This window comes from Chanos chanos, chromosome 4 (genome assembly GCF_902362185.1).
Source record: "Chanos chanos chromosome 4, fChaCha1.1, whole genome shotgun sequence".
NCBI lineage: Eukaryota > Metazoa > Chordata > Actinopteri > Gonorynchiformes > Chanidae > Chanos > Chanos chanos.
In genome coordinates this window covers 24,312,629-24,384,717 of record NC_044498.1, presented here as the reverse complement: position 1 = coordinate 24,384,717, position 72,089 = coordinate 24,312,629, and the positions used below count along the sequence as shown (strand labels likewise).

General features: G+C 38.1%; 1 protein-coding gene and 1 pseudogene across 1 annotated transcript; both read left to right on the top strand.

Annotated features, from left to right (window-relative positions):
* The first annotated feature begins 12,976 nt into the window (after nt 1–12,976).
* On the top strand, nt 12,977–24,372 carry LOC115810274 (adhesion G protein-coupled receptor F5-like). Its single transcript, XM_030772199.1, has 7 exons — nt 12,977–13,117; nt 13,263–13,433; nt 14,058–15,422; nt 15,962–16,003; nt 16,445–16,504; nt 16,676–16,742; nt 24,314–24,372. Exons 1-7 carry the CDS (start codon nt 12,977–12,979, stop codon nt 24,370–24,372), a joined length of 1,905 nt encoding a protein of 634 aa, XP_030628059.1.
* A 5,684-nt stretch (nt 24,373–30,056) lies between these two features.
* Nucleotides 30,057–39,003, top strand: LOC115810273 (adhesion G-protein coupled receptor F1-like; annotated as a pseudogene).
* Nucleotides 39,004–72,089: the final 33,086 nt, after the last annotated feature.

Genomic DNA, 72,089 nt, shown 5'->3' with positions numbered 1-72,089 from the left:
CATTTTCATCCATTCAATCACTTTTAAAGATGTGGATGAATGCAGTGAGACATCGTCAGTGTGTGGTCCAAACTCAATCTGCAGCAACACCATTGGAAATTACACTTGCTCATGCATCAGTGGCTATCAGGTTTCCAACACAACTCTCCCTATAAGCTCTACAAACCCTTGCACAGGTTAGAATGACAATTCCAAGTCTTTCTGTGTTCAGCTACACAGATGTTTAGTCTAGGGGTAACGGCGTTTAAATTTGATTTCCTCATTAATTTGAGGAACAGGCAGACAGTTATGAGAAAATGAATAATCATGTGAAATATGACTTGATATTTCTTTTGAATGTTTCTAACACATCATTTAAAATCCAACCATCCATTCATCCATGCATATTTCTTTCATTCACTCATTCGTTCATTCATTCATTCGCTTTTGAAGATGTGGATGAATGCAATGAGACATCATCAGTGTGTGGTCCAAACTCAATCTGCAACAACACCATTGGAAATTACACTTGCTCATGCTTCAGTGGCTATGAGGTTTCTAACACAGCCCTTCCTATCAGTCCTACAAATCCTTGCACAGGTTAGAATGACAATTCCTGTCTCTCTGTGTCCAGCTGGACAGATGTTCTGTTTTGGGGGAAACGGACGTAATCAAAACAGTTTCCTCACTAGTTTGTGAAAAAAGCAGCAAAACACATGAAAGCGAACGATCACATGGAACATTAGATGCTTTTGGTTTTGACTTTTAGTAACTTATGATTCTTCAAACTGTTTTTTCTTTCAGATGTTAATGAATGTGATGAGACGCCATCTAGATGCGGCCCCCATTCCAACTGCACCAACACAATTGGACGATACAGCTGCTCATGCTTGGATGGTTTTGCTGTCACAAACTCAAGTCTGAATATCAGTAGCAGTAATCCATGTCGAGGTGCGTTTCCCAATGGTGAAAGATATGTGACAGATTTTAAAATGCTGTGTCCAATGGACAGTTGCCTTTGAAAAACAGTGCAAGCGTAATGAGTAAAGATGGCTGTGTCCAGTGAATGTTCAATGAATACCTGTGTATCGCTAATAGTGTTGAGTTACATCCATTTCAATCAATCCAACGTCTTTTACAGGAGTGTGAATCGATTTTTTTTTTCTTTGAACTCATTTTCCATTTTGGTTCAGTATTTTGGAGTTATTAGTTCTTTGCAGTTTAGCAGTACACTTTCTAGATACAATTTTGAAGCCAGGGTTGCACTTTTAACGTCTTCCCGAAATGGATCCCTTCTTCAAGTTATGCATTAATCAATCCAGCCATTCATGCTTTCATTCATCCATTCATTCACTTTTAAAGATGTGGATGAATGCAGTGAGACATCGTCAGTGTGTGGTCCAAACTCAATCTGCAGCAACACCATCGGAAATTACACTTGCTCATGCATCAGTGGCTATGAGGTTTCCAACACAACTCTCCCTATAAGCTCTACAAATCCTTGCACAGGTTAGAATGACAATTCCAAGTCTTTCTGTGTTCAGCTGGACAGATGTTCTGTTTTGGGGAAACGGCGTTTAAATTTGATTTCCTCATTAATTTGAGGAACAGGCAGACAGTTATGAGAAAATGAATAATCATGTGAAATATGAATTGATATTTGTTTTGAGTTTTTGTAACATATTTAAAATCCAACCATCCATCTATGCATATTTCTTTCATTCACTCACTCACTCACTCATTTATTCATTCATTCATTCATTCGCTTTTGAAGATGTGGATGAATGCAATGAGACATCATCAGTGTGTGGTCCAAACTCAATCTACCACAACACCATTGGAAATTACACTTCCTCATGCATCAGTGGCTATGAGGTTTCTAGCTCAACTTTCCCTATAAGCTCTACAAACCCTTGCACAGTTTAGAATGACAATCCATATTTCTCTCCATATTCAGCTAGACGGATGTTCAGTTTTGTAGTAATGGTGATTATATTCAGTGTCCTTAGTATGAATTTACAAATATATGAAAGTCAGTAATTACATGAAATATAACCACTATAACCACAATAATCACTAGAATGGTCTGCTGGAAAATTATGGAGTTATCAGGAATATCTTGGCAGCTCCTGAAATAATAGGCTCATACCTCAGTAAAACATCTTTGTCTTCTACTTTTATATAGGACAGAGAAGAAACACACACACACACACATAAATATATATATATATGTATATGTGTGTGTATGTGTGTGTGTGTGTGTCTGTAAAATGAGAGAGAGAGAGAGAGAGGTCCTTTAAGCTTTTGGTTGAGTTTTTAAAAAATAATAGTCTATAATAATTTGCCTGATTGACACTTTGGGTTCTTTTTACACATTGTAACAGTTGCGCCATCAATAACAACAGAGTCAACAACAACAACAACAAGACCAGGAACAACACAGCCAAGCAAAACTTCTGTAAATCCATGTATATTCAAACAAGAAAATGGAATACCCTCCAGAGTGAAATAAAAGTTAAAAAAAATCACTTGATTGATCACAACAATATTTGCTTTAAAAAGTACCAGAGAGACAGAGAGCAAGAGAGAGAGAGAGCGTACGCGAGAGAGAGATTCTTTTAGCTTAGCAGTCTTTTGGCTAGGAACAAAAAATAATCCCAAGTGTAAATGTCTGGTTGACTTTAAAAGAGAGTTCCTTAATCCAAGGAAAAGAAAAATCAAGAGAGAAATCTCTTTACTGTAGGCAAAAAAGGGTCTTGTTTTTAAATGACAGCAGACAGGTGGAATTAGGAGCCAGTAGGTGTGTTAGAGGTGCTTGTGGCTGTCAGACTACCAGAGGTGAAGCGGGGGCTCTGGCTTTACCTGGTGGGCACAGTGTTCATCAATACTGTGTATTGTAAACTGAAGTCTATGTAATTTTGTGATTAGAAATATGTGTCTTCCTCAGAAACAAAAATTCACTCTACAACAATTGCACCTACAACTACTACAACAAAATCTACAAATAATCCTACAACAACAACATCTACACCTGCAACTACAACAACAAGTACGACTAGACCAACAACAACAACAACAACAACAACAACAACAACAACAACAACAACTACTACAACAGCTACAACATCACAGTCTGGTGGGTCATGCAGAGTTATAGTTGAAATTTGAAGTGTCCTCATTCTTTGGCCTTTTTTGTGTTGGATTTTTCATTTGGTGTGAATGCTAGCCTTAGAAATAGACTGTGAAAATAACTGTAGAGATAACATAAATTGTAAAATAACTACTTTTTCACCAGTGTATCTCTGATATATACTAGTGGAAATGAGAAGAATAGCAATCAGAAAGTCTGTTTCAAATTTTCATTCATTGGAATACCATGCTCAGCTTCATACTTCAACATCAAGGTGACCTTCACTTCCATAACTTTCTCGTTAATGTCCTAACCCGTCTTCTACCCTGTGTGTCTGAAGGGAAGATAATCTGAGATAATGTGGATTTGCACTTTTATTTATTTATTTATTTTCTGTACCTGATCAGTTATGTAATATTATAGTGTAAAAACAGCTACGAGTAACTGTCATGAGCTACATTACAAGAGACTTTTCAAAGTCTTTAATTTTTTTTTATTTTTCTTAACACTAAATGTACTGTGTTAAATTAGAAAACGGCTTCCACAGCTACCAATTACATAATGTATTTCTATTGTTTATGAGCCATGAATATGTTTGATTTTAAATTATTTATAACTGAAAATACTTTTTCTCCCTTGCTTTTTCACAACATATTTGTTTCAGTGTCCACTTTCACCATGTCTTTGACAATTGGTGAGGATTATGATTCTAACCTTGGCAATCCGAACAGCGTTAAATACACGGGCTATAAAGACAAAATTGAGAATGCTGTAAGTATTTGATTCCTCTATAGTCTTGTTTTATTTACTTAAAGGTCAAAAATGCATAAAGCATTTATGGTATCAATGTGCACAAACAACATTAACAATGCAGTTAAGGCCACCTGGGATTCATTTCCTAAATGGTTGCTGGTAGGAGTGTGCCTGAAGCTGAATACCTTAAACAGACAGATAGTATTTTGTAAACAAATTATTAATAAACTTTTTTTTACTTGCAACATCTTCATTATTTTTATTTTTTTTTTCCTAAGCCCGCCACCACCCCTCCAACATGGGAGTCACATCGTACTTTTCTCCCTTTTTTTTTTTTTCTCTTGTTTCTTTTTATAAATTTTATTTGATAAGTCCACATACTTGTGTACAGAGGAGACAGGTGGACAGGCAAATGAACAAACATGCAGACAGACAGGTGACATGCTGTAGAATGACAGACAGACTGGTGAACAGGTAGACAAGGAGACAGACAGAAGGACAAAATCAATGAAAGGTAAAAAGGGAGTGAGGGATAAAGAAGAAAAGTAAAAAAAAAAAAAAGAAAGAAAGAAACTATATGTGGGACAAGACAAAGGACTGATGCTGTGATGGGGGAAGTAACGTCAATAATTATAATATGGAAACATAGTAATAATAATAGTAACAACATTGATAACCATAATACTAATAAGGATAACAACAATATTGACAATAATGCCATCATAATACTACTACTACAGTTACTACTACTAATAATAACAATAATAGTGATAGTTTCTTTGAAGTATGCATCTGTGTGTGTGTGTGTGTGTGTGTGGGGGGGGGGGGGGGGGGGGGGGTTAGCTAGCATGCAAATTCAGTGAATTTATGAAAGGGGCCCAGATTTTTTGAAAGTATAAGTTTTGGTGTTGGAATGAAATTCTTTCCACGGATATGTGGTCTATGAGAGAGTTTAACCATTGTGTGATGTTTATTGTGTTTCTTGTTTTCCAGTTTAAGAGGATAGTTTTCTTAGCAATTGCTAGGGCGATGAGTATGGGTTGGGGGTTTTGGATTGGTGGGCTGATCACAGAGGTATCCCCGAGCAGACAGAGGGATGGAGAGAGCGGGATGTTACAGCTCATAAAAAGTGATATTCTGTCAGTAACTTGTTTCCAAAAGTTGTAAGGTGGTGGGCACAACCAGGTAGAGTGGAAATAATTGTCTGGGGTGTTCATTGTGCAATGTGAGCATATGTCTGAATCTAGGAATCCCATCTTATACATCTTGTGCTGGCTGATATGTGTTCTGTGGATTACTTTATATTGTATTAGTTGAAGATTAGTATTGTTTGTCATTGTGAAAGTGTTTCTACAGATTAGAGTCAAGAAGTCTGCATTGGTAGAGAGTGATAGGTCTTTTTCCCAGTCTTAGATGGGGAGGGATATTGTTTGGTCAGAGGATGATATTAGTTTGTTTAATTTGGAGATAGTTTTCTTAGTATTATTTATTTTTTCCATTTCTTCCACTAGTGGGGGTGGATGTAGGTTGTTGTTAATTTTATTAATTTTGGATTTTAGAATGGATTTTAATTGTAAGTACTGAAAGTATTGCTCTTGCCCTATGTTATACTTTTGCACCAGGTCCTGGAAAGTGATGAAGGTGTTATTCTGAAAGATGTGTTGAAGCTGTGTGATACCTCTTTGTTTCCAAGTGGTGGAGTGGAGTGGTGATTTGTTGAGTGAAAAGTCAAGGTTGTGCCATATTGGGGTGTATTTACATGGTGACATTGTGAATTTAAAGATTTTATTAATTTTCCACCAAGATGTCAGGGTTGTTGAGATTACGGTATTTTTGAAGCAATCGTGGTGTTTTATGGAAGTGCTATGGAATGGCAAGTCAGAGATTGAAATTTCTTTGCATTCTGACTGTTCTATTTCAATCCATGGGTTATTCTGTTGGTTGGGATGAATCCACTTTGAGATATACTGTAGTTGATTAGCCAGGTAATAATAGTAGAAGTTTGGTGCTTCCAGTCCTCCTTGAGATTTGTGTTTCTGTAAAGTTGCTAGTTTAATCCGGGGTGGTTTATTTTTCCAGTACAATTTAGTTGTCATGGAGTTGAGTGAATTAAACCAGTTAGTAGTGGGTTGAGTTGGAGTCATTTTGAAGAGGTAGTTCACTTTAGGTAGTATGTTCATTTTTACAGTTGCTATTCTGCCATTTAGAGAGAGTGGTAAATTTGTCCAAGTCATTTTCTGTTGATTTTAATAGTTGAGTGAAATTAAGGCGAAACAACTCTGACAGCTTGGCGGAGATATTTATGCCTAGATATTTAATATTACCTGAGGAGGTGAGGGACGTGTTTTTCACTGTAGTGTACGAGTCAACACCGCAGATGGGTAAAATTGTTCATTTTGTCCAGTTTACAGTGTAGTCTGATATTTCAGAAAATAAATTGACAAGCTGCATGGCTTCTTGCAGGGAATTTGATGGGTCTTGGAGGCAAAGCAGTATGTCATCTGCGTAAAGGCTGAGTTTGTGGTGTGTGTTGGGGGTTTGAATTCCTGTGATGTTGTTATTTTGGCGTATTGCAGCAGCTAGAGGTTCAATGAACAGGGCGAAAAGTGATGGTGAGAGTGAACATCCTTGCCTGGTCCCTCTGTGTAGCATGAAACTCTGTGATGTTTTCCGCATCTAACGAAACAAGTATTCTTTTTGTTTTACTTTTTTGGGATATATTGATTAAATTGAATAATCTGCGCATGTTATTTGATGAATCTCTTCCTTTGATAAATCCGGTTTGGTCTGAGTGGATAAGTGATGGGGTTACTCTTTCAATTCTGATGGCTAGCGCTTTACTGATAATTTTGAGATCGGTATTGATGAGTGATAGGGGGCGGTAGCTAGAACATAGGGTTGGGTCTTTGTCAGGCTTCAGTAGTACTGAGAGGAGTGCTGTGTTCATATGTGGCGGGATTTTTGAGTTTTGTTTAATATCAACAGTCATTCTAAAGCAAAGTGGGGAGATTGTGTGCCAGAAGTGCTTAAAGAACTCAGCAGGGAAACTGTCAGGTCCTGGTGCTTTATTATTTGGTATCTGGTTGAGGGCGTTATAGAATTCTTCCAATGTTAATGGTGCATCTAGTTCATTTGCTGTTTCCTTGTTAAGCTGAGGAAGGTCAGTACTACTGAGGAAGGAGTGGATGTCTGTCAAATTTGGTTCATGATCTGAGGTGTATAATTTAATGTAAAATTCCCGAAATGTATTATTTATATCTGTAGGTGTTTGCATGGTTTCCCCTGCTGAGTTCTTTATGACCGGGATAATGGATTTGTCTTTGGCTCGTTTTAATTGGTTTGCCAGATATTTACCAGATTTGTTGCTGTATTCAAAATTGTCATGTCTTAGTCTTTGCAGTATGAATTGGTTTTTCTTGTTTACAATAGTGTTCAATTGAAAATTGGTTGTTGTTAATTCATTCAGAAGTTGTTCCGTGGGATTATTAGCATACTTGACATTTAATTCTCTGAGTTTTTGTCCAACTTCTTTTCAATCTCATTTTCCTTTTTCTTCTTGTGTGATGAGTATGATATGATTTTTCCTCTCAGTACTACTTTAGCAGTTTCCCACAGTAATGAGGGTGAGATATCCAGGGAATCGTTTATTTCCATGAAGGATGTCCATTCTTCTCTGAAGAAAGTGTTAAAATCAGGATCTTTAAGCAGCGAGATATTGAAACGCCATCTGGGTGAGGGTTGTTTAAATTGTTTAGTGTTTAGATTGAAGGATACAGGGGCATGATCGCTAATTATGATGGGGTGGGTGTGAAAGTCTGAAATATCAGATATAATTGAATTACTGGTAAGAAAAAAGTCTATGCGAGAGAATGACTGGTGAACCGATGAGAAGTACGTGTATTCTCTGTTTGATGGGTTTTTAAATCGCCAACTATCACCAAGGCCGAAATCTTTCATATACTGCTTTAGTGTTTCGGTGGAGTGCCAATTTCTAGAATTACCTGATATGCTAGACCTATCTAGGTTGGTGTTGATGACAGTGTTGAAATCACCTCCAATTATTATTGTTGAATTTGGGGTTTCATTCAGTGAAGAGAAAAATGTATAGAAGAAAGTGGGATCGTCAGTATTGGGGCTGTATATGTTTGCTATGGTGATATTGTTGCTGTTAATGGAAGCGTTGATGATGACATATCGCCCTTCAGGATCAGTAATGGTGGTTTTATGAATTAATGGTATTCTTTTGTTTATTAAAATTGATACGCCTCTTTTCTTTGAATAATAGGTTGATGAGAATACTTGATTGAAATGTGGGGTTTTTAACTTTTGAGATTCAGCTGCTGTTATATGAGTTTCTTGTAGTAAGCATATGTCAGCCTGTAATTTGATTAGGTGGTTGAAAATTTTAACTTTCTTCGCCTGTGAGGAAATCCCACGGATATTCCAGGTTATGAATTTGAGCGACATGTTTTATCAGGATTGAAGTCAGTTTTAAAGCTGAGTGTTATGTAGTATTGTGTGTGTTATATATAATAGGAAGAGTAGATATGATTGTGAAATTAGTAGTGGGTTGGTGTTTGTTTGCAATACCACATTTGGCAAAAAATGAGATACCTGCAGTAATAACGATCCATTAACAGTAAAATGAATAACATCATAGAGAAGCGACTTTGCCATAATCATCCTGCTTACATCATAATGCAGTGTCATCCCAATTAAGAGGTTAATTGCATATCCCCATTTTCTCCCAGTTTCCCTTCTCTCCCAATTTTCTAAACAAAGATAGACACACAGACGCAGAGAAATACAGAAAGAAAGACAAAGACAAACGGATAACAATGAGAGTAGAACATAGAGAGGGAGAAAAAAAAAAAAAAAAAAAATATATATATATATATATATATATATATATATATATATATATATATTTGTGTAGGTAGTGTGTGTGTGTGTGAGAGAGAGTGAATAAGTAAGTAAGGTAGAGGGTGTGAGTGTTGGTGTTGAGGTTGTAAAGACAGTGGAGTTAGTTACACAGCAGTAGGAAGGTAAGTTGCTAGCAGCCGGCATTGTTGGTATAATGGGGTCTCAGAGAAGCCAGGGTGTGGTGTTACAGTCTCGAAATAGATGTCCATCGATGTAGAGTTTGTCCACAACAAGGGAAGTCCGCTTGCCCTGTTCCCTGTGCTTTTTAAGAATTGGCCATAGTATTTTGCGGCGCTCGTTTATTTCCAGAGGGAACTGGTCGTTGAGGCCGAATTTGGTGTCCCTCAGTTCCTTCCCATTGTGTTTCACCAGTTCTTTTTGCCGGAAGTGTTCGAATTTTGCGATGATAGCACGGGGACCTTTGTTTGTGCGAGCGCCGAGGCGGTGAAAAGTTATGTTGTTCACAGTCTCTGGTGGAATTTTTAGATCGCGCCGCATAAAATCTTTAATGAGGGCTTCCGGGTTATCTGGTATGCTTTCTGGAATTCCAGAGAATATCAGATTGTCTCGCATACTTCTAGTTTGTAAATCCAGGATGGTTTCTTTCATAGCCTTATTCTCTTTCAAAACAAAGTTCATCTGGTTTGTGATGGTTTTCGTCGTAGTTTGGAGTTCTGAGTTGTGTTTTTGGAGAATCTCAACCTGGTGGTGGGTGAACTCGAGGCTGGCGCGCAGCTCTTTTATTTCTTGATGCAGCACGCCAAGGATATCAAGTTTTTTATTAATGGAGGCGAGTATACTGACCTCGATTCCAGTGGTGGTGAGATCGTCCGTGCTGGTAGAGGAGTCGGTTTTTTTCCTCTTCGCCGGGTTAGTGTTTTCTGTTGGCAGGCAAGTGTCTTCCATGACGCACTGCGAAAAGCAATCGTCGATAAATCTCTCAAGTTGCTCCACGATGAGATTTGTGTATTTGTAATCCGGTTGGAGAATAATTAATTAGATGGAGAATTAGGTGGATAAACTATATTTTTAATGGACAAAGTCTAACAGGCGCGCACTGCCAAGTTTGAATCTCCCTCCTTAGCTGTCGAATTCTCAGTGCTCACGCATGCTCAGAATGGTCACTGTTTCTTATGAGAGGAGTTTGTCAGTGACTCTTCAGCAACATCTTCATTGTAATGCAGTGTGGTTTACTGTTATACTAACTAGTGGGCTTAAATCAACCGAACCAAGTAATGGAAGAGAGGGAGAGAGAGAGAGAGGGAGATAGAGAGTACTACAATGTTTACAGACTTTTGCTGGTGCATGGTAAATTTGTTCTCCGTCACTCGACATATGAGATAACTCCTCGCTATTTTCAGCAACAGAGAGAAAAAGTTTTTCCCTTTGATGAGTGGGTAGACACCCCGGTGTCTGACAGGGAGAGAACCAATAGACAGGCAAGAGAGAAAGAGATAGTGTCGCACTGTGTGAACATAAATTAATTTGACATTGTTTCTAAAGAGATATCCTTGTTGTATTGACAGACACTTGCACTGATTCAGTCATGATTCCCTCCCAATTTTTACCTGAAACACGCTGTTTGAATTGATGCAGTCGTACTGTACACATTAGGCCCAGTGCAACGACTGAAATTGGTTAGCTGTTGCACCCTCAATGCACATGACCAGCCTGCCGGGGTAACAGTGGATTAATTCACTGCTGCTGCCGGACATTGCATTTTAAACTGATATATCACAAGTGAGTGGGGTGACACTTATTAACCATTCAGAGCCTTTCAAAGCTTTTTTAGTTTTGTTAATAGGATAAGATGTAAATGATATTTGACAAGTATTGGACTTACATAAAAAATAGGCTTTTCTTTTAGTTTTCAACCACTTCCGCTTTATATCCCAATTACGAATACTTTCATCGTCCCAACAAATACAGACAGAGATGCAAATATTCATCCCACTGCACACCCATAGTCACTGTGAAGGGTTTTTTTTCCATTTTAAATCAGGATTTTTTTCCAATTATGAGCAGTTACTATCTCAAAATTTTATATTTTGATGTTTTCTCTTCATTTGTTGTGATTTTGCTGCAATGTTCAAGATAGTTCTGCAGAATCTGTAAGTAAAATATGGTATTTCATATTTCTGTTATGGTTAGTGTTGCTGGCTGAATAGGGCTAGAAGACAAAATTGGATGGATTTCGTCATTGTCCTATTTGTGCTGTGCCGTGTCAGTGTAACAACAGGTTCATAAAAGTGGAGTAGGAAAAGTCCTATCCTAGAAAAGTGATGATTCAGAAAGACACAGTTGCAGACTTGATGTCTTTCTGGATGAAATTTCCATCCAAGGGAAATACATGTAGAATGATAAGAGAGACACATTTATTTGTTTGTTAGTTTGTTAAAGATTTTATGTCAAAGTGATGCTGAAACACAGCTCATTTTAAAGGGTCTGCAAGCTGTTTCTCACCACTGTAGTGTTTGGATTTTTTTTTTCTTTAAATAGTACTTTCTTTGCTAAAAAGTACATAACCAAAATAATTGGATTCATTTATTTTGTTGTCCAGGTTAAGACTGCCTATAAAGCAACTTCTGTGAATGTCTTTAGATTCAGGTATGACATCATTTATTTTAATCCATGGGAAAATCATACCATCTGATACAATACAACTGCAATTTTTCTGTATCAACTTTTTTCAGTCTATTATGAATACTGTTTTGTGTCTTTGAATAGGCCGGGGAGCGTAATTGTAGACTTTACACTCACGACAGCTGGCCAACCTAATTTTAGCACAGGCAATGGTGAACTGATCAGCCTCCTCCGGAATGATGGTTTTAATGTTGACAGCAATGCTCTGGCCCAAAGTGGTAAGATCCTGAATCATGTGTGGTATATCTCTTCTTGTCTATCTTAGTTTATATTTTCCTATGAATATAAGACATTTACTTTTAAGATCCAACTTCAGCCATGAAAAAGAACGTAATCACTGTATTTAACACATATGTATGTATACATCTCAGACAAGATGACTGAAACCATAATCATGACATGTCAAGATTGATACCAACTGTTAGTTCTGTTCTGCTCTTTGTCACTTCTGCCATGTTGGATTTTAATGCATTCAAAACAATAATCTGTTTCCATTACCTTCTCGAAAACAGAGCAGAAAAAACTGACTGAAGCAGAAGTTATATATCCTCAACAGACCACACAGTTAAAATGTGAGAAAAGTTTAGGTGTTAGCGGCGAACCTATATGGAGAAAAGATGGGGCAATAATTGCGAGTACTCCTGGAAGATACACTTTCTCATCTACAAGACTTGTGCTCACTATCCGCAACATGACAGGCAGTGATAATGGTTGGTAATTGATCTTTTAATGTTTTATATATTCAATTTTTGTGAGAGTTGGCATTGCAATCTCACAGCTGCTGTATAAGGACAGATAGATGCAAATAAAATGTTTGGTAACCTGCTTTGTTACCAAATTGTTTGTCTTTAAAAAACTGTTCAGTTTGGTTGTTTTAATTCTGCATCATCTTTCTCTTCACTTAGGTCGATATACATGCAGCATGACCAAAAATGGGATTCCATATATCCAGTGGCAGACCATTGTTGTCACACCACTGCCTGACATAAACACACTCAGTGATAAGACTTTCAGATGCCAGGGACGAAATGTGCCACTGACTTGCTGTGCAAACTCTGACTATGGTATCGAATTGATTCAGACAGACACAAACACAATAGTATCAGAAGGTCAGGAGTCAGTTCTCGTCACACATTTCAGACCACACCATCAGATTGCCAGTATTTTCCAATAAATAATTTATTCAGGACTTTCTTTGTTTATTGGTTCCATTTCTCAGGGAGTGGATGCATCGGGAATACGTACAATATCAATGGCGAAAGATGTGCCACAAACCCAGACACATCTGTTGAATTTGTTTGCAGAATCCAGAATGAAGCACTACAATCATTTGCTTACAGCTCAAGAACTTTCAGAATAATAACAACAGCACAGGGTAAGGTCTTCTCTGTCATTTTTTTTTCTAAAATTGTATAGGCAGTTGAAATATGTATATATATAGAAATGAGAGCCAATTGCATTGCACTGAGCCTAAAAATTCAAGGGTTTTTTTTTTTTTTTTTCTACTCCTCAGTATTTAATTGTTCAGATGATAAATATGGAGATGGCATGGAGGGTGAAAGAAAAGAGACAAACTGCGACAGCGATTTTTCTGGCACAGTGACGGTTGAGTGTGATGGTGTTAAATGGACAGTGAAGAAAGACAACTGTGTGCTGCGTGCGATCTTTGACTTGCAAACTGAAGCTCAAGTGAGTTTTTAAATGTAGATTTTTTTGCAAAACAAAAATTTGAAAATTTGACCAAAACTGAGAATGACTGATGTGCGTATGTACTTTTGTGGTAGTTTTGAAGTCATTCAAACATCAATATTTAATGGTTGTGTTTGTTTTGCAGAACTTGAATGTGGAAACTCTTCCTGACTTTGTGGACCGTCTCCAAGAAACAACAGTGAATGAAGATACAATCATAACTGATTCTCCTGCCACAATCTTCACTATTGTTGACATCCTTAACTCTGTTGCAGGAGTTTCAAAACGTTTAAAACTTAATGAGACAGTGATGTCGGTAAGTATGGCCCATTCCCATAAACCAGTTGTTTTTGGTATATGGGAATAGCAACACATTGATTCATGCTGTTGTTGCTTTAGTCTGTAAAGTGGTACGTATTATGACACCTTGTTCTTGATCAGTGTCTGTTTGCCTACCTTTGTTCTATGAACAAATTCTCTTTTTACTCAAAGTCAAGGTTTTCACTGACTCTCAAATGTTCTTCAAAAAATTGCCCTCATATTTTTCAAAGTAATGTCAGTTTATAAAGATAAAGTTAAAATTAAACAATTTGAAACCAGAGTAAATGATCATGGTAAATCTGCTGATGAAGACCCAGGCAAAACTTTTCAAAAAATTAAAAATTACATGATGGACATCTACTGAAACGTGAAAATCCAGTCACAGTGCAACATACATGTTATTATTATGTCACAAGAATACTACTCAATGAGTAGACTGTCCTAACTGTTATGAATTAAGCAGTTGTGCATTTGGTTTTAAATTTTTACACTTTTCCAGTACACTGCTTTTTTTAAGAAGATGGGAAATATTTAGCCTACTTGTATTAGCTGTTGTCCTTCTGCTTCATTAAGAAAATAATGAAACAATTAAACTCTGCTCCTGCCTCCCAACCACCAGAACATCCTTGGAACAGTGGATGTCATTGTATCTGAAAATGCACAAGAGTCCTGGACACAACTAAATAATGACACTGAAACAGACAACACCAGCTCTTCACTACTGCAGTCTGTTGAAGACGTTGGAAGCAACCTGTCAGATGAACAGTTTAACATTACCAGAGAAAGAATTCAGCTCAACAGAATTATTGATGAGCCCTCTGTGAATTTAACATTGGGAGTAAACCAAACGGTTGACGTCCAGATTCCAGAAACTGGGGGAATCCCTCTCACCATTATTGCATTCTCAACGCTGCATTTCGTTTTACCGGCCAGAAATGCTAGCAACTTCAACAGCAGCAGCAAAAGCACAACTAGCATCAACGGAGATGTGGTTGTGGTCAGAGCAAACAGTGACATCTCATTTGACAACATCTCATTTACCTTTGAGAAAAAAAACGAAACACTGGGAAACCCAGTCTGTGTCTTCTGGAACTTCAGTCTTTTGGATGGTATTGGCGGATGGGACTCTACAGGATGTGAAGTGAAGCTGGATCCAAATGATGAAAACAGAGTCACTTGTGAATGCAACCACACGACCTCCTTCTCAGTCCTTATGTCACCTTTCTCTATTGACTCTATTATCTTATCCTACATAACCTACATTGGGGTGGGTATTTCGATGGGCAGCTTGGTCGTGTGTCTCATCATAGAGGGCATTGTCTGGAGGGCCATGACCAGAAACGACACGTCTTACATGCGCCATGTTTCCATAGTGAACATTGCTGTGTCCCTTCTGATTGCCAACATTTGCTTTATCATTGGAGCTTCTTTAGTGGATCGGGGGAAAATAACACCTGTGAATCCCTGCAGCACAGCTACATTCTTCGGCCACTTTTTTTACCTCGCTCTCTTCTTCTGGATGTTACTCTCGGCACTGCTGCTCTTCTACCGCACCGTCATGGTCTTTTCACAAATGTCGAGATCCACCATGATGGCAATAGGCTTCTCAGTAGGATACGGCGCTCCTCTTCTCATAGCTGTCATAACGGTGGCAGTGACAGCACCTGGAAAAGGATACATCGCAGAAAAAGACGCGTGTTGGCTGAACTGGACGAAGACAAAGGCGCTCTTGGCATTTGTGATCCCAGCATTGACCATCGTTGCAGTAAATTTAGTGATCCTGTGTGTGGTCTTGTATAAAATGCTGAGGAGAGGAGTAGGAGCGAGTACACAGCCAGATGAGAAGCATTCCCTCATGGTCATTGCTAGATGTGTAGCAATCCTAACACCACTTTTCGGTCTTACGTGGGGATTTGGCATCGGGACCATGGTGTCATCTGCATTTGGGGTTCATGTTGTGTTTACCATCCTGAATTCATTTCAGGTAACTATTTTACATCCTTTTACATTTTTCTAATGTATATCAGAATAGCCACACATACCATCCTTTTTTTTTAATCTTAATGCACTGCAATGGACATATAATTTCTGGGTTAAAGATGTGAACATAACAAAGTCTAGATACATATCCAAACCTTTGACAGTTCTAACCAATACAGAATGCGCCTTCTGTGTTAAGAATATCTATTCTCTAAGAGGCACATTCTTTCACTTTGTAAGCCTCTAAAAGGTTAACCATTTTAAACTTGAAGCTATTTATGTATGTGTTTCTACTTTACTGATTCAGTCTAGACCATTCAGAGTTGTTTAACTTCACTGTATATATGTAACTGTTTTACCACAGATGAAATCCAAAGTGGACATGAGACCTAATGTAAAATCTGCAAAGTACTACACATCTGTGAACCATTAAACCACTGAAAATAGTGTAGTAGTGCTACCTTTAGTAAGGCACCTAAGACATATCCTCTTCTGTGCAGCTGAGATCTGTTGTAGTAAATAATTTTTCCATTCTGTTCAAAGGGTTTCTTTATTCTGGTGTTCGGGACACTATTAGATGGCAAGGTGAGTTTTGCGCGTGTTTTTCCATTAAGAAAAAGGAAACACAATAAGGAAAAATATGACATCAAAAAATAACACTGGTAACCTTTTTCTCATTTTTTGATTGTGAGGTTTGCATTAAATTAAAACAAGACCATTATATGTTTACTTATTGGGTAATCATGATTTTTATTTTTTTAACTTGATGAATGAAATCAAATTACCATTGACTGAATTAAGACTTTTTTTTTTTTTTAATTAGGACCAAAAGCAATCTCAAAAAGTGTGTCAGCTAAGATCCATGTTTATGAAAATCCATACATCTAATATTTGTGTGATTTTTTTGAGAACAAGTTGCCTGAAGTTAAATGTCACCATTAAATAAATGTATAAAAATGGTGCGGTTGTTATCTTTATGAATATAAAGATAACTAAGTCTGTTTGTCAATTATCTTTTTCTTACAGATTCGTGAGGCACTGACAGGAAGATTCAAGTTCACAACCAGTAGTTCTAACAGAACAAGGGTAAATACTGTTTTATGGCATATAATCACACCATAGAGATAAACTGACATTTCTCTCAATGTGAAAGCTCAGGACAGTCATTAGTTTATTAGGCAGCTTCATTCTTTTGCTTTCAAATGTCACGTATCTATGTTTGACATGGTTTAATACCTGTAATCCTTTAACTTACAGAGCACAAGTGCAGGACAGTCTTCCTCAAGCGGGTGGGGTGTCCTTCAAAGGCTTCGAAGGAGAAGAAGTAAGTATAGCTGAAGACAGCATTAAATTGCACTTGCTCTCACAGTCAACCTTTTGTTTGTTTTTTTCCATGTAGTGATATAGATCTTTGAGACTTTTCAAGAGAGGTACAGAAACATGCCTGGGTATTTTAATCTCTGAATAACATTTTAAGAGTATTATAACATCAATGTTAGCTATAGTCTTTGGTTCACAGACAATCATAGACATTTTTGGTCAGATTTAAAATGTGAATACTATTAGCCTCTCTGTCTTAACCTGCTACTGATTGTGATGGTACATTGATTTTTCCATGATATGATTTTTTTTTATGAATATTACTCAAAACTGTGTAATGCGTCAGTAAATGAGTAACTCAACTAACGTGTTGGTTCTTATTTTCAGACGTATATAATGTTTCAGAAGTCTCTTCAGCACCCTCAAGCAACTCTAATGGCTCGGACACATTTATTAACACATAATTAAGCAAAGGCTGCAGCACCTGTGACAAAAGGCTGCTAAAACTATGTCTGTCTCTGAGATGACTACTTTGAAGAAGAAATGAACCATGTTTTGAGCTAGAGAAAATGTTCAGATTGTAAAGCCTCTAAAGATTCTGGTCAAGAAAAATTTTACATTCTCACATTAATGAATGGATACATGAATTTTATTTACTGCCAGAAAAAAAAGAGTCGATGAACATATGAATTCTTATTCTATTTAGCCAACATTTCACCTGTGTATACTAGCATTGCAAAGAAACTCCTGGAAAAAAGAGAATAGATAGGTCTTGCAAATTGAAAAACAAAATTATGTCATGTCATTTTTTGATGACAGTTAACTGATACTGACCTGGTTGTTTTGAAAGAGATCATATATACTCATATGCTTTATATTACATTCCAAAATACAATGCCAGTTTTACATATGTAAACATTGTTCTATCCTTTATCAGAAATGGATGATACTGGCCAACTTTTCCATTCTGTGTAAAGCGTCTCTAAATTAAAGCAATAATAAAAATGTACCACCATATATTTCTTGAAACATTATAAGAGCAAACAAGTGATCTTGGAGCAGGTGGTGTGATTTTTAAGCCTTGGGTTTGCCTGTATGGTTGAATAAAAGTGGTTCAAAGACATAAATCTAGTAGCAGTTTAGTTAACTGGTTTGAAAAAAGAATGAGTTTGGAATTAATTGGATGGTAGGGAAACAATACATTTAAATGACAGCAGTTACATAACTGCCCTAGACACCAATGCCTAATTCACACCTGAAAATACTCATGCCCTTTTGTTTAAAATAAATAAATTAAAAATAAAGATCAAAAAAAGATGCTTTTTGGCAATTTCTTCCAAATGACAGACAGAATAATGAGAACAAAACTAGAGCATAAGAAATGTTCTGTCTCAGGACTCTGTTAGCACCTGGAGGGCTGTGGGGATATGAGGCTCCTAAAGAGGAGTAACAGAATTTCTGCTGTTAAAACAAAGTCACAAACATTAGTTCCTGATACACATTTCTCATTTCTGCAATCGGAAAAGGACAGTTCACACACACACACACACACTTTCCTACGTGCCATACTGAAATAAGAAAACTTTAAGTAATCTTCATGTATTTTGCAATAGATTCCATAATCCTAGCTATGGATCCATATGCCACAATGTAAAGTCCAAGGCTAATTTCATGTGGCATTCACAGAGAAGAGAGAGTGGAGCTCAGCCAAGACTTTACGTAAAGTCTAGCACTAGCTTCCATGGGCCAACCCAAAGTGATTACTTAATGAAGAGGGGGTGGAGTGTGGGGTGGATCATTTTCATTAGGCAGAATATTGACAGGAATTGGAAATATTTTCATTTACAGTTACCTTAAATGTGTAAACACTAAAGCACAGTCCAGATACCAGTAAGACTGCATTCAGTGCAAATCAGGCTTACCTGAAATATGTGACAGTGAAACAATACTTGATCATTTGCATGTCTGCAAAAATATGAGGAAAACAGAAACCTACCCGATGACAGACATCCAAGGAGACAGAAATGTCTTGCCAGCCTTGCTTCTGTGTTGACAGTGTACAAAGCATTTCCCTCTTTTACTTTCTCTTTACTGTTCCTTTACTTTTATATTCACTGGAATACACGAAACGATGCAATGCGTATAGCTAGTATAACACCTACTGCATAGAAGAAGTCACTGTGTGTGTGTGTGTGTGTGAGTGTGTGTTTACAGAGAAAGAGAAAGAATAAGAGATATAGACAGAACATAGAACAGTATGCTGGTGCATTCACATCCTGGTATGCATCAGTGATTGGTTGACCAACCACTCCCTACAGAACAGCCACACATATTAATGCCTACACGTGACCTATTTAACAAGGACCACTCTTATTTTATCTGTAAAAAGAACTATGGTTCTTTGATCAACCTTAGCTACAGTGCTCTCAAAACAGTCTGTTACTTGCCTTGTCTGCCATTACAAAGCCATGGCAATCGCCTGTCCAGTGTTACATTGTATAACTGTGTGTGCAAAGTGTTGGAGTGATGGGTTGGAATGGGTGGAACAATGACACTCTTAGCCCTGGGCCTATTTTCCATTTTAAGAAAATATGAATCTGATTTCATTGTAGTGTTTTGAATTTGAACTTGGCAACGAGGTGAAGTCATCTTAATAGATCTTGTGCATTGAAACTGTTGATATCATTTGATTTGATAAAATGCATAAATTGAGAAGATTTTAAAAGATGTATGTACATTAAATGAACATTTTTATAAACCACTTTCCACAAAACCCTGTTTAAATATGGACAATAAATAAAAAATAACAAAAGGGCAGAGTCCTCATGGGATGTAAAAAAGAGAAATGAACTGATTTTTGTGACAATCGATGTTTTTTTTCATGATATCAGAGCACAGGTTGAGCTGATTCACTGTCAACTACTTAGAAAATTGTTTTGCTCTTCATTGCAAACTTACTCCTTTTGTTGCTTTGGTGTGGCTCAGTATGCCACCTTTTCATTGTATAGGATCCAGCTGAGATGTGTTTATTGCATAATTATTAAATATTTGTAAGACTTAATTGTAAGACTTAAGCAATATTGTTATTATATAAGATGCAATTATTGAATGATCTCATGTCTTCCTTTCTGATCCATTTTTCCTAGTTTTCACCCACCTACTGTTAATTTATTCTGGTCTTAATTTTGTACAAATGCCACTGTTTTTCCAATACGTTACATTGCATTTATTCATTGTGCAGAGGCTTTTTATCCAGAAACGCTTGTTTCACAGTTTCCTTGCAAAGTCTTTGTAAAGATCAAGACTTGATACCCTGAGTTCTTGTCGAGTAAGTCTAGTAATTCTGTTAAAACCTGTGATCCTGTTTTAACTGTTAGTATCATTCCGCTCGAGCATCCTGAGCCCTGTCCGTTGTTACTGTTTGTGTGTTCTGCCCCCATTGTACTGCAGTAACTTGATTCAGAAAAGAAAACCCTGTGGTGTTTCGCACTCATCCAGCCTCCACTTCAGTTTGTGACAAACTGCTGGGACATTTTGGTCACAAGTGATGTTAACAGAGCTGAGTTTTAGCAGAGCTTTAGTTTGTGTCATGACAGCTTCTATAAAATGGCAGTTGTAACCAGTAATTAAATCAAGCTAAATCATAACCATAACTGTAAATCTGTCTTGCAAAAATTCAAAGAAACATGTAGTGCATTACAGAACAATAAAATTAAATCAAAAACTGTTTTAAATTTAAATAAACACTTGAGCAAATCACAGCTGCTACATCCAAATTTAGTTTTTGAGAACTTTTGATGAAGGTTTTAAGAGACTTGTTTCCATCTTGGCCACAGTGCTAGAAAGTGGACGCACTGTGTATCTTCCTGTACGGCCCATTTCCTCCTTTCTTGTCAACAGTTACCATATGTGTATCTGTTAAATACATGCTCATCTGATGTCACATTTAATATTTGTTTTTTACATCAAACGGCTTAAGTGTTCAGTGTTTTTTTTAGGATTACAGATCACACTCTGTTGTGACTAATGCAGGGGTTTGTGTATATATATATGCTGGTGCCAAATAACAGTGCAGAAGCAGAACCAAGCAAAAGCAACGGAAAAAAAAGAGAAAAGCAGCAAAATGATTTCTCATTTTTCTGCCACACTAAATGAAATACTTACTTAATACAACTTTCAAAATATGTTTAATATTTAAATTATGATAAATATATTAAGCAGTTTGATAATAAATTCAAGATTTTTTTGAGGATCAAAAAAGAAAAGAAATCTTCCTGCATCAGTTCACCTGTACAGAGTTTAGTCTTCATAAATGAACCTAACTATAGCTTACCTAACCTTTCTTTCTCCTTTCAGTCCTAGCACTAACCCCTCTCCTCTGCTGAGCAGAACATAAGTTCCCTGTATGTCTTCCTGTTTCCAGAAAACTGCAACAACTTGAACTGCCAGTCGATCTACGTAGTCAAAGAATTCCCAACCACAGTTACACACTTAAGCTGGTAAGAATTACAATCAAAATGATAGTTGTTGTGATTGTGTGTGTGTGTGTGTGTGTGTGTGTATACATATATATAGGTGTGTGTATGTGTGTGTGTGTGTGTGTATATATGTATATACACGCGCACACACACACACACACACACACACACACAGATACATATACCGTAATTTCCGGACTATAAGCCGCTACTTTTTTCCCACGCTTTGAACCTCGCGGCTTAAACAATGAAGCGGCTAATTTATGGATTTTTCCCGGTTTCACAAGCTTCATGCCGCCAAAAAACTGAGCTCCGTAACATTAGACCAATGAAATTGCCGAACGGGTAATGGTGAACCAATGAAACTCTTTACATTAAATCGAGCGCGCTCCCACTGAATCATTCTGATTAAGGTAGTCATTTTGTCATGTACACGCCCTTATCATGGGAAAGACACGGACAAAATGCATATGATGCAGCTTTCAAGTTGAAGGCGATCGATCTGGCTGCTGGAAAAGGAAATAGAGCTGCTGCGCAGGAGTTTGGCCTTAATGAGTCGATGATAAGACGTTGGAAACAGCAGCGTGAGGAACTGACTCAGTGCAAAAAGACAACAAAAGCTTTCAAAGGGAAGAAAAGCAGATGGCACGAACTAGAAAATGAGCTCGAAGACTGGGTCAACGCACAGAGAGCAGACGGCCGAGGTGTTTCAACTGTGCAGATCCGACTGAAAACCAAAACAATCACCACCGCAATGAAGTTTGAGGATTTTAGAGGTGGACCATCGTGGTGTCTCAGATGTATGAGACGTAAAGGCCTGTCCATCGTCCGACTCTGTGTCAGCAGCTCCCTCCCGACTACGAGGAAAAAGTTTAAAACTTCCGCAAATTCACACATGCAAACATAGCGGAGCTTTCCATCGGCCCGCACGACATCATAAATATTCTTGGTAGGCTACTGTTTTATTACGAGCCGTGTTACAGGCACGGTCTTTCGTTAAAGCCTGTGTAAAGTTCATTTGTTTCAATGTAGGCACCTGCGGCTTATAGACATGTGCGGCGTATTTATGTTCAAAATAAATATTTTTTTAAAATTCAGTGGGTGCGGCTTATATTTAGGTGCGCTTAATAGTCCGGAAATTACGGTACATGTCTGATTATCATGTACACCTGATCCTTCTTCAGGCTCTCATTAAACTCTTGGGATCATTAGGATCATGGAAATAAATGTATGACTTTCTGGCTGGTTTTGTACTACCAAATGGTTAGTATCTAGAACCGTCTTACATCTAGAAACAGCATGTTACTTTTTTATTTTGTTTTGTTTTGTTTTTGTGACGTTACCAGCCCACAGATCTGAAACTGTGTGGCTAAGAGGAAATATTATTTTATCTCATTTTCACAAATATTTTGGTCTCGTAATACACAACTGGTGTGTTGTGTTAGATAACAAACTCTGAAGTATGACATGGCCATCTGAGTTCTGGAATCAGGAAAACAAAATGCAGAAAATGGTTTTCGAGGTGTTTTACTCAGGTACTGGCAGTGTCCCTCCCCCAGTCAGGAAGCTGTATAAGGCCTTCCCCATAGCTCAGATTCTCTGTTTGGCTGTGTGCCGTCAGCAAAGAAGTAACATGCCGTAGGATAGTGTCAAAGGCGATCACAGATTACTTGGGTTGGACATGAACTGAGGAATGATAGGTCTGCACCAGCCTTCTAATAATAATTCATTTAAATATTAACAACTCTATCTCTCTCATATGTATATGTGTGTGTGTATATATGCGTATTTATACAGCCTTTTATAATTGTGTTTAAAGCTATTTATCTGGGCAAATAGAATTAAGGCTTAACAGGATGAAAAAACAAGTATTTCAAAACTTTTGGCAAGGAGAACACAACCTATTTGTTAAATTCAACCACCACCACACTACCTCATTGAACTTAATCGGGAACTGAACAAATCCATGGATCTATTCAATGTTAAGTACAAAAACTTTCTTTACTTAGAGAGAGGTTTCGAAATTGCGGAGCTAATACACACTACAGACATGAAAACATAGTTCTGAGTCAATAATGCTACAGCTGGAAACCAATAGGACACCTAACCAGATTTTGAAGCAGTGGTGTTCCAGCACAAGGGTGAAGGAGAGACATTATAACTGTAATTCAGTATGTGAACACTTTTTTCCCCCTCTTTTGCCATCTTGGCTGTCTGTAGAATATGACTTGCCCTTTTAATATGCTTTATATCTAAATATCTTTATGTCTTTTTTGTCCTTCTTTTAAAGCATACATGTAATACATGGCTGATGGCCAGAGAGAGAGAGAGAGAGAGAGAGAGAGAGAGAGAGAGAATGTTCACCAATGTTTTCAATGTTTACTAACACAGGAATGACAATGCTGAAAAACCTGTTGAGCATCTTGAACCTCCTTATGGTGATCTGTGCTATAGAAATTCGAGATCACAGTTACACATCTAGCTATCTAAATCAGGTATCCCCAAAGTTTCATATAATTTAATATATAACAAAATATTATTCAACAACACATCAGTTTTTAAAAAAAAGGCTGGATTATATGCATGGTTTACACAACATCTTCAATGCCACTAATCTTTTGTTTTCTCCTTCTTAAAATGGGATTTTACAACTAAATAACTAAACAGCTTCCCTCCAGGGATGAGTCACTACATCATCTCCGATTTAAACGAGAGGGTAAGTCAAAACAGTAGGCTTGGGCGCAATCAGTTTTTTCATACCATCATACCTTCCGGACATTTCGCCAGGATAGATGGTATTTGTGTAAAAAAAAATTGTAAAAGCTGAGCTGCTGGTGATAGCAGTCAGAGAAGTCAGAGACAGAAGTCGGAGACAACTCCTTATGGAAGAGTTAAAAAGATCACCCTTTGTTTATTTCAACAACACCACTCGACTTCCTCGTCACAGAATACACAACATAATCACCCCGGGGTAGGGTGACCAGATGCAAGTAATTCTATAATATAAGAAAATTTTCCTTTCTTTGTGGCCATGACGTCACCTGGTAGCTTTTGTCTGCGTTTTTTTTTGTTTGTTTGGGGTTTTTTTGTGACGTAGCCGTGGTGTTCACCGGCCCTATGGCTTTGACCGGCCCTACGTCTGCACAGTTTGATTGACGGCCGTCACAGCCTCTTGATGACCGCCTTCACTGCTCTCTTCTCGGACATTGGATGAAAGCCAGGTTTTTAGAAAAGCTTTGCTAGGTTGCATTTTTATGAGCCAGGTTTGTGGTTTTGACTTAATGCTGTTAAATAGAGTAGAAATTATGTCGCAACGGCATAAGCGGCTCATGTGCCGGGCGCATGAAAGGACGCATCCATGTGTTCTTATTTCTGACAGTTAAAAGCCAAATGACCAATGAAAAAGCGGGACATTATCTCAGTATGGACATATGGTCAAAATGCTGTGCAGTACAACGCAAAGCGGGACGCCTGGTCACCCTGCCTCAATATAACATCTCCATATCAGTTTAATAGGAGGAGGAACGTCTTTATTTTTGACAATATTGAAAATCATACCTTCAGAGTTCTAAATACCTCGGTATACCGTAATACCTTGATACCGCCCGATCCTTCAAAACAGCATATTTCAATTTTTTTTTTTAACCTGAAGATAATGTTGACTGACACTCAATTAACAGCTAACATATTTTTCAAAGAATAACACAGAAAGAGCATATATTAATATGTGTGTGTGTGTGTGTGCGCGCGTGTGTGTGCGCATGTGTGAGTGGCATGTAAGAAGTGCTAATTATCGCAAAACAGTAGAAGTATTTCAAAATTTGCACCTGAAAGCAGATTTCTTTTCAATCAGAAAATGTCTTTTATGAAAAATACAGTCTTTCACAAGCTGCATGTAGACTTCTTTGGGAATTCTACACAGAACTGAAAGAAAAAAACTTTGCTTGTGTGCAGAGGAATCTTAATAATTTATGTCATTTGTCCTGATTCTAGCCAAATGACAAAGAATACGATATTTCATTGGTTAAAATATATATCGTATCGGGAAAATTAAACAGTGTAGCGTTGATGAATGCTACACCTCTTCATGGTCAATAAAAAACGGCCAACTAGGAACAGTAGTTATTACCAGGACATGTAGTTAAACTAATAATTTCAGTACTGGCAGCATCACTACTGCCCAGCTATGACTAGGCCCTATATGTGTGTTTCTGAATAAGGTATTTGGCTTTGAGCAAACCCATATGGTCCATACTCTAGTTATACCAAACAGTGATGGATCTTCCCATAAGTACAGGCAATCCATGCCAAGATGACTCAGATATCTTTTCATGTTAGTGACCATTTTGATGACTACTTTGACATGTGTTTGTACTTTAAAATCAACCCTAGTGGAAATTCCAGTTGAAAACCAGTATAAAATCCCAGTAGAAAACCAACTGAAAACCAATAGCAATTTCAACTGGTTCCTATTGGTTTTTATAGGGAAATTGAAACACATTCAACTGGTTTCATAACTGGTTTGTACTGGAATGCCCAGTAGAAAAACCAATAGAAATTTCTACTGGAATGTATTGGTCTGAACTGGTCTCAGATGGTCTGTATTGGTTTTAGCTGGAGACAACTGGGTTATTGAGTTCACGTGAACTCACATGGTGTGTGAAATGCTACAGTTGGTATTTAAATGGATTAAACTAATTTCAATTGGTGGAACCTGGAATTATAGTGAATACATCACTGCATGTAATTTATGTTTTAACCGTTTACTTCCACCACGTCCACACAGGCTGAGAACACACACACCTTTGTGTACTGAAATCTATATATACACCTTGATAATAACAATTAACAGAGAATACTGAAATACAGGCAACAAGTAAATGTAAAAGGAATGCCTTTATTGTCATCGTAAATGTAGAGAGTCAGAGTGCAGTACAAAGCAACATAGAAGGAATTAAAATATAACTACAAAATGTAAACATAAAGAAAATATAGAAACATAAAAATACGAATATAAAATAATTTAAGTGGCAGTGCAGTGCCTCGGAAATGTTTTGTTTGATTGATTTAATAGGCTATACAGTACGTTGGAGGATGGAAATTTCTAAACATTTAAACTGCAGTGTCAAATTCTAGGCTACTTAGGCCTAAACATGGTTAACCAGTTATACAACATTCGCTGCTAATGGTACAATACAGAATTTCACTTTTAAACTCATACTTTGTCGTTCTTAATGGCGGTGACCTCCCATCCGGCGCTGCCTTTGTCGTTCTTAATAGCGGTGACCTCCCTGATGGGCGACGCTGTTTCTGTCCTTATTTCGAGGAGGGGGCCCTCTTGTTGTCTGCTGTCCTAGCGAGTTCTCGATCTTCGGCTGCATTATATAAAATCCGTCACTATACTCACTAAACGCATTAACAGCATCAGGCATACTCAATATAAAGCCGTATCTACAAACAGCTGTTATCTGGCCAGCCTAATGTTATGGTTAACTAAAAACGAACAGTAGCAAGCGTGTGCTACATTGAATATACAGGCTCCCCCGTTAACGGGGACACACAGGAACTGATTCGGTAACGTTATCACCTGTCTTTAACTACAGTTATAACTATCAATATAATCAATATAACTATCAATATAACTCTACTAGCAAGCCCACGAAGTGAGTACTTGTTTTTGTCATGTAAAAGCTAAAGTAAGTTAAGTAAGATATGTTAAACACTTAATGCAATGAGTAGCTTACCGGTAAAACCTGGCCTTGGTAGCTCCGTCGTCCAAACAACCAGTACTTGGTAGTTTCGTCGAAATTTTTTATACGAGAAAAGGGAACAACAGCCCGATAATTATCTTCCAAGTACCTTACCAGAGTAAACTTTTTTTTTTAACTGTGAACTAAGGCTAACTGTAGGCTGTAACTGTAAAGCTGCGTTTTAACCGAAGTGAAATTCGCGGGTTTTGATTGCTTGCCTTCGTGCGACATTACAGCAAGGATTTTTGAATACACCAATTATATTACTCAAGAAGGGCTAGGAGCCACGCCCCCTTCCCAGGTATCTCTTCAGTCGAGACGGAGGACAAGCTGATCGTGTAATCAAAATGCTTGCTCTGATGTAATAATTGTTTCAGTAAGTACTGATCATGTCCAAATAAACAGTGTGTGCACTTCTTTGGTCAGTTTATAGCCGGTAAAATATAATTAATAAAAACTGACCAGTAGGAAGGCAGAAAACTTTCTTTAAGCAACATACAGCTTTAAAAATTAGTGTTTTTAAATTGAATATGAATTCATGTTCAATTTAAAAACACTCATTTTTAAAAGAAACACTAATGGTTAAAACGTTTTACAAATGACTTGACATTTTCAAAAAAACAATGTATTCTCTTTAGTGCACTTTGTACGTTGTTAATTGATGAATCAAACAATTAATTTCATTATATTTCATTTTTGAGTGCATTCTCCATGTACAGCAATTTCTCACCAAGTGCAGGTATTGGGTTTGTTAGACCAGTTGAGACCAATTGTTTCCAGTTGAAATGAATAGCAGACAACACCAGTTACATCCTATTGGTTTCAACTGGTTGGAACTGGTGGAGCAGCCACTGCCCATGGCTCTATTGGTTTGAACGGGTTTTAAATGGTTTCAACTGGTATTCTTAACTGGGCAAACCAATAGAATCTGAAAACCCAGTTGGAACCAATTGAAACCAGTACAGACCAATAGAGACCAGTTCATCCCAATAGACTAGCTACTGGTTTTTCAACTGGAATTTCCACTGTTTTTTCAAACTTTAAGTGTTACAGTGTCAAGGACTGAAAGAAGTTCTGGATGCATGTACAGATTTGCCTCATTTTATTGAAACACGAGATGAAACAAAAGACTTCTGGGAAATTACAGGCTTAGGGTTCAAACTTTAGATACACAACACATTGACAATTCAATTCCACACAACTAAACCAGGGGAAACTAGGGGTATTTATGTAACCTGCGGATCCCAGGAAGACACAGGACACAAAAATGTTCTTCTGAGTTCTTTACTTCGAGTTAGGATTTGATGGCAAAACCTTGGCTTTACAAAGTAAAATAAAAGTTGCAACACCCCAAAATACGGCAGTGGCCTTTATCTGTACAAATAAAAGAAAACCACCATAAGCCGGCTAATATGTAACGCACACAGAAATTTCCAGAAACTTAAAACATTCTCCGCACACATCCGTCAAATATCAACACTTTCTGTAGAACGTAAACACTTTAGATCTAGATTTGGAAACATGTATAACTCGTGACCTTACACACATTTTACACACTGGAACAGTGGTTATTACAAAGTTTCATGGCACTTCCTTAAACACCGCATTGAAAGAAAATCTGCATGCTACTTCCCCGCTGATGCAATCCACAAGAATAACTTCTGCTAGGCATGCCCATCTCTAACCGTGCTACCCTGCCCCCTAGTGACCAAAACACGCAACAAAAAACTTTGCCCTCAGAAATAAAATAAATGAACTCTAAATATTCCGTGGTAATTATTGTGTACAATTACCACTTGGTCACATTTATACAAAACAGAACAGGACTACATTAATAAACTCAGGTGCATCTAATGGTAAAACTAACAAGGGGAAGCAAAGGAGACCAGGAAGTAACACAAATAACCAGCAGAGGGGGAAAGAGAGATCCAGGGCATGACATGGAATAATATTTTAAAAGTGAAATTTTCAGCAATGCTTAATGTTTTTTTTTTTTTTTAATTTCTAGAGGTGGATGGGTGTAATGAAAAAGAATTTACTCCTATCAGTACAGGAGTAAATTCCTCACAATGCAGCTATTTAAGCCACACATGTTGGAGAGAAATTCAAATGTTATTTTTTTCTTTATTTTGAAATTTCCAGATGTCAATGAGTGTGAAAAAACACCACCTGTTTTTGGGCCCTTCTCAGTCTGTACCAATACAGTTGGACGCTACACTTGCACCTGTTAGAGTGGCTACGACACCAGTCAACCACATCTCCCCATAAGCATTAGCAATCCATGCCAAGGTCACTACGATATCTTTTCATGTTTCTGAACATTTTCAAGCCCACTTTGACCTGTGTTTCTACTTTAAATATGATACAATGCTTTTTCCTCACTTTCAGACTTTTCAAATGACATTTTTAGCTTGATGATTCTTCACTTTGAAAAGATGAATGTCTGTAAACAAAAAGCAGTTACTCCTATAAAATCAGTACATGACTGTCTTCCTTATAATGCAGTTATTTATGCCGCACACTCTGGGGAGAAATTTGAGGGAAATTTATTTTTGAAATTCCAGATATCAGTAAGCTATAACACCACTTGACCACATCTTCCTATAAGCATTAGCAATCCATGCCAGGGTACATCATATAGCTTTTGAGTTAAAATGATAATTTAGTTTAATTGTAAATTATACTTGTTCATGCATAAGTGGCTATGAGGTTTCAAAGTCAACTCCCCCTCAAACTCAAGTTCTACAAACACTTGTGCAGATTAGAATGTCAATACGCATGTCTTTGTATATTCAGCAAGACAGATTTTGGAGGGATTGATGTAAAACACAGTTTCCTCACTAGTTTGAGAAAAAAGCAGAAAAACACTTAAAAATGAATAATCATGTGAAATATGAGTTGGTTTTCGTTTTGACTTTTAGTAACATGTCATTGAAAATCCAGCCATCCATTCTTCCATGCATTTTTCATTCATTTATTCCTTCACTCGCTTTCGAAGATGTTGATGAGTGCACAGAAAGACCATCAATATGTGGTCCAAACTTAATCTGCATATATCAGAATATATGAAAGTGAATGATCACATGGAAAATGAGCTGTTTTTGGTTTTGACTCTCAATAACATACCATTTTCCAAACTGTTTTTTCTTTCTATCATGCCGTTCTCATGCTTCTCAGTGCTTGGCTTCTTAACCACTGGAATGGTCTTCTAGGGTTAGGGTTAGTGAACAAGACTTGCAGACTCTTGAGGCAGGACTTGAGTGCAAAACAGCTGTAAACTGTTACTTTTGTACAGGACAGAGAAGAAACACACACACACACACGTGTGTGTGTGTGTGTGTGTGTGTGTGTAAAATGACAGAGAGAGTGAGAGGTCCTTTAATCTTTTGGTTGAGTTTATAAAAATAATAGTCTATAATAATTTGCCTGGTTGGCACTTTGCATTCTTTTTACACATTGTAACAGTTACGGCACCAGTAACAACAGAGCCAACAACAACAGCAACAACACAGCCAAGCGCAACTTCTGTAATTCCAGGTATATTCAAACAAGAAAATGGAATACCCTCCCGAGTGAAATAAAAGTTAAAAAAAATTACTTGATTGATTAATTGCTTTAAAAAGTACTAGAGAGAGAGAGAGAGAGAGAGCGCGAGAGACAGAGAGAGAGAGAGCGCGAGAGAGAGAGAGAGAGAGAGAGATCCTTTTAGTTTAGCAGTCTTTTGGCTAGGAACAAAAAATAATCCCAAGTGTAAATGTCTGGTTGACTTTAAAAGAGAGTTCCTTAATCCAAGGAAAAGAAAAATCAAGAGAGAAATCTCTTTACTGTAGGCAAAAAAGGGTCTTGTTTTTAAATGACAGCAGACAGGTGGAATTAGGAGGCAGTAGGTGTGCTAGAGATGCTTGTTTCTGTCAGACAGCCAGAGGTGAAGTGGGGGCTTCCATCTGGTAGCTACAGTGTTCATCAATACTGTGTATTGTAAACTGAAGTCTGTGTAATTTTGTGAGTAAAAAATGTGTGACCTTCAAGGTGACATCAGAATGACCTTGGCCTCATTAATGTTCTAACCTGTCCAAACCCTGTGTAACCATAACCCCTATGTCCGAGTGAGAGATACTGAGATAAATTGGATTTGCACTGTCATATTATCATTTCTATACTTGATCCGTTATGTAATATTACAGTGTCATGAGCAGTCCTGAGCTATATTACAAGAGACTTGTCTTTAATTTTCTTATTCACACGAAACATACTGTGTTAAATTAGAAAACAACTTCCACAGCTGCCAATTACAGAATGCATTTCTGTTGTATGTGGGCCATGAATATGTTTGATTTAAACTATGTATAACTGAAAATAGATTTTCTCCCTTGTCTCTCTCACAACATGTGTGTTTCAGTGTCCACTTTTACCATGTCTTTGACAATTGGTGAGGATTATGATTCTAACCTTGGCAATCCGAACAGCGTTAAATACAAGGACTACAAAAACAAAATTGAGAATGCTGTAAGTATTTGATTCCTCTATAGTCTTGTTTTATTTACTTAAAGGTCAAAAATGCATAAAGCATTTATGGTATCAATGTGCACAAACAACATTAACAATGCAGTTAAGTCCACCTGGGATTCATTTCCTAAATGGTTGCTGGTAGGAGTGTGCCTGAAGCTGAATACCTTAAACAGGCAGATAGTATTTTGTAAACAAATTATTAATAAACTTTTTTTTACTTGCAACATCTTCATTATAATGCAGTGTGGTTTACTGTTATACTAACTAGTGGGCTTAAATCAACCGAACCAAGTAATGGAAGAGAGGGAGAGAGAGAGAGGGAGAGAGAGAGAGAGAGAGAGGGAGAGAGAGAGTACTACAATGTTTACGGACTTTTGCTGGTGCATGGTAAATTTGTTCTCCGTCACTCGACATATGAGATAACTCCTCGCTATTTTCAGCAACAGAGAGAAAAAGTTTTTCCCTTTGATGAGTGGGTAGACACGCCTCCCACATGGTGTCTGACAGGGAGAGAACCAATAGACAGGCAAGAGAGAAAGAGATAGTGTCGCACTGTATGAACATAAATTAATTTGACATTGTTTCTAAAGAGATACCCTTGTTGTACTGACAGACACTTGCACTGATTCAGTCTTGATTCCCTCCCAATTTTTGCCTGAAACACGCTGTTTGAATTGATGCAGTCGTACTGTACACATTAGGCCCAGTGCAACGACTGAAATTGGTTAGCTGTTGCACCCTCAATGCACATGACCAGCCTGCCGGGGTAACAGTGGATTAATTCACTGCTGCTTCCGGACATTGCATTTTAAACTGATATATCACAAGTGAGTGGGGTGACACTTATTAACCATTCAGCGCCTTTCAAAGCTTTTTTAGTTTTGTTAATAGGATAAGATGTAAATGATATTTGACAAGTATTGGACTTACATAAAAAATAGGCTTTTCTTTTAGTTTTCAACCACTTCCGCTTTATATCCCAATTACGAATACTTTCATCATCCCAACAAATACAGATAGAGATGCAAATATTCATCCCACTGCACACCCATAGTCACTGTGAAGGGTTTTTTTCCATTTTAAATCAGGATTTTTTCCAATTATGGAGAAAAGTCCTATCCTAGAAAAGTGATGATTGTTCAGAAAGACACAGTTGCAGACTTGATGTCTTTCTGGATGAAATTTCCATCCAAGGGAAATACATGTAGAATGATAATGTGTTTATTTGTTTGTTAGTTTGTTAAAGATTTTATGTCAAAGTGATACTGAAACACAGCTCATTTTAAAGGGTCTGCAAGCTGTTTCTCACCACTGTAGTGTTTGGATTTTTTTTCTTTAAATAGTACTTTCTTTGCTAAAAAGTACATAACCAAAATAACTGGATTCATTTATTTTGTTGTCCAGGTTAAGACTGCCTATAAAGCAACTTCTGTGAATGTCTTTAGTTTCAGGTATGACATCATTTATTTTAATCCATGGGAAAATCATACCATCTGATACAATACAACTGCAATTTTTCTGTATCAACTTTTTTCAGTCTATTATGAATACTGTTTTGTGTCTTTGAATAGGCCGGGGAGCGTAATTGTAGACTTTACACTCACGACAGCTGGCCAACCTAATTTTAGCACAGGCAATGGTGAACTGATCAGCCTCCTCCGGAATGATGGTTTTAATGTTGACAGCAATGCTCTGGCCCAAAGTGGTAAGATCCTGAATCATGTGTGGTATATCTCTTCTTGTCTATCTTAGTTTATATTTTCCTATGAATATAAGACATTTACTTTTAAGATCCAACTTCAGCCATGAAAAAGGACATAATCACTGTATTTAACACATATGTAAAATATGTTCTGCTCTTTGTCACATATGTAAAATATGTTCTGCTCTTTGTCACTTCTGCCATGTTGGATTTTGATGCATTCAAAACAATAATCTGTTTCCATTACCTTCTCGAAAACAGAGCAGAAAAAACTGACTGAAGCAGAAGTTATATATCCTCAACAGACCATACAGTTAAAATGTGAGAATAGTTCAGGTGTTAGCAGCGAACCTATATGGAGAAAGGATGGGGCAATAATTGCGAGTACTCCTGGAAGATACACTTTCTCATCTACAAGACTTGTGCTCACTATCAGCAACATGACAGGCAGTGATGAAGGTTGGTAACTGATATTTTAATGTTTTATGTATTCAATTTTTGTGAGAGTTGGCATTGCAATCTCACAGCTGCTGTATAAGGACAGATAGATGCAAATAAAATGTTTGGTAACCTGCTTTGTGTTAGAATGCAATGCTGTCTTTAAAAAAATTGTTCAGTTTGGTTGTTTTAATTCTGCATCATCTTTCTCTTCACTTAGGTTGATATACATGCAGCATGACCAAAAATGGGATTCCATATATCCAGTGGCAGACCATTGCTGTCACACCACTGCCTGACATAAACACACTCAGTGATAAGACTTTCACATGCCGGAACCAAAATGTGCCACTGACTTGCTGTGCACACTCTGACTATGGTATCGAATTGATTCAGACAGACACAGACACAATAATATCAGAAGGTCAGAAGTCAGTTCTCATCACACATTTCAGACCACACCATCAGATTGCCAGTATTTTCCATGAAATAATTTATTCAGGACTGTCTTTGTTTATTTGTTCCATTTCTCAGGGAGTGGATGCATCAGCAGTGCATACAATATCAATGGCAAAAGATGTGCCACAAACCCAGACACATCTGTTGAATTTGTTTGCAGAATCCAGAATGAAGCACTACAATCATTTGCTTACAGCTCAAGAACTTTCAGAATAATAACAACAGCACGGGGTACGGTTTTCTTTGTCAATTTATTTTTTTCTAAAATTGTATAGGCAGTTGATATATGTATATACATATAATGTGTGTGTGTACATAGATACATATATATAAACTCATGAATAAAAATGACTGTGGTTTCACAATCCTCAAGGTGTGTTTGTTTGGAACTGTAAACTTAAGCATACTGACTGTCTGAACAGTTGTAATAATCTATATATCTATATAAGATATATTTAAAAACCAAAAACTGTCAAAGTATTTTCGTTGACACGCAAGTGAACAACAAATTAAACACACTGATTGAAATGTGGGTGCACATCAGGCCAGGGTCCTTTCTGTGTGGAGTTTGGAGTTTCCTCCCACAGTCCAAAGACATGCAAGTCAGGCGAACTGGAGATACTGAATTGCCCCTAGTTGTGAGTGAGTGCGTCTGTGTGTCTGCCCTGCGATGGACTGGAGACCTGTCCAGGGTGTTTCCCTGCCTTTTGCCCAATGAATGCTGGGATAGGCTCCAGCACCCCCTGTGACCCTGATTAGGATTAGTGGCATAGATAATGAGTGAGTGGGAGTGATTGAAATGTAGTACCCACTGATAACCATCCACCAAAAACACAACCAGCAACATCATTTAGATTTCAAAACAGTGGGCAGTTATGACGAGCCTTTGTTCTCCCTCCACTTTTTCTTTTTCTTTTTTTTTTAAATTTGTAATACCCATTTACTCATGACTCATACATTCACACAACAGCTTCCTCAATCTGAGTGAATGAGGATAGCACCCTGCTCCCTCAAAACAAGTGTGGTCAGATGCATCATAACACACTGTAAGCTGCTTAGTGCACCCACCTCTTTTCCTATAACAATAGCCAGACAGAGAGAGGTACCATAGACAGACCCACACGGGGAATGATAGCCAATAGCATTGCACTGAGCCTAAAAATTCAAGTGTTTTTTTTTTTTTTTAATTCCTCAGGATTTAATTGTTCGGATGAAAAATATGGAATTGGTAAGGAGGGTGACACAGCAGAGGCAAACTGCGACAGTGGGTTCTTTGGCACAATGACAGCTGTGTGCCATGGTAATCATTGGGAAATGGTGGAAGACAACTGTGTGCTGCGTGTGATCTTTGACTTGCAAACTGAGGCTCAAGTGAGTTTTTAAATTTAGATTTTTATGTTGGACAAGGAACACAGTGAAAATTTGACCAAAACTGAGAATGGTAACTGATGCGTGTATATACATTTTGTAGTAGCTTTGAAGCCTTTCAAACATCATTAGTTAATGGTTTTGTTTGTTTTGCAGAACTTAAATGTGGAAACTCTTCCAGAGTTTGCAGACCATCTCCAAAGAACAACAAAGGAGCAAAGTATAAACATAACGGGTTCTCCTGCCACAATCTTCACTATTGTTGACATCCTTAACTCTGTTGCAGAAGTTTCAAACTTTTCAGAATCAACGAGACAGTGATGTCGGTAAGTATGGCCACTCTTTCAGTTTTTACCACTGCAATAACGTCCCCTGTGAAAAGTGATAGGCAAAAATTTTTGGAACAAGGGAATCACAACACATTGATTCATGCTGTTGTTGCTTTAGTCCATTAAGTTCTAAATATTTTGACACCTTGCTCTTGTTCAGCTTCTGTTTGCCAAGCTTTTACACTTACCATGAACAAAATCCTCTTTTCATTCAAAGTCAAAGTTTCTATTTTTCTTCAAAATAATAACAGCTTTATTCATAATATTTTAAAAATCAATGTCAGTGCCTATAGATAAACTTACAAATAAGCAGTTTGAAGCCAGAGTGAATGATCGTGGTAAATCTGCTGATGAAGACCCAGGCAAAACTTCTCATAAAATTAGAGCTTAAATGGTAGACATCTACCGAAAGCTGAAAATTCAGCCACACTGAATCACAAATGTTAATATGTCATATGAACTACTCTATAGATGGCTATAACTGTTATGAATTAAGTAGTTGTGCATTTGATTTTAAATTTTTACGCTTTTTTTTTTTTTTTTACAGTTTTTCTATAGACTGCCTTTTTTTTTTTTTTTTAAAGAAAATGTGAAATGTTTAGCCTACTTGTATTTGCCGTCATCCTCCCACTTCATTAAGAAAATAATGAAACAATTAAACTCTGCTCCTGCCTCCCAACCACCAGAACATCCTTGGAACAGTGGATGTCATTGTATCTGAAAATGCACAAGAGTCCTGGACACAACTAAATAATGACACTGAAACAGACAACACCAGCTCTTCACTACTGCAGTCTGTTGAAGACGTTGGAAGCAACCTGTCAGATGAACAGTTTAACATTACCAGAGAAAGAATTCAGCTCAACAGAATTATTGATGAGCCCTCTGTGAATTTAACATTGGGAGTAAACCAAACAGTTGACGTCCAGATTCCAGAAACTGGGGGAATCCCTCTCACCATTATTGCATTCTCAACGCTGCATTTCGTTTTACCGGCCAGAAATGCTAGCAACTTCAACAGCAGCAGCAAAAGCACAACTAGCATCAACGGAGATGTGGTTGTGGTCAGAGCAAACAGTGACATCTCATTTGACAACATCTCATTTACCTTTGAGAAAAAAAACGAAACACTGGGAAACCCAGTCTGTGTCTTCTGGAACTTCAGTCTTTTGGATGGTATTGGCGGATGGGACTCTACAGGATGTGAAGTGAAGCTGGATCCAAATGATGAAAACAGAGTCACTTGTGAATGCAACCACACGACTTCCTTCTCAGTCCTTATGTCACCATTCTCTATTGACTCTATTATCTTATCCTACATAACCTACATTGGGGTGGGTATTTCGATGGGCAGCTTGGTCGTGTGTCTCATCATAGAGGGCATTGTCTGGAGGGCCATGACCAGAAACGACACGTCTTACATGCGCCATGTTTCCATAGTGAACATTGCTGTGTCCCTTCTGATTGCCAACATTTGCTTTATCATTGGAGCTTCTTTAGTGGATCGGGGGAAAATAACACCTGTGAATCCCTGCAGCACAGCTACATTCTTCGGCCACTTTTTTTACCTCGCTCTCTTCTTCTGGATGTCACTCTCGGCACTGCTGCTCTTCTACCGCACCGTCATGGTCTTTTCACAAATGTCGAGATCCACCATGATGGCAATAGGCTTCTCAGTAGGATACGGCGCTCCTCTTCTCATAGCTGTCATAACGGTGGCAGTGACAGCACCTGGAAAAGGATACATCGCAGAAAAAGACGCGTGTTGGCTGAACTGGACGAAGACAAAGGCGCTCTTGGCATTTGTGATCCCAGCATTGACCATCGTTGCAGTAAATTTAGTGATCCTGTGTGTGGTCTTGTATAAAATGCTGAGGAGAGGAGTAGGAGCGAGTACACAGCCAGATGAGAAGCATTCCCTCATGGTCATTGCTAGATGTGTAGCAATCCTAACACCACTTTTCGGTCTTACGTGGGGATTTGGCATCGGGACCATGGTGTCATCTGCATTTGGGGTTCATGTTGTGTTTACCATCCTGAATTCATTTCAGGTAACTATTTTACATCCTTTTACATTTTTCTAATGTATATCAGAATAGCCACACATACCATCCTTTTTTTTTAATCTTAATGCACTGCAATGGACATATAATTTCTGGGTTAAAGATGTGAACATAACAAAGTCTAGATACATATCCACACCTTCGACAGTTCTAACTAATACAGAATGCGTTCTCAACATATATCTCTAAGAGGCACATTCTTTCACTTTGTAAGCCTCTAAAAGGTTAACCATTTTAAACTTGAAGCTATTTATTTGTGTTTTCTACCTAATGATTCAGTCTAGACCATTCATAGTTGTTTTACTTTACTGTATATATAAAACTGTTTCATCACAGATACAATCCAATGTGGACATGAGACCTAACATAAAATGTGCCAAGTAATACACATCTGTGAACCATTATACCAATGCAAATATTGTAGTGGTGCTACCCTTAGTGAGGCACCTAAAACATATCCACTTCTATGCAGCTGAGATCTGTCGTAGTAAATTATTTTTTCCATTCTGTTTAAAAGGGTTTCTTTGTTTTGGTGTTTGGGACACTATTAGATGGCAAGGTGAGTTTGGGTTTTGTTTCCCATGAACCAATAAAGAAAAATAATAAGGAAAATTATGACAACAGAAAACAGCACATTACATCGCTAACCTTTTTCTTGTCTTTTGTTTTTGAGCCTTGTATTAACTTAAGAAGAGGTCATTATATGTTTACTTATTGAGTAATCATGATTTTTCAAACCTCAAACCCTAAATGACACAGCAGTCATCATACGCATTATTTTCCTAGTCTACGAATGAGATTAACATTGGCCGATTGAAGGTTTTTGTTTTTCTTTTAATTTTTCACACTTTTTTATTTTCAGGGAATCTCAAAGTTTGTCAGCTAAGATCCATGTTTATGCAAATCCATATATCTGAGAATTGTGTGAATTTCTTGAGCACTAATTGCCTGATAAAGTTAAGAAGATTTGCAATGATCGAGAAAAACAACAGTAAAAATCACTACTAAATGAATGTATAAAAATGGTGCAGTTATTATCTTTAGGAATACAAAGATGACTAAGTCTGTTTGTCACTTATCTTTTCTTACAGATCCGTGAGGAACTGACAGGACGATTCAGATTCACAATTAATTGTTCTAACAGAACAAGGGAAAATACTGATTTATAGCATGCCTCCACACCATAGAGATACATTGGTATTTCTCTCAATGTGAAAGTTCAGGACAGGCATTAGTTTATTAGGCAACTTCATTCCTTTGCCTTCAAATGTCACGTATCTATGTTTGACATGGTTTAATACCTGTAATCCTTTAACTTACAGAGCACAAGTGCAAGACGGTCTTCCTCAAGTGGGTGGGGTGTCCTTCAAAGGCTTCGAAGGGGAAGAAGTAAGTATAGCTGAGGACAGCATTAAATTGCACTTGCTCTCACAGTCAACCTTTTGTTTGTTTTTTTCCATGTAGTGATATAGATCTTTGAGACTTTTCAAGAGAATTATAGAAACATGCCTGGGTATTTTAATCTCTGAATAACATTTGAAGAGTATTATAATGTCAACGTTAGCTGTAGTCTTTGGAACACAGACAAAAATAGACATTTTTTGGTCACATTTAAAATGTGATTACTGGTAGCTTCTCTATCTTTACCTTTTTACATGTGATTTGTTCAGTCAAAATCACCTGCCATTATAATGCCCTAAAAAAATGGCAATTCAAAATCAAAGAATGTCAAACTGTCCCTTTCATGATTTAAGTGTCAAAGACACAGTACTACACATTTCATTTCTTAAGCCTTAAATAACATCAGCAAAAAATTAGCCTGATCTGAGATGGTTCTTTAATTACCAGGTATACTAAAGCCTATGCTAAATTCATACTGATCAACCATAGATTTTTCAGAGATTTTTTCCCATTACAGAACAGGACAACATTCACTAACATTCACAAAATTTGCTATGATTGCAGTAAAAAAATAAATAAATAAAACCCAAGTTTTTCATCTCTTTGCTGGTAGATAAATCTTGTGGTATTATGCTACTGATTATGATGGTACACTGACTCTGTCATGATATGATTTTATTTATGAATATTACTCAAAACTTTGTAATGCGTCAATAAGGGAATAACTCAACTAACATGTTGGTATTTATTTTCAGATGTATATAATATTTCAGAAGTCTCTTCAACATGCTCAAGCATCTCTAATGACACTTTTATTAACACATAATCAAGCAAAGGCTTCAGCACCTGTGACAAAAGGCTACTAAAACTCAAATTTGTCTCTGAGATGACTACGTTGAAGAAGAACTTAACCATGTTTTGGGTTAGAGAAAATGTTCAAAGTAAAAATGAAGGTTCTGGTCAAGAGTAATTTTACATTCTCACATTAATGAACTGATGAAATTATTTTTTTCTGCTGTCAGAAATAAAGATTCATCTGATATATGTATCCTTAATTAATTATATGAATTCAGCTTTTCCATTCTGTGTAAAGTATCTCTAAATAAAAACAAACAAAACATCTCTGAATACTTTAAACATTATAACAGAAAACAGGTGACCTTGGAGCACACTGTGTAATTGTTATGCCTTTATTTTGCCTGTATTGTTGAGCAAAAGTGGTTCAAAGACATAAATCTAGTTCCAGTTCAGTTAACTGGTTTGAAAAAAGTAGAGTTTGGAATGAATTGGATGGTAGGGAAACAATATCTTTAACTGACAGCATTTACATAACTGTGTCCTAGACACACTACAAATGCCTAATTCACACACACCTGAAAATTCTAATGCCCTTTTGTTTAAAACAAACAAACAAACAAGCAAACAAACATATAAATAAATAAATAAATAAAAAGATTTAAAAATGATCATTTTGGGCAATTTCTTCCAAATGAAAGACAGAATAATGAGAACAACAAAACTAGAGCATAAGAAATACCCTGACAAACCTGAAACCCAGCCATAAAAGTGGCAGATCTTCTTGGCTGGTAAAAGGGTTCTGTCTTAGGACTCTGTTAGCACCTGGAGGGCTGTGGGGATATGAGGCTCCTAAAGAGGAGTAACAGAAATTCTGCTAAGAATAAGTAATATTCATATATATTGTAATCACTTGTATAATCCTACCTATGGATCCATATGCCACATACCACTTACCACCATGTAAAGTCCAAGTTTAATTTCATGTGGCATTCACAGAGAAGAGAAAGTGGAGCTCAAACAAGACTTTTCGTAAGGTCTCGCACCAGCCTCCATGGGCCAGCCCACAACAGAAACTTTCTGACACTTTCAACAGAAGGTGTGTGTGGGGTGTGTGGGGTGGGGGGATGCTTTGTCATTCAGTGGGATATAGATAGGAATTGGAAATATTTTCATTTACAGTTACCGTAAATGTGTAAACACTAAAGCACAGCCCAGATACCAGTAAGACTGCATTCAGTGCAAATCAGGCTTAACTGAAATCAGAGATGGACACAAATACATCAAAAAGTATCTTGTTACAAATTACAAATATTTGTTCATCAAATGTATCAAAATAAAATACAAAATACTGGTGTGAGAAAATGTATTTAATTAAAATACAAGTAATTTGTCTTTTGAAAATACAAAAATACATACAGAATCAACTGTTATGCCCAGCCTAGGGGTTACTGAGCATAACAAAAGTAAACCCCCCTTTTCCTGTACCCAGTGATGACCCGTGCCCACGAATTACAATCCAAAAAGTGATTTATTTACAAGTGGTAGTAAAAAGCTTCGGGGGTGAGCGCGGCCAAAACAACAAACAAAACAATCTATATTTTACCAACTAAATAAGCTATTTCACAAAAATAAAAGAAAAGAAAATACAGAAAACTTCCCTAACTCCCTACCGAAAAACAGGACAAAAGAAGAGCGAACAAAAATGGCTTCACACCCCCTACCGCTACCCGAACAGTTAATACGAAAATTATTTACAATTATTTTACAACAACGAAAATCACAAACACACAAACAAGGGTTTTACAAACTATGCAACGAATCTCTCTCAAAACACAGACAACGAATCTCTCAAAAACACACACAACGAGTTATTGAATCACAAACGAACGGACACGGACAAAGTGGCCAGGACAAACGAGAGGCAACCGGCATCTGGATGGCGCGTCTTTTTAAAACCGGCGCTGTCAACTGTGGGCCAATCCCCGATTGCCACCTGCGGAGTAACAAATTAAAGACACAGAGAGACATACGGGGAAAACACGACAGGGGAGGAAACAGCACCATACACAGGCAGGGGGAGAAAAACAACAGCACACAAAACAATACACATTTATGACGATTTATGACTCAGGGTCATAACATACCTGTAACACTATTTTAGGCATTTAGCAGATACCTTTTTCGGGAGCGATTTACAACAAGTGCAACAGTAGAGTAAGGTAATTTTCTAGATCTTTAACTTTACAAGTAGTCATTTGGAGAAGTGCAACACATTTAATATAAGAGATTAACCGCTATGTGTTAAAACACCTAAATTTAGCTGTTAGAAATTAAGTTTGTTCTTAGGAACAAAGGAGCTAACCTGATTTATCGCTAATGAATGCTTCCATAAGACTAACTACAAGTTGCCACTGTCCCAGGCTGTCTGAGCATGCCTGTGGCGTTGGCTAGAATGCCACTAGCAAGCTAGCAAGTAAATGCACAAGCTTTAGAACACAGCTATTTGCTAATTTATATATTCTTCTGTCCTATAATAACATTCAGTGAGCAATATCTGAAAGTATATTTTACTACATACTTTATCTTAAGACAGTGGTTCTCAACTCCTACTGTCCTGCACGTCTTTGTTTTAACTCTTCATTATCACAGTTAATTGAGCTAATCAAGGGCTTGATGATTAATTGATCAGTGGAATCAAGTGTGTCAGTCCTGAGCTCAGGAGAGTTAAAACAAAGACATGCAGGACAGTGGGCCCCCTGGAATGGAGTTAAGAACCACTGCCTCAAGGCAATTTGCACTGAGCACCAAAGCAGCCTCTTTCCTTGGCTTACTGGTCATGAAGAAAACAAACAGTTCACAATGAGCCTGCTGGATCCAACAGGATGTGTCACATGATTTACTTGCTAAAGACTGTGATAAGCTATATTTAGTGGTCCTATAGTTAGTAGTCCTATAGTAAGCCTGCTGATGAAAGTTCTTGTCTTACTTGAGAATAAAATGACATATTTAAGTATTTAAGTATTTTAAGTATTTTAAATGCACAAAATACAATCTCTCAAAGTATTTTGTTACAAATTACATCTGATTATTTTCCATCCGGCAAAATACAATTTACAAAATACTCAAAAGTAATTAAATACACATTTTAAATACATTTAATTGAAATATTGCCCATCTCTGACTGAAATATGTGACAGTGAAACAATACTTGATACTTTGCCTCGAAAAAGAAAACAAGCAGTCTAAACTAAAACAATGCATATTCCCACTGAACCAAAACTGTTTCTTAATCATTGTGATCAAACATACCTCTGATGAGGAAGAGAGAAATGCAGAAAAAAGGAGGAAACCAAAAACCTGTCCGATGACAGAAAACATGTCCAAGAAGGCAAAATGTCTCACCGGCATTTCTTCCATGGTGACAGTGTAAAAAGCATTTCCCTCTTTTATTTTATCTTTATTGTTCTTTTACTATTATGTTCACTGGAACATATGTAGTAATGCAATCTGCATAGGTATAACATTTAATACACAGAAGAAGTCGATTCATTTTTATATATGTGTAGGTTTGTGTGTGTGTCTACAGAGAAACAGAGAGAGTGAGAAATATAAAGAATATAGAACATGTTAGTGCATTTAAATCTGGTCTGCATCACTTAATGGGTTACCAGCTATTCCTTTCAGAGCAGTCAGACATATTATTGTCCACACATGACCTTCTCGTTTAACCGTAGCTGCAAGGCTTTGAAAATGGCCTGTTACTTGCCTTGTCTTTACAAAGCATTGGCAATATTCTGTCCAGTGTTAGATTCTATATCTGTATGTGAAGTGTTGGAATAATGGATTGGAATGGATGGAACAATGACTTTCTTGGCCCTGAGTCTATTTTCCATTTTAAGAATATATGAATCTGATTTCATTGTGGTGTTTTGACTTGAAAATGGAATGTAAGATTCAACTGCGTACAAAGTAGGGTGGCCACAAGGTTGAAATCATCTTCATAGATCTTGTGCATTGAAACTGTCGATTTGATGTGTATAAAGTGTACACAATGAGAAGATTTTAATATGTACACTTTTATAAACCACTTCCCACAAAATCCTGCTTAGATATTAAAAATAAATAAAAATAACAAAAGGGCAGAACCATCATGCAATGTAAAAAGAGAAATGAACTAATTTTTCAATGATTCGTTATTTTATGATATCACAGGTTGAGCTGATTCACTGTTAACTACTAAGAAAGCGCTTTGCTCTTCATTGCAAACTTCCTACTTTTGTTTCTTTGGTTTAGTTCAGTGTACCACTTTTTCATGGTATAGGATCCTGCTGAGATGTGATTGTTGCATAATTTTTAAATATGCAAGCCTGTTGGACCTCTGCAGATTATAAATGATATATTTCAGCATATCAGTTTGACTGGATGTTAAAAGTATAAACATAGTGTAATTATAGTGCATTCAATATGGTTTCTTATGTGTCTTGGGTATGTAACAGCTCTTATTTAGTGTGTTTTTGTGTGAGGGAGTGCATGTGCATAAATTGGAGGAGCCAGATATGACAAGTTGGGGAAACTGACATGAGTAAACATTAGAATTTCAATGTTTAGGACCACCTGTCAGTCTTTGGATAGGTGTGCCCATTCTTTGTTTTCCTGGTGTTTTTTCATATTCCTAAATGTTTGACCACACAATAATAATGTTAGTAATAATAACTGAATATAAAAGACATGTATCCATCTTGACCACAGTTCTAGAAAGTGCATGCATTGTGCGTCCTCCTGTACAACCCACCTCTTTCTGGTCAACAGTTACCATATGTGTATCTGTTAAATATATGTACTGATCTGATGTCACATTTCGTTTACATCTTTACATTGAAGGGCTTAAGTGTTCAGTGTTCTGGGGGCTTTTTTTTTTTAGGATTGCAGGTCACACTCTGATTAATGTAGTGGTTTACGTGTATATATGCATTAGTGCCAAATGAAAGTGCAGAAACAGAACCAAACAAAATCAGTGGGGAAAAAAAGAAAAGCAGCAAAATCATTTGTCATTTGGTCATTTTAAGCATCCAATCTCTGTACACATAAGAAGAAAAGAGATCAGTCTAGACTCTTGCTGGATCCAGGTGGCATGTTTGAATTCAAAGCTTTAACTCACACAGACTTTGGTTCTTGTCTGGATTGTTCAGATTATTTTATTCTAGCAAAGACTTTTTTTTTTCTGACACACTACATGAAATACTTACTTAATACAGCTTTCAAATATGTTTTACAGTTAAATTAATATACATGTATTAACCAGTTTGATAATAAGCTCAAGATTATTTTGAGGATCAAAAAAGAAAAAAATCTTGTCAGATCAGTTCACCTAAACAGAGTTCAGTCTCCATAAATGAACCTCAGTATAGTTTACCTAACCTTTTTTCCTCCTTTGAGTCCAAGCACTAACCCTTTTTCTCTGCTATGCAGAAAATAAGTTCCTTGTATGTCTTCCTGGTTCCAAAGTTGAACTGTCGGTTTACATAGTCAGAGCATTCACAACTACAGTTACATACTTGAGCTGGTAACAGTTACAATCAAAATGATAGTTGCTGTAATTGTATATATACATATGTATTTATTTAACACCAAGATATACATTATGTAGCTCTTAACTGTGATGATTTCTGTCAACATGACCTCTCATTTTCTGTGTGACCGTTGCTCTTTCAAAGGTCTCTGACACAACACAACATGCAAAACCTAGGAGAATCAAAACAAAACTTATGTTTTCTTGCTTCTTAAATTTGATTTTTGTCTCTACAGCCAGGAAGTCTTGGGTAGTAGGGTTACAGGTCTCTCCATAGTTTGCTCATATTTCTTTCTAATTTCATTTTCCTTTTGGAACAGACAGTACATATTTCTTCTCAGAATGGTGCTTATGGAACATCTGAACCCAGAAATAAGTGGAGAAAAGACCTTACAGACATTTAACATTTCCGTAGTATAATCAGGAAAAATCTGGCAACTTTTTTGTCCGTGTCATCTAACTACAGACACTGTCCTTCACCAAAAACTCTTTCTATGTGAAAAATTCTTGCAAATGGGTGGCAGCAGAATTACTTCATTTTATTATCTTATCGCTTAGCCATTTGACAAATGGCCTTATTATACAACTGTTCAATTGTATGGTTTTAATTAGTAAATTTTTTTCACATCAAACAATATATATAGGCTCTCAAGACCTAAAGAAGGTAGAAGTTGAAGCAGTCTGCAAGAAAACTACTCAATTTGAAGTTTTAAAGTATCTGATATTTCAAGTGCTTAACACATACATACACACACACACACACACACACATATTATATATATATATATATATATATACTGTATATACCGTAAATTCTCAAATAATGGCCAGGTCTCAATTCATAGCCGTAGCCGCCTGTTTGGGCAAATAAAGGCCGGTCCCAAATACAGGCTGGGTAAAAAAAAAAAATTACAGAAAGGCTCAGGTGATAAATTCATCATATTTCCACAGCATTATTTACATCAGTACAACAACATTTGCTAATTATGCTCACCACTCTGTTGCTATTAGTTGTTTTGTTTTTTTTTTTTAACAGTAATAACATACCGATAGTGATCTAACTCACACGGATTGTGGTTGCTGTAGGACTATGTGTGTTAATAGCCCATTTTTAGTATTCAGGGACGTCACTGCCAAACTCTCTCCTTCTTATTTCCCATGCGTTATTTCCTCATTTCTATGAGATATTTCATATCTTAATGATACTTGGAAAAAGTCACGGAAGGGGAAAATGTTTAGATGCCATAGGTACAATAGTATAGTAAATGATTACCAGTTTCATTTTGTGATAGAATCACTGTTCTTTGCAAACTGTTGCAGCATTTGTTATTTCCACAGATGGTTTTAAACCTGTCGATAATTGTGCTCTTTGTTCTTTCTCCAAATTCAAGTAATATTGGTGCATTAAAATGCTCTGCGAAAATTCTGCAGTTTGAATGTTTATGAAACATCTGCTTTTGTGCATTCTGTGTGCTAAACTTTACTGTCCATTGCACACAAGCTGATGCAATACACAGCTATGTATATTGCATCAGCTTAATTAAACAATCTCATGTTGTAGCTTTCATAAGAGCACATTTGTATTATGATCATGCAGATGGTAGTAACGCATTAATTAATGGCACGTATTTAATAATAGCCTGTCTCAAATAAAGGTCGGGTTCTTTCTTTAGTTGAAGTAAATAAATGCCCCGCTATTAGAGAATTAACAGTATACTGTATATACAGTATGTATAGGTCAGTTACAGGTGTTTATTGGTCTTTGGTTTAGGGGGCTGTTTTCTACTATACAGCTGGATCAGTGTTCACTGAGTCATCACCTCGACCTTTCTGACAAGAAAAATCAGCTCCAGAACTCTCCACATCTCAATCAACTTCACACGGTAGAGACACATTATATATATATATATATATGCCTGTCTTTGTGATTTGAATCTGTCTATGTTTGGAATTAAAATCTGGCCTACACATAAAAAGGCACCAAAACTGCCTTTTTTCACCTCTGTAATATCATTAAAATTAGGCCCTTTCTAAGTATGGCTGATGCAGAAACCATTGTTCACGCATTTGTCACATCTCGCCTCAATTACTGCAATGTTCTGTTCTCTGGCCTGCCTGCCTCTAGTGCCAAAAGTCTTCAGCTGTGTCTTCAGAATGTGGCTGCCAAAATCCTTACCAGTACAAAGAACAAGGAAGTTTAACCTGGCTTCCCTTCACTGTCTCCCAGTTCTTGCAAGGGCAGATTTTAAGTCCTCTTATTAACATATAAAATTTTACATGGGCTTGCGCCAGCCTGCCTATCTGACTTAATTACATCCTATAACCCCCCTCGTACCCTGCGCTCTCAAGATTCTGGACTGTTAGTCGTTACAAGAGTTAAAAAGAAGTCCGCTGGCAACCGACCCTTTTCCCACTGCCACCCCTTTCTCTGGAATGGTTTACCTACAGAAACTAGGGAGGCAAACTCTCTTCATACCTTTAAAACCAGACTAAAGACTAGAGATCTATTTTCTCTAACTTACAGATAATATAATTTTGACTTGACTTTGTTATAGACATATAAAGCCTCTTGAGACTATGAATAGTGATACTGGGCTCTAAATAAACTTGTATTATTATTATTATTATTATTATTATAATTATTATTATTATTATTATTACATGTATCCTGAATCTCTGAGTCAGCCTTACATTTACCTTGGTGTTGAAGATGCTTTGACTCAAAGCTGACTGGATCCAGTTTTCTAGTTGATGATGGAAGGTTCCTGCCATTTCACCAGAAATATGTTGGAGGATCATAGAAGTAGGTGGATGACTTTCTGTCCAGTATGATAAAACCAAATGTTTAGTTTTGTATCTAGAACCATCTTGCATCTAGAAACTGCATGTTAATCTTTTTTTGTTTGTTTGTTTGTTTGCTTTTGTGACATTGCCAACCCACAGATCTGATACTGTGTGGCTAAGAGGAAATATAATCTTATCTTATTTTGCAGAAATGTTTTGTATTGTGTTAGGTAACAAATAATGGATTCTGAAGTATGACATGGCCATCTGAGTTCTGGAATCAGGAAAAAAAAATGCAGAAAATGGTTTTCGAGGTGTTTTATCAGGTACTGACAGTGTCCCTCCCCCGATCAGGAAGCTGTATAAGGATTTCCCCATAGCTCACATGCTTTGTTTGGCTATGTGCTGTCAACAAAGAAGAAACATGCTTTAGGACACTGCAAAAGGAAATCACAAATTACTTGGGTTGGACATGAACTGAGGGACGGTAGGTCTGCACCAGCCTTCTAATAATAATTAATTTAAATAATAACAGCTATCTTTCTCACACACACACACACACACACACACACACACACACACACACACACACATATATATATATATATATATATATATATATATATATATATATATATATATATTTACACACATATTTATAATTGTGTTTAAAGCTATTTATCCCAATGTAAATAAACATTAACAGAATGAAACAGCTATGTTTACAGATATGTTTACAGCTCTTTAAAATTGTGCTTAAATCTATTTATCTGGGCAAATACAAATGAGCATTAACAGCATGAAAAATAGTATTTTTTGTGTATTCCAAAAACTTTGGGTTAGAAGAACACAGATTTTTTTTTCTCAAACCTCTCCAACCATTGTATGTATTTGTTAAATGCAGCCAATACTGTACTACCTCATTCAACTTAATGAGGTACTGATTGGCTGCACCCTGTGTGCCAGTGGTGGAATTTAACAAATCCATGGGTCTATTGGAATGTAAGTACAAAAACTGTTTGACTCAACTGAGTTTCTTGAGAAGAGGTCTGGAAAAAGCTGGGCTAACACACTTTGACAGACATGAAACCGTAATTTTGTGTCAGTAAGGCTACAGTTGGCAAGCAATTGGACACTCAGATTACGAAGCGGTGGTGTTCCAGCTCTCTTAAAGAAAATTGAAGAAACTGGGCAAGATGAACACAGAAAATGTGGTGCTTGGACCCAGAAAGCTGTGTGGATCTAATGAACAGTATGCTCTTAAGCAGAACAGACAAAAAGCCAGTGAAGTGCTTGTTCAGCATCTGCAACAACGAAACACATGATTCACCATGAGAACAACCAGCAGTGCCAACCTGTGGCAGACGGGCTTATAGAGTGATGAGTCAAAATCGGAAAATTTTGGTTCAAAATGGCGCCAGTATGGTAGAAGAGGAGTTGGTGAGAAGTGCATTGATGCCTGTCCACAGCCCCCTGTGAATCACAGTGTCTGGATTTCTGTCATGGTCAGGGGTACAATTCAGCCAATGGTTTTGGGGATATGGTCAAATCCATTCTGTGACGCTGCTGAGAAGTATAAACAGATTTGATTCATGATGCTGTACCTTTGTGAAAATGACAGATTGGAAAATGTTTAATCTGTCAACCTGATGATCCCAAACACACTGCAAACACAATACAGACCTAAAATGAGACTTGGAAATAGAAATCTGCTGATGGAACACTTGTAGTATTGGACTAACCAGCCCAGAGCCCAGCCTCAACATTACCAAAAATGTCTGCATTCACATGCACAGGGAAAGGACCAATAAGCAGACAAAGCACTGTTCCAAATCAAAATGCAGCTGTTTTGCACTCTAAGGGAGTTGAAACAAAATGCTGGCTTTTTTTTAAAACACAAAAAAAAATCTATTTATTTGTTAGTTAGTTAGTTAGTTAGTTTGTTTATTCATTAACTTATCTTTTATAGTACTGCAACAAGAAAATAAACACTCCCTGTCCAGATAAATAGCTTTAAACATCATTTTGTGTCCTGATACTTTTGTACAGTATATGAAAGTGAGCCAAAAGTAAATGGCTGCTATAACAGTTAGTTGACAATGACAGCATCCCACACTAACTATAAGTAAAACAAACACGGTGTTGAGTGGTCAATGACAGTGATAGGTCACAGCATATATCCAATGACAGAAATAGGGTGGATGGGGTCAATATAACACTTGTATAACATGCTAGATAAACAGATATGAGTTTGCTGATGTTCAGTATCAGTGGAAGATCAGCCAGTGTATCGACATCATGTGACCAGGTGATACCATTTTGATCAAGGATGAAAAATGCCTTGCATTTCAAAGGGAGATGTCAGTAGATTAGAAGCATAAATATGCATAAGGGCTGATTGTATCAATACATCAGAATGTATTTGCGTAATGGCAACCATACAACTAGTATGGATAAAATCAGGCATGGATTAGCATCATGTGGTGCCCTAGGGTGACCACACCTCAAGTGCCCCTTTCACACAACTATACAACAAGAAAAGTGAGGCCATGTATGAAAAGTACTGCAGCAATGAAGGCCACAGATTTACATACACCTGTATTAAATGTCAAGTTACCAGACTCTGTATACCTACAGAGAGACTTAAGGCATATATGAAATAATACTGTGGCAGTGCTAGCGGTAGATGCCAGAGTTAAACTATGTTGCTCACTTCATTGTTGCTGCTAGTTTCAACAGATGTCTGGTCAATTTTGCAGACAAAAAATGTGCCTATTTCAGGCATATGTTTTACCACTGCTGCATTTCTATCCAGCCTTTGGATTCTCAGTTTTCTTTTTGCTGACCCTCTGAGATGGTGTCTTTTCATATTGAGGTTTAGGTGGTGATTTTGAGAGACCTTCTTCTAGCACTGACAGTTTGATTTGTGCCTTGTAGTGTAACTAACAAAATCAACGATTTTCATGCCTTATGACATTGCCCTCTTGGGAGTTGTAATATCAAAATAACTGTACAGGTAAACAGGGATATGGGAACTGGGAGTTGTTCAGGTGCTTTTTGGCAAACTCCCAGCAGGCTGTCATGTCCCTTTTAGTGAGGAATGACTTCTGTCTGGCCACTCTACCATAAAGGTCTGATTGGTGGAGTGCTGCACTGATGGTTGTCCTTCTGTAAGGTTTTCCCATCTCCATAAAGGAATTCTGGATCTCATTCATAGTGACCATTGGGTTCTTGGTTACCTGTCAAGGCCCTTCGTCCCCGATTACTCAGTTTGTCTGGGCGGCCAGGTCTAGGAAGACTGTTGGTGGTTCCAAATCTCTTCCATTTGAGAATGATGGAGGCTACTGTGCTCTTGGGCACTTTCAATGCTGCAGAAATGTTCTTATATCCTTCCCCAGATCTGTGTCTTGACACAATCCTGTCTCACAGGTCTACGGACAATTCTCTCAACCTCATGGTTTGGTTTTCATTCTGACATACACCATCAACTGTGAGACCTTATATAGATAGGTGTGTGCCTTTCCTAATTATGTCCAGTGAATTAATTTAGGCACAGGTGGACCCCAATCAAGTTGTAGAAGCATCTCAAAGACCATTAATAGAAGTAGGATGCTCCAGAGCTCAATTGCATAACTAAGGGTCTGATGTTTCAGTCTTTTATTTTTAATAAATTAACAAAACACTCCAAAAACCTGTTTTCATTGTGGAGTTTTGTGAGTAGACTGATGAGAAAAAAAATGAATCCATTTTAAGATTAGTCTTAGACATAACAAAATGTGGAAAACTTGAGAGGGTCTGAAAACTTTCTGTATGCACTGTATACTGTTCTTAAGAATTACATCTTATGTCTTTATTTACCAAGACAGGAATGACAATGACAATGCTGAAAAATCTGTTGAGCATCTTAAACCTCCTTATGGTGCTCTGTGCTATAGAAACTCAAGGTCACAGTGACGCATCCGGCTATATGAATCAGGTATCCCCAAAGTTTCATAAAAATTTAAATGTAACAAAACATTATTCAACAGCACATCAATGTAAAAATAATGTGTGCATGGTTAACACAATATTCTCAGTGGCACTGATCTCATAAATTATCCTTCTTATATTGGGATCTTACAACTGAATTACAAAGGAGTTTGCCTACAGAGATGAGTCACTACCTCATCTGCGGCTTAGAAGAGAGGGTAAGGCAAATCAACATATTTCTTACCTTTTTTTTGTTTTTATTTATTAACCGAGAATAATGTTGACAGACATCCATTGTGATACATATTTTTATGCCTAGCTAATAAAATTTTCTTTCTCAGTGGTCACACATCCTTATGACATCATTGTTGATGTGGAGGTGAACAGCATTCATCTGCCACAGGTGACGACAGAGCAAATCAGATCCATATTGAACTTTACTCTGCCGTTAGTGGTCAGCACCTCGACTGAGATCTCTGACGTTGACTTAACCACAGGTTGGTTACATTGTACAGTGGTTTACTGTTGTGTTGACTGAGTCATGTTTTACAATAAATGCTTCTGAAAGCACGAAAAAAACCTTTTTTAAAATTATAATTTAATAGTAAACTTAATAGTAAAACTTGCATTAGTGTCATACAACACATTTTAAAGGCAATTTTACATTTCCGCTTTGATCATTCTAATAATTTATTTGAAATTTTACTTTTAATTATTTCCTGCATGGGTGCCGCTAGAAATTTTGGGCCCTAAAGAAAGAATTCTTACTTATTTATGATAATAAAAATAATAATAGCGTTCTATGAAGGGCCCCTGTCAATGCTAGGCCCTTGGAATCATCCTAACTCCTCCCCCAGCACTATAACTAAGAGATCAAACTCCCAAATATTTCAATTTGTGCAGCTCTGCAGTTGAGGCAAAAACTGAACAAGAAATACGGTGTGTCATCTGAGGGAAAAAGTATACATCAGTTGCAGCATTAGCAACACAGAAAGGCTTTACACATACCATCATTCCTCAGATGCTTATGCAGTGGAATCCTCAATCCACATAGCTAGTTAGCTGTTTAGCATGGCTAAAAACTTTCAAACATTTCAGATGCAAACTAAAATCATTGTATAGCGATCATCAATAAGGCATCGTTAGCTTTTTAATTCATTAAAATAATTAACTAAAGCTGAAATCAGCTTGCGTACAATGTCAGCCTTTGAAACTTCCATGTCAGAAGTTCTTTTTTCCCCCTTCCATTTGGATAACCCAGCAGCGCAGAGAGAAAGTAACTGGAAGTAAAGTTACCCTCCAATTCCAAGATGGAACTGTCAAACTTTATGCAGAGTCATTTAGTTTTCCATGCATTCACTGCTGCTTAGAAATAAATTTACCACATTTCATTTATTTACATGCTGCCATCAACCTTAAATAACATTTCTAGTGAGTTATTTGCTTGGCCTGAGAACTTCATCTGACCCTACAACTACAATTTATGTAAATTTTACGTGTGCCAAGCGTCCCACAGATAAAATGTCTCTAACTGACATTGCTTCGTGCCTCTTGTGTGGTGTACCTAAGATAAAATTCTAATTGGATCATTTTCTGATTTGATATCACATTATTCTTAGTGTGCACCCCTAATGGTTCTGGGTATCTGTGTACATGCGAGGACCAGAACTTCTGGTCATACAACCACTGTATTACATACGGGGTATGTGAGGCCGTCACCAATAGCACATGTAGGTGTATCAAAGCCATTCCAGAGGAGGGACCCTTCTGTGAGACAGGTAAAACATGCATGATTCTCTTTACAACCAGAGGCTCATAACATAGCTAACCCTATATTATTACCAACATTTTCTATTATTATGGTGTGTCAGATGATAACTGATTAATCACTTGGTAAATGCTCCTTTTTAAAATCAATGAATTTACATGATGGTGCCATGTTGAGTTAGCTAGGATGTATTGACACAATGGGAAACAGCAACAGCATGATTTTTTGTTTATTTATTTATTTATTTTATTTGTCAAAACAGATCAGTGTCAAAAAACCCCATCAGTTTGTGGTCCAAACTCCAACTGCAGCAGTGATAATGGAGCTTACAACTGTACTTGTTTGAATGGTTATGCAGTCACCGATGCTAATCTTAAAATAAGCAGTGAAAACATCTGTCAAGGTCAGTTCTCAACTCTAGGTTTGGGGATAATCCTTTTTCTTTCATGCTTCTCTCTCTCTCTCTCTCTCTCTCTCTCTCTCTCTGTCTCTCTCTCTCTCTCCCTATATATAGATTTGAATATTTGAATGATGATGATGTGGAACAAGAAATGTAACGTGGTGAGAGGGAACAGCAATATTCCAATACGATAAAAAGAAGATGGCAAAAGCTGCCTGATGCAGCTCTTTTTCTGACTGATCTTCTTAATGAATAATGTGATTTCATAATATGTTTTGCTCATTTTATTTTGGCCATAAAAAAGGGTGTTCAGACACCGTCACTGGGTGGTCCACAAGGGGTGTACAGCAGGGCCACTATTTGTATCTGTATTTGTTGGGGTGATAAAATCATTTGCCTTTACATTTGTATTGATAGAAACCAGAAGTGGGTGCAGTTTTGCCTTGCAGTGGTTCAAAAATGAAAGGAAACCCTATTCTTAAATGTGAATCCATTGCCATTGATAGTTATCATATGTCATATATGTCTTATCTCATTAATAAAATTAAAACCCTTTAAAACATATCTCTTATAGAAAGTTTGATCAGAATCGCTGGCTCTGTCAGGTTTTCGATAGGAAAGACTTCCTCTTGGGCGCGTGTCCAGTTGCTCCTCTACAAATTATGAAAGCTATCCCTCAGAGAAATATGGCTAGTGACACTACAAGCAGCATGGCAAAAATAAAGTGCCAACATTATTGCCAGCTACATCATAACTGATGTCATCTCTAAGCTGATAGAAAAAATAATGATATAATGTTTCTAGGCAAACAACCGGCTCTAATAATTGGTTATTACAAATTGGGAAAAAAAATTTGTATTACATGTTTTTATGGATTGGTTCTGGATCTAATATAAGAACACCTCCAGAAGGGCTACAAGATAAAACATTTAACATATTTTTCCAAGAATAACATTACAACATAAAAAGCATGTATATGTGTGTGCATGTGTGTGAGAGTGCATGCGTGCATGCGTGCATGCGTATGTGTGTGTGTACGTGCATGTGCATGTGTGTTTATGGGTTGTAAGAAGGGCTAATTTTTGAAACAGAGTGGCAATATTTCAAAATTTATAACTGGATGTGGGTTTGTCGGCGATCGAAAAATGTCTTTTATGAGAACAAAGGAGTCTTTCACAAGTTACATGTAGTATTCTGGGAATTCTAACTGAAAGAGTGAGTACCAGCAGGAAAAAATGTGGGTGGGGGGAGTGAATAAACAGCGCTTTCCTCTCCCTCAACACTCCCTCTGCACCCACAGCTGAAGCACCCTTGAGCAAGGCACTTAAACCCCGACTGCTCCCTACTCCTGACCAAGGCACTGGCAATAGAACTGGTCCCCAAACGCTGCGGCTGCCCACTGTTCCTAGTGTGTGTGTGCTCACTGCTCACAGCTCCTAGTGTATGTGTGTGTGTGCTCACTGGAATGCTTAAATGCAGAGGATGAAATTTGCCACAAAAAAGAAGTCCACTGGCTACCAAGCCTTTTCATACCGCTATCCCTTCCTCTGGAATGGTCTACCTACAGATATTAGGGAGGCAAACTCTCTTCATACCTTTAAAACTAAAGACTAATATGTTTTCTCTAGCTTATGGATAATGTAATTTTGATTATTATTATTATTATTATGTATTCTTTTTCTTATACCTATGTCCATGATGTGATATTAGTAGATAAGTTCAAATACTTCAAGGATATGTGAAATACTATTATTGTTATTATTTTTCAGACACTAATGAATGTCTTGAGACACCATCTATATGTGGGCCCAATTCCAACTGCATCAACACAATTGGTCATCACATGTGCTCATGCCTGGATGGTTTTGCCGTCACAAACTCAAGTCTGAATATCAGTAGCAGTAATCCATGCCAAGGTATGTTTCTCCATCATGACAGACATGGGACGATTTTGTCCTGTGTTCAGTGGAAGACGGAAATGTCTTTTCAACACTTGTGTATGGCTGAAAGTCTAGGGTTACTCTCACTTCAATTACATTGACATGGCTTTGAATTGATTTTTTAAACTAGTTTTGTTTTTTGGATCAATCATGTCATTACAGTTTTGGAGTAAAGTCTTCTAGACAAAATTTTGAAGCCAGTGTTGCACATTTAGTTATTTTTCATTCATTTATTGATCTTATGATGCATTCATCTATCCATCCTTCTATCTGTCCACTCATTCTTTCATTCATTCGTGCATTCATTCATGTATTTGTTCAGTTTTCAAGATGTGGATTAAGGCAATGAGAAATGATCAGTGTGTCCTGCAAACTCAATGGCTGTGGGGAAAAACATTATTTTCAATGAATTCAGGGCAGGCCTGTCCTCCCCAAATTGTAGATGATGAAGTCATACATTGTAGAAAAAACTTGAAAGATCATTGTCTTTTTGTAATTTCCGGATGTCAGTGAGTATTAAAAAAAAATTTATATCTGGTCCCAACTCAGACAATATCAATACAGTTTGAGGCCACACCTGGTCGACTTGCTATGACACCGTTCAAAGACATCTTCCCATAAGCATTAGCCAGCAGTTTCAAGCCCATATGAACGTGTGTTAATACACCAAAATCTGTATGAAATGCCTTTTCCTTACTTCAATATTTTTCGAAAACGATTTAAAGCAGTCTTGCTGATTTTGAATTTCTAGACGAAAATTATTTAAAACAAACAGGAACACTGACAGTAAAGTCAACACAACACTGTCTTTCTGACATCTTACTTACTTAAGCCACACACGCTGGAGAGACACTTAAAGGGTTCTTTTCTTCATTCTGCAATTTCCAGATGTCGATGAGTGTGGAAAAACCCCATCTGTTTGTGGGCCCAGCTCAAACTGTACCAATACAGTTGGAAGCTACACTTGCACCTGTTGGAATGGCTATAACACCAGTCGGCCACATCTTCCCATAAGCATCAGCAATCCATGCCAAGGTACATCGTACAGCTTTGAAGTTCCTCTTTTTTCAATTTTCATGTTAAAGTTCATCTGCAAGAATGTACTACTTTAATATCACTCTCGAAGTGTATTCTCAACATCCCATTTGTACAATCATGTTTGACTTGGACATCTTAAGCTATCCTTTGTCACGCTTTTATTTCCAGATGTGAATGAGTGTGGAATAACACCATCTATTTGTGGGCCAAACTCAAACTGCAGCAATCACCCTGGAGGCCACACTTGTGCTTGTTGGGACGGCTATAACACCAGTCAGCCACATCTTCCCATAAGCACCAGCAATACATGCCAAGGTGACTCAGACAACTTTTCATGGTCCTCACCATTTTCAAGCCCACATGGACTTGTGTTCCTACACCTAAGTCTGTATAGAATACTTTCTCCTTACTTTAAGACTTTTCGAATAATGTTTTTTCGCAGTCTTGACGTTTGCTTTTCCAGATGTGAGTGCCTGTAATCAAAAAGCATGAACTTGAATAATTTCAGAACAACACTGTCTTCCTCACAACGTAGTTACTTAAGCCACACATGCTGGAGAGACACTTAAAGGGTTCTTTTCTTCATTCTGCAATTTCCAGATGTCGATGAGTGTGGAAAAACCCCATCTGTTTGTGGGCCCAGCTCAAACTGTACCAATACAGTTGGAAGCTACACTTGCACCTGTTGGAATGGCTATAACACCAGTCAGCCACACCTTCCCATAAGCATCAGCAATCCATGCCAAGGTACATCGTACAGCTTTGAAGTTCCTCTTTTTTCAATTTTCATGTTAAAGTTCATCTGCTAGAATGTACTACTTTAATATCACTCTCGAAGTGTATTCTCAACATCCCATTTGTACAATCATATTTGACTTGGACATCTTAAGCTATCCTTTGTCACGCTTTTATTTCCAGATGTGAATGAGTGTGGAATAACACCATCTATTTGTGGGCCAAACTCAAACTGCAGCAATCACCCTGGAGGCCACACTTGTGCTTGTTGGGACGGCTATAACACCAGTCAGCCACATCTTCCCATAAGCACCAGCAATACATGCCAAGGTGACTCAGACAACTTTTCATGGTCCTCACCATTTTCAAGCCCACATGGACTTGTGTTCCTACACCTAAGTCTGTATAGAATACTTTCTCCTTACTTTAAGACTTTTCGAATAATGTTTTTTCGCAGTCTTGACGTTTGCTTTTCCAGATGTGAGTGCCTGTAATCAAAAAGCATGAACTTGAATAATTTCAGAACAACACTGTCTTCCTCACAACGTAGTTACTTAAGCCACACATGCTGGAGAGACACTTAAAGGGTTCTTTTCTTCATTCTGCAATTTCCAGATGTCGATGAGTGTGGAAAAACCCCATCTGTTTGTGGGCCCAGCTCAAACTGTACCAATACAGTTGGAAGCTACACTTGCACCTGTTGGAATGGCTATAACACCAGTCAGCCACACCTTCCCATAAGCATCAGCAATCCATGCCAAGGTACATCGTACAGCTTTGAAGTTCCTCTTTTTTCAATTTTCATGTTAAAGTTCATCTGCAAGAATGTACTACTTTAATATCACTCTCGAAGTGTATTCTCAACATCCCATTTGTACAATCATGTTTGACTTGGACATCTTAAGCTATCCTTTGTCACGCTTTTATTTCCAGATGTGAATGAGTGTGGAATAACACCATCTATTTGTGGGCCAAACTCAAACTGCAGCAATCACCCTGGAGGCCACACTTGTGCTTGTTGGGACGGCTATAACACCAGTCAGCCACATCTTCCCATAAGCACCAGCAATACATGCCAAGGTGACTCAGACAACTTTTCATGGTCCTCACCATTTTCAAGCCCACATGGACTTGTGTTCCTACACCTAAGTCTGTATAGAATACTTTCTCCTTACTTTAAGACTTTTCGAATAGTGTTTTTTTCGCAGTCTTGACGTTTGCTTTTCCAGATGTGAGTGCCTGTAATCAAAAAGCATGAACTTGAATAATTTCAGAACAACACTGTCTTCCTCACAACGTAGTTACTTAAGCCACACATGCTGGAGAGACACTTAAAGGGTTCTTTTCTTCATTCTGCAATTTCCAGATGTCGATGAGTGTGGAAAAACCCCATCTGTTTGTGGGCCCAGCTCAAACTGTACCAATACAGTTGGAAGCTACACTTGCACCTGTTGGAATGGCTATAACACCAGTCAGCCACACCTTCCCATAAGCATCAGCAATCCATGCCAAGGTACATCGTACAGCTTTGAAGTTCCTCTTTTTTCAATTTTCATGTTAAAGTTCATCTGCTAGAATGTACTACTTTAATATCACTCTCGAAGTGTATTCTCAACATCCCATTTGTACAATCATGTTTGACTTGGACATCTTAAGTTATCCTTTGTCACGCTTTTATTTCCAGATGTGAATGAGTGTGGAATAACACCATCTATTTGTGGGCCAAACTCAAACTGCAGCAATCACCCTGGAGGCCACACTTGTGCTTGTTGGGACGGCTATAACACCAGTCAGCCACATCTTCCCATAAGCACCAGCAATACATGCCAAGGTGACTCAGACAACTTTTCATGGTCCTCACCATTTTCAAGCCCACATGGACTTGTGTTCCTACACCTAAGTCTGTATAGAATACTTTCTCCTTACTTTAAGACTTTTCGAATAGTGTTTTTTCGCAGTCTTGACGTTTGCTTTTCCAGATGTGAGTGCCTGTAATCAAAAAGCATGAACTTGAATAATTTCAGAACAACACTGTCTTCCTCACAACGTAGTTACTTAAGCCACACATGCTGGAGAGACACTTAAAGGGTTCTTTTCTTCATTCTGCAATTTCCAGATGTCGATGAGTGTGGAAAAACCCCATCTGTTTGTGGGCCCAGCTCAAACTGTACCAATACAGTTGGAAGCTACACTTGCACCTGTTGGAATGGCTATAACACCAGTCAGCCACACCTTCCCATAAGCATCAGCAATCCATGCCAAGGTACATCGTACAGCTTTGAAGTTCCTCTTTTTTCAATTTTCATGTTAAAGTTCATCTGCAAGAATGTACTACTTTAATATCACTCTCGAAGTGTATTCTCAACATCCCATTTGTACAATCATGTTTGACTTGGACATCTTAAGTTATCCTTTGTCACGCTTTTATTTCCAGATGTGAATGAGTGTGGAATAACACCATCTATTTGTGGGCCAAACTCAAACTGCAGCAATCACCCTGGAGGCCACACTTGTGCGTGTTGGGACGGCTATAACACCAGTCAGCCACATCTTCCCATAAGCACCAGCAATACATGCCAAGGTGACTCAGACAACTTTTCATGGTCCTCACCATTTTCAAGCCCACATGGACTTGTGTTCCTACACCTAAGTCTGTATAGAATACTTTCTCCTTACTTTAAGACTTTTCGAATAGTGTTTTTTCGCAGTCTTGACGTTTGCTTTTCCAGATGTGAGTGCCTGTAATCAAAAAGCATGAACTTGAATAATTTCAGAACAACACTGTCTTCCTCACAACGTAGTTACTTAAGCCACACATGCTGGAGAGACACTTAAAGGGTTCTTTTCTTCATTCTGCAATTTCCAGATGTCGATGAGTGTGGAAAAACCCCATCTGTTTGTGGGCCCAGCTCAAACTGTACCAATACAGTTGGAAGCTACACTTGCACCTGTTGGAATGGCTATAACACCAGTCAGCCACACCTTCCCATAAGCATCAGCAATCCATGCCAAGGTACATCGTACAGCTTTGAAGTTCCTCTTTTTTCAATTTTCATGTTAAAGTTCATCTGCAAGAATGTACTACTTTAATATCACTCTCGAAGTGTATTCTCAACATCCCATTTGTACAATCATGTTTGACTTGGACATCTTAAGCTATCCTTTGTCACGCTTTTATTTCCAGATGTGAATGAGTGTGGAATAACACCATCTATTTGTGGGCCAAACTCAAACTGCAGCAATCACCCTGGAGGCCACACTTGTGCTTGTTGGGACGGCTATAACACCAGTCAGCCACATCTTCCCATAAGCACCAGCAATACATGCCAAGGTGACTCAGACAACTTTTCATGGTCCTCACCATTTTCAAGCCCACATGGACTTGTGTTCCTACACCTAAGTCTGTATAGAATACTTTCTCCTTACTTTAAGACTTTTCGAATAATGTTTTTTCGCAGTCTTGACGTTTGCTTTTCCAGATGTGAGTGCCTGTAATCAAAAAGCATGAACTTGAATAATTTCAGAACAACACTGTCTTCCTCACAACGTAGTTACTTAAGCCACACATGCTGGAGAGACACTTAAAGGGTTCTTTTCTTCATTCTGCAATTTCCAGATGTCGATGAGTGTGGAAAAACCCCATCTGTTTGTGGGCCCAGCTCAAACTGTACCAATACAGTTGGAAGCTACACTTGCACCTGTTGGAATGGCTATAACACCAGTCAGCCACACCTTCCCATAAGCATCAGCAATCCATGCCAAGGTACATCGTACAGCTTTGAAGTTCCTCTTTTTTCAATTTTCATGTTAAAGTTCATCTGCTAGAATGTACTACTTTAATATCACTCTCGAAGTGTATTCTCAACATCCCATTTGTACAATCATGTTTGACTTGGACATCTTAAGCTATCCTTTGTCACGCTTTTATTTCCAGATGTGAATGAGTGTGGAATAACACCATCTATTTGTGGGCCAAACTCAAACTGCAGCAATCACCCTGGAGGCCACACTTGTGCTTGTTGGGACGGCTATAACACCAGTCAGCCACATCTTCCCATAAGCACCAGCAATACATGCCAAGGTGACTCAGACAACTTTTCATGGTCCTCACCATTTTCAAGCCCACATGGACTTGTGTTCCTACACCTAAGTCTGTATAGAATACTTTCTCCTTACTTTAAGACTTTTCGAATAGTGTTTTTTCGCAGTCTTGACGTTTGCTTTTCCAGATGTGAGTGCCTGTAATCAAAAAGCATGAACTTGAATAATTTCAGAACAACACTGTCTTCCTCACAACGTAGTTACTTAAGCCACACATGCTGGAGAGACACTTAAAGGGTTCTTTTCTTCATTCTGCAATTTCCAGATGTCGATGAGTGTGGAAAAACCCCATCTGTTTGTGGGCCCAGCTCAAACTGTACCAATACAGTTGGAAGCTACACTTGCACCTGTTGGAATGGCTATAACACCAGTCAGCCACACCTTCCCATAAGCATCAGCAATCCATGCCAAGGTACATCGTACAGCTTTGAAGTTCCTCTTTTTTCAATTTTCATGTTAAAGTTCATCTGCAAGAATGTACTACTTTAATATCACTCTCGAAGTGTATTCTCAACATCCCATTTGTACAATCATGTTTGACTTGGACATCTTAAGTTATCCTTTGTCACGCTTTTATTTCCAGATGTGAATGAGTGTGGAATAACACCATCTATTTGTGGGCCAAACTCAAACTGCAGCAATCACCCTGGAGGCCACACTTGTGCGTGTTGGGACGGCTATAACACCAGTCAGCCACATCTTCCCATAAGCACCAGCAATACATGCCAAGGTGACTCAGACAACTTTTCATGGTCCTCACCATTTTCAAGCCCACATGGACTTGTGTTCCTACACCTAAGTCTGTATATAATACTTTCTCCTTACTTTAAGACTTTTCGAATAGTGTTTTTTCGCAGTCTTGACGTTTGCTTTTCCAGATGTGAGTGCCTGTAATCAAAAAGCATGAACTTGAATAATTTCAGAACAACACTGTCTTCCTCACAACGTAGTTACTTAAGCCACACATGCTGGAGAGACACTTAAAGGGTTCTTTTCTTCATTCTGCAATTTCCAGATGTCGATGAGTGTGGAAAAACCCCATCTGTTTGTGGGCCCAGCTCAAACTGTACCAATACAGTTGGAAGCTACACTTGCACCTGTTGGAATGGCTATAACACCAGTCAGCCACACCTTCCCATAAGCATCAGCAATCCATGCCAAGGTACATCGTACAGCTTTGAAGTTCCTCTTTTTTCAATTTTCATGTTAAAGTTCATCTGCAAGAATGTACTACTTTAATATCACTCTCGAAGTGTATTCTCAACATCCCATTTGTACAATCATGTTTGACTTGGACATCTTAAGCTATCCTTTGTCACGCTTTTATTTCCAGATGTGAATGAGTGTGGAATAACACCATCTATTTGTGGGCCAAACTCAAACTGCAGCAATCACCCTGGAGGCCACACTTGTGCTTGTTGGGACGGCTATAACACCAGTCAGCCACATCTTCCCATAAGCACCAGCAATACATGCCAAGGTGACTCAGACAACTTTTCATGGTCCTCACCATTTTCAAGCCCACATGGACTTGTGTTCCTACACCTAAGTCTGTATAGAATACTTTCTCCTTACTTTAAGACTTTTCGAATAATGTTTTTTCGCAGTCTTGACGTTTGCTTTTCCAGATGTGAGTGCCTGTAATCAAAAAGCATGAACTTGAATAATTTCAGAACAACACTGTCTTCCTCACAACGTAGTTACTTAAGCCACACATGCTGGAGAGACACTTAAAGGGTTCTTTTCTTCATTCTGCAATTTCCAGATGTCGATGAGTGTGGAAAAACCCCATCTGTTTGTGGGCCCAGCTCAAACTGTACCAATACAGTTGGAAGCTACACTTGCACCTGTTGGAATGGCTATAACACCAGTCAGCCACACCTTCCCATAAGCATCAGCAATCCATGCCAAGGTACATCGTACAGCTTTGAAGTTCCTCTTTTTTCAATTTTCATGTTAAAGTTCATCTGCAAGAATGTACTACTTTAATATCACTCTCGAAGTGTATTCTCAACATCCCATTTGTACAATCATGTTTGACTTGGACATCTTAAGCTATCCTTTGTCACGCTTTTATTTCCAGATGTGAATGAGTGTGGAATAACACCATCTATTTGTGGGCCAAACTCAAACTGCAGCAATCACCCTGGAGGCCACACTTGTGCTTGTTGGGACGGCTATAACACCAGTCAGCCACATCTTCCCATAAGCACCAGCAATACATGCCAAGGTGACTCAGACAACTTTTCATGGTCCTCACCATTTTCAAGCCCACATGGACTTGTGTTCCTACACCTAAGTCTGTATAGAATACTTTCTCCTTACTTTAAGACTTTTCGAATAATGTTTTTTCGCAGTCTTGACGTTTGCTTTTCCAGATGTGAGTGCCTGTAATCAAAAAGCATGAACTTGAATAATTTCAGAACAACACTGTCTTCCTCACAACGTAGTTACTTAAGCCACACATGCTGGAGAGACACTTAAAGGGTTCTTTTCTTCATTCTGCAATTTCCAGATGTCGATGAGTGTGGAAAAACCCCATCTGTTTGTGGGCCCAGCTCAAACTGTACCAATACAGTTGGAAGCTACACTTGCACCTGTTGGAATGGCTATAACACCAGTCAGCCACACCTTCCCATAAGCATCAGCAATCCATGCCAAGGTACATCGTACAGCTTTGAAGTTCCTCTTTTTTCAATTTTCATGTTAAAGTTCATCTGCAAGAATGTACTACTTTAATATCACTCTCGAAGTGTATTCTCAACATCCCATTTGTACAATCATGTTTGACTTGGACATCTTAAGCTATCCTTTGTCACGCTTTTATTTCCAGATGTGAATGAGTGTGGAATAACACCATCTATTTGTGGGCCAAACTCAAACTGCAGCAATCACCCTGGAGGCCACACTTGTGCTTGTTGGGACGGCTATAACACCAGTCAGCCACATCTTCCCATAAGCACCAGCAATACATGCCAAGGTGACTCAGACAACTTTTCATGGTCCTCACCATTTTCAAGCCCACATGGACTTGTGTTCCTACACCTAAGTCTGTATAGAATACTTTCTCCTTACTTTAAGACTTTTCGAATAATGTTTTTTCGCAGTCTTGACGTTTGCTTTTCCAGATGTGAGTGCCTGTAATCAAAAAGCATGAACTTGAATAATTTCAGAACAACACTGTCTTCCTCACAACGTAGTTACTTAAGCCACACATGCTGGAGAGACACTTAAAGGGTTCTTTTCTTCATTCTGCAATTTCCAGATGTCGATGAGTGTGGAAAAACCCCATCTGTTTGTGGGCCCAGCTCAAACTGTACCAATACAGTTGGAAGCTACACTTGCACCTGTTGGAATGGCTATAACACCAGTCAGCCACACCTTCCCATAAGCATCAGCAATCCATGCCAAGGTACATCGTACAGCTTTGAAGTTCCTCTTTTTTCAATTTTCATGTTAAAGTTCATCTGCTAAGAATGTACTACTTTAATATCACTCTCGAAGTGTATTCTCAACATCCCATTTGTACAATCATGTTTGACTTGGACATCTTAAGCTATCCTTTGTCACGCTTTTATTTCCAGATGTGAATGAGTGTGGAATAACACCATCTATTTGTGGGCCAAACTCAAACTGCAGCAATCACCCTGGAGGCCACACTTGTGCTTGTTGGGACGGCTATAACACCAGTCAGCCACATCTTCCCATAAGCACCAGCAATACATGCCAAGGTGACTCAGACAACTTTTCATGGTCCTCACCATTTTCAAGCCCACATGGACTTGTGTTCCTACACCTAAGTCTGTATAGAATACTTTCTCCTTACTTTAAGACTTTTCGAATAATGTTTTTTCGCAGTCTTGACGTTTGCTTTTCCAGATGTGAGTGCCTGTAATCAAAAAGCATGAACTTGAATAATTTCAGAACAACACTGTCTTCCTCACAACGTAGTTACTTAAGCCACACATGCTGGAGAGACACTTAAAGGGTTCTTTTCTTCATTCTGCAATTTCCAGATGTCGATGAGTGTGGAAAAACCCCATCTGTTTGTGGGCCCAGCTCAAACTGTACCAATACAGTTGGAAGCTACACTTGCACCTGTTGGAATGGCTATAACACCAGTCAGCCACACCTTCCCATAAGCATCAGCAATCCATGCCAAGGTACATCGTACAGCTTTGAAGTTCCTCTTTTTTCAATTTTCATGTTAAAGTTCATCTGCAAGAATGTACTACTTTAATATCACTCTCGAAGTGTATTCTCAACATCCCATTTGTACAATCATGTTTGACTTGGACATCTTAAGCTATCCTTTGTCACGCTTTTATTTCCAGATGTGAATGAGTGTGGAATAACACCATCTATTTGTGGGCCAAACTCAAACTGCAGCAATCACCCTGGAGGCCACACTTGTGCGTGTTGGGACGGCTATAACACCAGTCAGCCACATCTTCCCATAAGCACCAGCAATACATGCCAAGGTGACTCAGACAACTTTTCATGGTCCTCACCATTTTCAAGCCCACATGGACTTGTGTTCCTACACCTAAGTCTGTATAGAATACTTTCTCCTTACTTTAAGACTTTTCGAATAGTGTTTTTTCGCAGTCTTGACGTTTGCTTTTCCAGATAGTGAGTGCCTGTAATCAAAAAGCATGAACTTGAATAATTTCAGAACAACACTGTCTTCCTCACAACTTAGTTACTTAAGCCACACATGCTGGAGAGACACTTAAAGGGTTCTTTTCTTCATTCTGCAATTTCCAGATGTCGATGAGTGTGGAAAAACCCCATCTGTTTGTGGGCCCAGCTCAAACTGTACCAATACAGTTGGAAGCTACACTTGCACCTGTTGGAATGGCTATAACACCAGTCGGCCACACCTTCCCATAAGCATCAGCAATCCATGCCAAGGTACATCGTACAGCTTTGAAGTTCCTCTTTTTTCAATTTTCATGTTAAAGTTCATCTGCAAGAATGTACTACTTTAATATCACTCTCGAAGTGTATTCTCAACATCCCATTTGTACAATCATGTTTGACTTGGACATCTTAAGCTATCCTTTGTCACGCTTTTATTTCCAGATGTGAATGAGTGTGGAATAACACCATCTATTTGTGGGCCAAACTCAAACTGCAGCAATCACCCTGGAGGCCACACTTGTGCTTGTTGGGACGGCTATAACACCAGTCAGCCACATCTTCCCATAAGCACCAGCAATACATGCCAAGGTGACTCAGACAACTTTTCATGGTCCTCACCATTTTCAAGCCCACATGGACTTGTGTTCCTACACCTAAGTCTGTATAGAATACTTTCTCCTTACTTTAAGACTTTTCGAATAATGTTTTTTCGCAGTCTTGACGTTTGCTTTTCCAGATGTGAGTGCCTGTAATCAAAAAGCATGAACTTGAATAATTTCAGAACAACACTGTCTTCCTCACAACGTAGTTACTTAAGCCACACATGCTGGAGAGACACTTAAAGGGTTCTTTTCTTCATTCTGCAATTTCCAGATGTCGATGAGTGTGGAAAAACCCCATCTGTTTGTGGGCCCAGCTCAAACTGTACCAATACAGTTGGAAGCTACACTTGCACCTGTTGGAATGGCTATAACACCAGTCAGCCACACCTTCCCATAAGCATCAGCAATCCATGCCAAGGTACATCGTACAGCTTTGAAGTTCCTCTTTTTTCAATTTTCATGTTAAAGTTCATCTGCAAGAATGTACTACTTTAATATCACTCTCGAAGTGTATTCTCAACATCCCATTTGTACAATCATGTTTGACTTGGACATCTTAAGCTATCCTTTGTCACGCTTTTATTTCCAGATGTGAATGAGTGTGGAATAACACCATCTATTTGTGGGCCAAACTCAAACTGCAGCAATCACCCTGGAGGCCACACTTGTGCTTGTTGGGACGGCTATAACACCAGTCAGCCACATCTTCCCATAAGCACCAGCAATACATGCCAAGGTGACTCAGACAACTTTTCATGGTCCTCACCATTTTCAAGCCCACATGGACTTGTGTTCCTACACCTAAGTCTGTATAGAATACTTTCTCCTTACTTTAAGACTTTTCGAATAATGTTTTTTCGCAGTCTTGACGTTTGCTTTTCCAGATGTGAGTGCCTGTAATCAAAAAGCATGAACTTGAATAATTTCAGAACAACACTGTCTTCCTCACAACGTAGTTACTTAAGCCACACATGCTGGAGAGACACTTAAAGGGTTCTTTTCTTCATTCTGCAATTTCCAGATGTCGATGAGTGTGGAAAAACCCCATCTGTTTGTGGGCCCAGCTCAAACTGTACCAATACAGTTGGAAGCTACACTTGCACCTGTTGGAATGGCTATAACACCAGTCAGCCACACCTTCCCATAAGCATCAGCAATCCATGCCAAGGTACATCGTACAGCTTTGAAGTTCCTCTTTTTTCAATTTTCATGTTAAAGTTCATCTGCAAGAATGTACTACTTTAATATCACTCTCGAAGTGTATTCTCAACATCCCATTTGTACAATCATGTTTGACTTGGACATCTTAAGCTATCCTTTGTCACGCTTTTATTTCCAGATGTGAATGAGTGTGGAATAACACCATCTATTTGTGGGCCAAACTCAAACTGCAGCAATCACCCTGGAGGCCACACTTGTGCTTGTTGGGACGGCTATAACACCAGTCAGCCACATCTTCCCATAAGCACCAGCAATACATGCCAAGGTGACTCAGACAACTTTTCATGGTCCTCACCATTTTCAAGCCCACATGGACTTGTGTTCCTACACCTAAGTCTGTATAGAATACTTTCTCCTTACTTTAAGACTTTTCGAATAATGTTTTTTCGCAGTCTTGACGTTTGCTTTTCCAGATGTGAGTGCCTGTAATCAAAAAGCATGAACTTGAATAATTTCAGAACAACACTGTCTTCCTCACAACGTAGTTACTTAAGCCACACATGCTGGAGAGACACTTAAAGGGTTCTTTTCTTCATTCTGCAATTTCCAGATGTCGATGAGTGTGGAAAAACCCCATCTGTTTGTGGGCCCAGCTCAAACTGTACCAATACAGTTGGAAGCTACACTTGCACCTGTTGGAATGGCTATAACACCAGTCAGCCACACCTTCCCATAAGCATCAGCAATCCATGCCAAGGTACATCGTACAGCTTTGAAGTTCCTCTTTTTTCAATTTTCATGTTAAAGTTCATCTGCAAGAATGTACTACTTTAATATCACTCTCGAAGTGTATTCTCAACATCCCATTTGTACAATCATGTTTGACTTGGACATCTTAAGTTATCCTTTGTCACGCTTTTATTTCCAGATGTGAATGAGTGTGGAATAACACCATCTATTTGTGGGCCAAACTCAAACTGCAGCAATCACCCTGGAGGCCACACTTGTGCTTGTTGGGACGGCTATAACACCAGTCAGCCACATCTTCCCATAAGCACCAGCAATACATGCCAAGGTGACTCAGACAACTTTTCATGGTCCTCACCATTTTCAAGCCCACATGGACTTGTGTTCCTACACCTAAGTCTGTATAGAATACTTTCTCCTTACTTTAAGACTTTTCGAATAATGTTTTTTCGCAGTCTTGACGTTTGCTTTTCCAGATGTGAGTGCCTGTAATCAAAAAGCATGAACTTGAATAATTTCAGAACAACACTGTCTTCCTCACAACGTAGTTACTTAAGCCACACATGCTGGAGAGACACTTAAAGGGTTCTTTTCTTCATTCTGCAATTTCCAGATGTCGATGAGTGTGGAAAAACCCCATCTGTTTGTGGGCCCAGCTCAAACTGTACCAATACAGTTGGAAGCTACACTTGCACCTGTTGGAATGGCTATAACACCAGTCAGCCACACCTTCCCATAAGCATCAGCAATCCATGCCAAGGTACATCGTACAGCTTTGAAGTTCCTCTTTTTTCAATTTTCATGTTAAAGTTCATCTGCTAGAATGTACTACTTTAATATCACTCTCGAAGTGTATTCTCAACATCCCATTTGTACAATCATGTTTGACTTGGACATCTTAAGCTATCCTTTGTCACGCTTTTATTTCCAGATGTGAATGAGTGTGGAATAACACCATCTATTTGTGGGCCAAACTCAAACTGCAGCAATCACCCTGGAGGCCACACTTGTGCTTGTTGGGACGGCTATAACACCAGTCAGCCACATCTTCCCATAAGCACCAGCAATACATGCCAAGGTGACTCAGACAACTTTTCATGGTCCTCACCATTTTCAAGCCCACATGGACTTGTGTTCCTACACCTAAGTCTGTATAGAATACTTTCTCCTTACTTTAAGACTTTTCGAATAGTGTTTTTTCGCAGTCTTGACGTTTGCTTTCCAGATGTGAGTGCCTGTAATCAAAAAGCATGAACTTGAATAATTTCAGAACAACACTGTCTTCCTCACAACGTAGTTACTTAAGCCACACATGCTGGAGAGACACTTAAAGGGTTCTTTTCTTCATTCTGCAATTTCCAGATGTCGATGAGTGTGGAAAAACCCCATCTGTTTGTGGGCCCAGCTCAAACTGTACCAATACAGTTGGAAGCTACACTTGCACCTGTTGGAATGGCTATAACACCAGTCAGCCACACCTTCCCATAAGCATCAGCAATCCATGCCAAGGTACATCGTACAGCTTTGAAGTTCCTCTTTTTTCAATTTTCATGTTAAAGTTCATCTGCAAGAATGTACTACTTTAATATCACTCTCGAAGTGTATTCTCAACATCCCATTTGTACAATCATGTTTGACTTGGACATCTTAAGCTATCCTTTGTCACGCTTTTATTTCCAGATGTGAATGAGTGTGGAATAACACCATCTATTTGTGGGCCAAACTCAAACTGCAGCAATCACCCTGGAGGCCACACTTGTGCTTGTTGGGACGGCTATAACACCAGTCAGCCACATCTTCCCATAAGCACCAGCAATACATGCCAAGGTGACTCAGACAACTTTTCATGGTCCTCACCATTTTCAAGCCCACATGGACTTGTGTTCCTACACCTAAGTCTGTATAGAATACTTTCTCCTTACTTTAAGACTTTTCGAATAGTGTTTTTTCGCAGTCTTGACGTTTGCTTTTCCAGATGTGAGTGCCTGTAATCAAAAAGCATGAACTTGAATAATTTCAGAACAACACTGTCTTCCTCACAACGTAGTTACTTAAGCCACACATGCTGGAGAGACACTTAAAGGGTTCTTTTCTTCATTCTGCAATTTCCAGATGTCGATGAGTGTGGAAAAACCCCATCTGTTTGTGGGCCCAGCTCAAACTGTACCAATACAGTTGGAAGCTACACTTGCACCTGTTGGAATGGCTATAACACCAGTCAGCCACACCTTCCCATAAGCATCAGCAATCCATGCCAAGGTACATCGTACAGCTTTGAAGTTCCTCTTTTTTCAATTTTCATGTTAAAGTTCATCTGCAAGAATGTACTACTTTAATATCACTCTCGAAGTGTATTCTCAACATCCCATTTGTACAATCATGTTTGACTTGGACATCTTAAGCTATCCTTTGTCACGCTTTTATTTCCAGATGTGAATGAGTGTGGAATAACACCATCTATTTGTGGGCCAAACTCAAACTGCAGCAATCACCCTGGAGGCCACACTTGTGCGTGTTGGGACGGCTATAACACCAGTCAGCCACATCTTCCCATAAGCACCAGCAATACATGCCAAGGTGACTCAGACAACTTTTCAT

Excerpts from the sequence above, each read along its gene's own strand:
- LOC115810274 (XM_030772199.1), top strand. The coding sequence starts at position 12,977 with ATGGAGGGTGAAAGAAAAGAGACAAACTGCGACAGCGATTTTTCTGGC. Across the intron at positions 13,118-13,262 it reads ACTTGCAAACTGAAGCTCAA|AACTTGAATGTGGAAACTCT; the intron begins GTGAGTTTTTAA and ends TTTGTTTTGCAG. Across the intron at positions 15,423-15,961 it reads CCATCCTGAATTCATTTCAG|GGTTTCTTTATTCTGGTGTT; the intron begins GTAACTATTTTA and ends TTCTGTTCAAAG.